We start from the raw sequence: 72,089 nt of genomic DNA, 5'->3' as shown, positions 1-72,089 counted from the left end.
ATTTATAATGGTCAAAGTTGTACCCACACATCTGCACATAAAGTGTTCAGTCAGCAATGCTTGGCTGAGAGTAGTTCATAAACCAGATCTCTAAAAAAACCCCAAAAATAGAACATTGAAAAACAGATTTTTGTATAGGTGACAGGGATTATAGCTTCCTCACATATCCTGGTATATTAAAAAATCAGTTTATTACCCATTGGCTTATTACACTTAGACATTGGAGCTAATGACATTAAATGTCACTTTTACAGTGTTATTTGTTTTGATTGGGGATTTTTTTTCTTAAAGACATGAAGAACTATGCAATTACAATATTAAACATTGAATTGCTTGTATTAGGCAAAAATGGACTTACAAAGCCAGACTAGAAGCCGGGTTTGCTGAAATCCAGTTGTTTTACGTCATACAAACTATAAACTGAACTTTTTTTCCTGACTTATTACAAAAACAGACCACAAAAGTATGGGGGTTCTTCTCTTGTTTTTAAGCAAAATCCCAGAATTCTTCTATTTTTAAACACCCTGAAAGAGATGACTACACTACTGATTTTGACAATGAGGTAGAAATCCATTATCAGGTCTCACATGTTCACATCACTTAAAATAAGGACTCCTTCTGGTGAAACATTTCAAAACGAGGAATTCAATTATTTCTGTAAAAGACTGACATAAAATGGCACAAAGCCAAGCCCAGCTAAGTTCAGCTGAACCTCTCTACATCTAAAAGTTTTTACATGAAAATGGGGACAAAAACCTATTACTTTACAATGCTGGGTCACTCTCACACATCTGCTGAAATGGAAATTAGAGGCAAGTGACAGTAAACTCAGGATTGAACCCAGGGAAAACTTATCCAAATGAATGAGAAGAGGGATAATCTTCTGCACAAAGCTAATTTTTGGATGGCAGATGTCCTAACGACAAGCATGGAAGGTTCCTGAGCTCACCAGTAGCAGAAAGCAGGAATTTTTCTCTTTTGATATAGTGCCCTTGAAATATTATATCACCTTCATACCCCCTCCCCAAAGCTGTTAAATGCATCTCTGAAAATTCATCTGTCTGTCCCAAATTTAACGATTTACAGCTCTGCTACTTCACGTGGAATAACCACATAAAACGCTACTAAATTAAGAACTTCTTTAATTACCTTATTGCTAGCTGCATGTAAGTAGCATTTAAATTAATGAGAGCTGCATTCATTAAGGACAGCTTAGGGACATGTCTGGGAATACATAATGTACAAACTCCAACCTTTATTACAGTTGTTGTGCTGAGTAAAGAAGGTTCCACTTTAAATCCCACTTCTACATATCGTACTATGCACCTTTCTATGCACTTCCTATGTAATTAAGTAACATATTTCTTCTCTTCTGTGAGTTCCAGTTTGTTCTAAATGTTGTTTAGCTTAATTTTTAATTTTAGATAATTTTTTTCGTTTTGTTTTGTTTCTGTTGAAAGAGACAGCACGCCAGGTAGGGTTTACCAAGTTTGGTATCTCTCAGGGTAAAATCTACCCAATTCAGTCTCTAATTCTAATTCCCTGCTGGAGAATGTACTTTATAGAGGTAAATTGTAAGAGCATTTCCTTAGGACATAAAACCATGGCTGGTTTGAAAGGATGAGCTTTCTGCAGCACACAGTAGATAATAGTAAAGTCCAAAAAAAAGGAATTTTTCATCTGTATTTTAAACCATTTTAAAGGAGACAGATTTGTTTTCAGTCCTTCAGGCTCAGGCCATGTGTTTCAGGGGTAAATGTTAACAAGGGCTGCAGAGAAAGAACATCCTGTGCAGTATTTTCTGGTGCTCAGTCTCTGAAAAATAAACATCAGTGTCTTCTGACATGATACAGTCACTTTGATTAGGAAGAAGAACCATTCTTAGCAGTGACACACTGAACCTATAAATGATATATCAGTAGTGAGCTAAAATATTGATTCTTTTAGAAAATACTCTCATTGTGATAAAACACAATTCATTAAGTAAAATATACAGTGTATATTTCATCAAATCCAGGCTGTTAAACAGGTAGCCCTCACTTATTTTTCATGGAGGGAAGAAGGGAAATCTGGTTTTAATGCTCTGTCAGGGGAGTCAGGCAGTCTGGATTCTATTCCCAGCTCAGACCTAAACCATTAGGCAAGTCACTTCATTGCTCTGCTCTCCATCCCACATTCTTAAATGAGATAACAACATTTCTCTTATTATTTGGTCCCTTCAAAATATAAATTCTCCATGGCAGAATCACTTTCTTACTGTATATGTCTAACTCCTCTGTGACTTGAATTTTGTTTGGGTTTTCTAAATGATTCCTCGTTTTACAAACAACAGTGGAAATATTCATCACAGCATTATCTTTTTTAAGTCTAAGATCCAAAATAAAGTTCCTAAAACTGCCTAATTAAGGAAGAAGTAAAGACCTATGCAAAAAGTAAGTAAAGAAAAAGGAGGGAATTCAAAATTAGAGGAAAATTATGCTCTCATCCTCAAAATTAATCCCTTTCAGTTGCAACTTGGCAGTTAGAAGCATCCAAGAAGAGGGGAGTAAATTAGTGTAAATTATATTCTGGTCCTTCAGAACAATAAGGAAACAGAGATTTACTTTTAAATCTCTTTTTCCAAGTTCTGCACCTGCTCACCCTTTGTTCCTGCGTTTGTTTGGGTTCTTTAGGTGTGTTTTCCTCTTCTGCAGCGAGTTTTGCTTTTGCTCACAATAGCTCTCCTTCAGGCCCCTCTTTTTTATCCCTTCGTGTTTACACACATTACAAACAAACACAGAGTCACATTCACTCAAGAACACATTCTCAGAATTGTCTTGCTTATCTGGTTTTCTTCGGAACAAGTCTTCATGTGAACCCTTGTGAGACCTCCCTGCCTGCACTGAGAACTGGTCTATAACCAGGATTATAGAATCATAGAATCATGGAATCAGCTGGGTTGGAAGGGACCTCTGAGATCATCAAGTCCAACTCTTGAGCCAGCCCCGTCATGGTCACCAGCCCATGGCACCGATGCCACATCCAGTCTCTTCTTAAAAACCTCCAGGGATGGAGAATCCACCACTTCCCTGGGCAGCCCATTCCAATGTCTGATTACCCTCTCTGGAAAGAAGTTCTTCCTAATATCCAACCTAAACCTCCCCTGGCACAACTTCAGACCAAGCCCTCTTGTCTTGCTGATGGTTGCCTGGGAAAAGAGACCAACCCCCACCTGGGTCCCCCCTCCTGTCAGGGAGTTGGAGAGAATGATGAGGTCTCCCCTGAGCCTTCTCTTCTCCAGGCTGAACAACCCCAGCTCCCTCAGTCTCTCCTCATAGGACTTGTGCTTGAGTCCCTTCCCCAGCCTTGTTGCTCTCCTCTGGACCTGCTCCAGCCCCTCCATGTCCTTCCTGAGCTGAGGGGCCCAGAACTGGACACAGCACTCCAGGTGTGGCCTCACCAGCGCTGAGTCCAGGGGAAGAATCACTTCCTTGGACCTGTTGGCCACACTGTTCCTGAGCCAGGCCAGGATCCATTGGCCTTCTTGGCCACCTGGGCACACTCTGGCTCCTGTTCAGCTTCCTGTCAATCCAAACTCCCAGGTCCCTCTCTGTCTGGCTGCTCTCCAGCCACTCTGTCCCCAGTCTGTAGCACTGCAGGGGGTTGTTGTGGCCCCATTATGGACTCCTCAGACTCACCATGGATGCATGGGAGTCCTGCTTGCTGTCAACATATTTCCATTATGGATCTGCCAGTAGCCTTAAGGAACATCAGACTGAGTGCACTAAAAATACTAGTGGCTTCACAGGCTAACATTCCCAGTGGGAAACCCCATTAAAATTAATAGAAGTCCCAATTAATATATTTCATTAAATCCTAGTGCAGGAGTTTAGGAGAGATGTATATACGAGGTTTTTTCACTATTCCCAGCAAAACCCAAAGCAGTGGGGTAGCACTGTATTCTGGGCCAGATAGGAAGGGGTGTTTTTGCCTACAAAGCAGTATTTCCTAACAGGATACTGTGTTTATCCCTTATTACCCTTGCCTTTCCCTGGGATTTGCAGTTATATATATACACAGTCTATACACTGTATAGTGTGTGGTCCTTCTCACTGCAAAAATTCAATGACAAAGGAAAAAAAATTACAAAAGCCTAAAAACAGCCACACAGAACCCAAACATGATTGTCGAACAAAAGCTGTTGCAGTGTGTTCTCTGTAGCAATAAAATCATTAGTTCCTCTCCCAAAACTTGGAATACAAACACAGAGACACAAAAATATAAAGAGTGTACAACAAACACTAAGAAGAAAAATACGTTTCTGAAAAAAGTATTCACTCTACCTAAAGCAATGAAGAATTAGAAACTAGCACATATATTTCTAAATATTCTATATTTTCTAATGAATGGCTGTGCCTCAAGGTAGCTTGGGTGAACTCTAGTAGAGATTCCAATTTTAGTGTCATTTTTTAGCCACGCTGCTCTGGTCTACATCTCCAGGGGGAGGTAAGGGAGGCATGAAAAGGTGGAACTGTTCTTCCAACAGATTAAACCCTGTGTCTACAATTAGAAAGAAGATCTGTCCCTCTCCCCAACCTTTGAATTGCCTTTTCACCTGCCCCACGATTAGATAAAATAAATAAAGAGGAAAAAAAATGCCATTTTCACATAAATGTATACAATATTTTAAAAATTATAGTAGTGAGAGTGCAGGTATTCATGAAATGTGATCTGTTCTACTTAGGGAGTTGCAGGCTGTATGTAAAGGTTGCTTTAGTGTGCAGCATCACTCACTTCCAACAATTAACATCTCTGACATTTCACTGCAATTTTAAAGGGTAAGTTCATACCCATCGCAGGAAAGTGCACCTTCTTTTTATTTTTTGACAATATTATTTGAATTGAAACCTTGATTATAAATTCCAACTAACTTTCTCAGCCTTCCTATTGAAGTGAAAGGTGTAATTTTCTCTCTATATTGTGTTTTAATGAAAAATTACAGTATATTGTTATCAAAACATGTTATGCTATCTTTAAGGCTGTAGAACAAGTAAAATATATTTAATTCAATGGCAGTAAACCACCGTAATATGGAGTTCCGAATGCAACAGATTTCCCTTCTTCTTAGTCACAAGTCACACTAAACCTTCTTCCTCTCAAAGTTGTATTTACTTTGAGTAGATTCATTAATATCAGGAATTTTTCCTCAGCTTCCCTGCCATAAATGTTTGGTTAGCCACATTTTCTTCCTAGTCTTCAATATCACAAACGCCTTTGAATTGACATAAATATGCAAATGAAGTTCTAATAAGCCCATGAAAAATTTACATTGCTAATATATAACTTAGAACAATGGAAAAAAGAGATTTTTCTTTAACAACAGTTCAAAGTAATCCTCTACAGATCAACAGAGTTTCAAGGGGGAAATATTTATTTCCTTGTTTTTAGCACAGGCTCTCTACCAGCTTTGGGCAATCTCAAAAATTGTTCTTTGCCCATAATTTATGCTAAAAGTACTAGTGGAAATTTTTATGTATGAGTTACAGCAATTTTAAAAAGCAGTTTAAGAAGGGCAGGTCATATATTGGGGGTGTGGGTGGAGAAAGGGAAAGAGGATGGAGCAGAGTGTGGAAGAACTTTGCTGGAGAAATAACTTGAAAAATAAGTTTTGGTGAGATGAACTCACTGAGTATTTTCAAAACTCATGCAGTTGAGGTTAACATGAATTTAAACCCAGCAAATGCTAGAAACAGAGGAACACAAAATCCCAGAATGTCATTATGAAAAATCCTAATAGTGCACAGCCCATAAACATGGGGAATTGTTAATACCACTTCAAGAGGACTGTATAACTGAAATTCCAGGAAAGGAACTGGCAAAAGAGGAAAATAAATCAAAGGCTAAACAAAACCTTTACCTAAAAGAAAAAAATAAGAGATTAATCCAGAAGCTGTCAAGGAACTTGGGAGAGCGTAATGTACGGAATGAGGCAATGGCACAAGGAAACAAATGTGGGAAGAGATAAGGAAAGTGATGAGAATGCAATAGGAAAAGCGTCAAAGAATGACATAACTGATGAAGTAAAACAAGAAAACCCAGGCAATGGGATGAGACACATGTCAGCTGTGAGATCAGCAGTGGATGCTGCAGATCCTTCACGTATTAAGAAGGAACCTGCCAGAACAAAGGCCCAAAACTTTATAATCAAAAGCAAAGAACATTTCCATGGCTTGGCATCTCAGTGTCGGATAGTCACGTGTATTGTATCTATTTGACAAAATACCTGAAAAGTGGTGATTCCTTCATTGCAACGTCTTAATGGAAGTCTCTGCGTTCTGAATAAACTATTAGTTAATTTAAATCAGAAATGCGAAGAGGGAGGGAAATTTTAGCACCTGATTTGGGCTGAAGAGGTGGTATCGATGTTTTATAAAGCCGGGAACAAACTAAATAACAATCAAGAATATAATAGTTTCTTTGCTATTCAAAAATACCATGTGGAAAAACTGTATGAAGTCATTCAAATTTCGTGCTGACAAACCAAATACTCACTTTTGCTGCTGAAACCAGAGTGGTTTGTACATTGACACAAGTGACAGACTTTTGTATCCAGCTCCAGAAAATCCACAGTTCAGGGAAGCTTCCTGTTCACTTCCAATGCAGTGCTCACCTAAACACAATTAGGAATAAGAAATTAAATGTTTGTCCTCTAACTTCTGACATTTGATTCAATCATTGGCTTCACCACGTTGTCTAACACACACTAACATGATCTGAGTCCTGCAAAATACAATTACTGCAACTTCTATTTGCGGTGAAAGAAATAGGGAGGTGAGCAAATATAGAATTTGTACAACAATCAAGTCTCTTCTCCAACCACAGGAGTTCAAATATACATCTCTTCCTTTCAGCTTTAACAGCAGCTGGCATGTCTCTGCCTCACTTTTTGAGTTAAAAACCAAAAAAACGTTTAACATGGTGAAATAAGACGACAGCTGATTGTTACAGCCCACTTACACAAACCTTTCATTCTGTCACTTCTTCAAGATGTGTGTTTTTTGTAGTAAATTATCCTTACATCTAGAGTCTATTTTGAGAACTTAAATCTCAGGCAAAACTACCACCGTGCTCAGTCCAGCCCTTATACATCCAGCTAACATTAAAAGAGAAAAAAATTTAAATACTTTACACCTTCTAAAAAATTTCAATATTTTTGCCTTTGAGCTGTGCAGCCTGATGTAGAGATGTGAAGACTTGCTTTGGCCTGTTTTATTTCCAGTAAGATATGTGTATATGCATACCCATAATCCTGTGGAATACGGCTTCAGATTAAGCCTGACATTTTCTCAACTCACACAGTAAATACACCAATGTTTTGGTAGTGTTGGCTCTGTTTAAAAAATTAGAAGTAATACCAGATAATTGCAATTCTCTTTAAAGCATGGAAAGTTCCTTAGGACAAAAGAATTAGGAATAGTAGACAAAAAAAGACAGTGGAATTGAAAGTACATAAAAAATTATTTTATTTTCTGGTCTCCAAGGGATGTGGGAAGTCCTCCTAGTGTTAGGTCACCACCTTATATAGTTCCATTGATTTACACCAGCAGAGGATCTATTATATGAACTGGCCTAAAATTGTCTCATAAAAATGCTTCTATTTGACAGACATGCTCTAATTATATGTCCTTTGACTAGAATATGTCTTTACCAACTATTAAAATTTAAAAAAAAGTATTTTACTACATTTATCATCATTTATGCTAGAGAAGAATTACCCATACAGGAGCCTGTGATACTGGTGAAGAGAAAGTTAAAGCTGAAAAATCTTAGCAGAGATTTGGAGCAAAGGTCTGTTTAAAAAAACAAGGCCTTGAACACTTCACATCCACAGACTCAATTAAGTGCCAGGGTAATTTGCACCCAGTTAAATGCACAAAATCAATATGACAGGAAAGTTACTGCCTAACAGTACATATAAAAAAACCCCAAAGTAATATCCTCATGTTTGCTCCTACACGCTTCACGTGGGGAACTGAACATAAAAAGCCACGTTATATTTGCAAACTGAATCATACAGACTTAATTGTATTACAATGGGTGCAATAAATAAAATCCACATATTATCTAATTTCCTAGTAAGCTTCAGTGTGCAATAATGAAATAAAATGCTAAGACGACCACTCCTTTGGCTTCTGTAAGAAACCCAATTCCGAGATTCCCATTAGCGATTTCAGGACCTTTCTTCTGTTTATTGTCTCAATTATTCCTGTAACAGTAACTCTAATCCTTGTACTGGGTAAGTTACAAAGTGTATTTTTCTGTATACTTTTTCTATCCCCAAAGTCTCACAGGTCCAACATGCTCGGTTTTTTTTAAATCAGCCAAATGCATCATTTGCAAACTTTAGGATATCAGCAGAGTATCTGCCCACTATATATTAAGGAGACCTTTTTTAGCTTTGCACTGTAGGAATCATCAAGGTTGGAAGAGACCTTCAAGATCATCCAGTCCAACCTAACCCAGCTCCACCATAATCACCCCGAAACCACATCCCCAAGTTTAGGCATACCTTTAATTAGTTAAAATATTAATTAATAATTAAAATATTAATTATTTTTATCTCAAATGGCACTTAATGAACTGTCCCTGCATCTTATAGGAAACATAACCAAATGTTAAATATTTGGTCAATTTTCCTCATTAAGAATGTATTGCAGTTACTATCAGAACACTTAAGATTCTTTTTTGTCTGTACATCTGAACTTCTAAATGTGGCTTCCAACAAATGCCAGATTACCCAGTAATGGTATGATATGAACCACTTTGGGGAGTCTAAAATTTAGGACAAGCCTATCAGTATCTCTGAGTTTTTTGACCACAGAATATTAGATTTTTTTTTTCAGCAGAAATATAATTTAGAGGTATACTTAAAAAGAAATAGGGGCTGTGTGTCCTGTGCACTATAATGTTTACTAGGAGTGTCCCCCGGGGAAAAGAGAGCAATACAATACATTGTTTTCTTATCCTCGGGTTTGCATCTGAAAAAATAAAAATGCTCTTGTATTCATTGTCCTATTGTATCTCTACTGGATCAGATAAAGCAGGTTCTTGCTCTCTTTGAAGTTCTTTCCCTCACTTCAGTGATAGCTGTGTATTTAAACAGCATCTAAACAAAAAGCTGGAAGGGCATTGTCTGCAGTTTATGCAGTAATATCCACCCTTCATTTATAAGCACGAGATATCTTGTTCTGTTATGAAAGCACGTGAATTATTAGAATGATCACTGCAAAGCTCACAATCACAAGATCTTTACCACTAGACTACATTGTTCCTTATCAGCAGCTTTTTTCCTGTCCCATGGGAACACTGTTTAAACTCAAACAACCAGCCATTGAATAACCAGTGTTCTTTAGGGGTTTTTAGGATATGTTAGAATTCCCATTCTTCCTAAAGGCGTTAAAATGTTGCTGAGACACAGTAGCCTGGAAAAACAAATCTGATTTATTTTACTGAAGAAAAGGCAAAGTGGCTCAATGAGTTATCTAAGCCTGGTATCAACTGATTCTGAAGGGTATTTAAAAAAATATAACCCAAGTCTGGCCAAAATGTGTGGGAACTCACTCATTTCATAAATATAAGGAAATGAACTACTTTGCTGGACACTTTCTACAGTTCCCCCTTTCTTTCTTGGTCCATTTGTGCCTCCACCTCCTGCTCCATTGCCTAAAGTAACTTTCCTATCTCTTCACATGCATTCTGTTTTAAATCCAGGGATGGAAAAATTGGAAGGTTCACCTGTCAGGATGTGGAAAAAAATGATTGCACATCCAGGTGAATAAAACCGGGACAACTGTTCCCTGACTAAAGCAAACTTGGATCTTCTGTCAAATCTGCTTCTGAGCAGGGTAAAGAGTCTTGGTATACACAAAGAGATCTCACAAAATCCTCATCAGATTCCAATTTTATGTGATAAAAATTTAAGTGAAACTCCTAAGTATTTAGAATGTCTCTGTTGTCTAAATTGCACTCCAGGATTTCCTGTATTTAAGATGGGTTTTTACACACTAATGGGACGATTAAAAAATGTAAAAAAATTCATAAGTATAATTGCATATATATACACTCCTGTTATGAAATGTGCCAGAGATAGTTATGTTTATTTTCTTTAATAATCTTTATAAGAGTAGTTCGAAATAGATTTGGGCTCTCAAAGTGTTGGAAATGCTGAACATGCTGACTACGTGCATGTAGGTACACTCCAAATATAACTCTCTATTGCTGTGGAAGGAAGGAGGAAAGGAGAGAAGATCTACTTTGACAATTATAACATTAAACAATTAATCAAGGGTTGGACTTGATGATCTTGGAGGCCTTTTCCAACCCATCCGATTCTCTGATTCAATAAAAGCTATTTCAAAAAATAGTAAGTTATATTCTGAAATGCTTAGGCAGCCAAAGAAACTATTCACAAACCCAAAGCAAAATCTTTACACAGTCTGAGATAATATGAAATAGCACCAGTACCCATTTTTGATTACCTGTGTTTATTGTCACCAGAAGAATGGCTATGCTTATTATAAGGAAACTAAAGGTAGCTCTCTGGGTTTGGTCCTCATCTGACTTGGACTTGTGTAAGCAGAAATAAATGGAATACACCTTTCTCATTTTAGGACCATAAAGTCTCTAAATCACATATTCATCACATCTCAGACTATAGATTCTATTTTAATGTTAAATAAGGTTTCTCTTGGTTAATGATTACACAGACATCTCAGGAAAAGGAATGTTAGGAAAAAAAAAATATCTTTTTTTTTCCCCCTCCCATTTGCATTGATATATTGGAAAATAATGGTATAATTAGAGTCAGAGAGACATGATTTGCTACCAAGGACAATCTATTCTTTCATCTCTACTAGTAAAGCAATTTACAGTAATAAATAAGCAACTGTAGACCATAACCTAAAATAAGAGAAGAGAAACTCGGAGACTCACTTTAGCAACCTGATATCTTGCAACAGGTTTTGTAATTTTTGTAATTAACAAATTTTACCCTGTGTGAACGAGTGTTAGGGAAGAAGCCACTGCCTGAGTGTTCTTACACCACTCAAGCAGTCCCTTGCTTTGAGGTATTGACCAGCCAAGCTGTTCTCAAATACAAATATAACATGTGATCTGTAAAGCACACGTTAGGGTTAGAAGGCAGCCTTCAGGGGACATTTGTATTGTCACTTGTGCACTTCAGAGAACACTACTGTGGGAGAAATCCCTCTTTTTAAATTTAGAAAGACGGCACAAACTCAGGGAACAAAGAAACAAGGAAGAATTTATTCGGCGCGCCGGGTCTTTCTCTCACCTAATTTCTGGGGAAAAAGACCCTTTGGGCCTTTTATACATTTTATAGTTTCACAAAATCTCACCCTTTTCCAGATAAGTTTAATATATTCATTTTTGCCTAAAAAGGTTTCTTTTTGCTGAAAAGGGGCTTTCCCTTTATCCCGATTGACTGCAAGGCGTCCCCTGTCAAAGATGATGGATCTTCCTTTGTTCTTAGCCCAAAGAGAGAAAGGAACCCCTGTGTACAAAATGGCCCCAAAAGATTTTAATTTTTAAGAACTTTTTCATTTCCCTCGTTCAGCCGAAAAAGATGCTGATACTCAAGTCCAGTTTTTGGAACTTGGATATAAAAACCCCTGTATTTTTATTTCTCGTACCACCCTGCTGTAAACACATATCCTGGTCACACCCGTTGCAGCTCTAAACCTAAAGGCACTTGGAGCTCTGACTCGGTGTCTCTGAGCTGTGCCTGCCAGCAGGGCACCTGTGATGGCCTGTTTGTGTCACTGCACAAGGACAGTGAACACACACAGCTGGGTCTCTGTACAAGCTTTTCACGATACACTTTGTGTGTTATTTTGATTTCTTTTCACCTTTTACGTGGAGGACGAGCATAATGACCCACTCCGCCCGAGCCAGGTATTTCCTGGTAATTAATTAATGGCAGTTAATGGATTTTAGATTTGCTGTTGGCACTCAACTCAATGAATTGTCAACCATCAGGAAACACCCTCCCTACTTATCCTATCTGCCAAATTACTAATTAAGCAGCTAATACCCAAAAGCAAACAACATTTTTATGGTCTTAGTGTCGTCCATTTCAATTAAATTAATCAATTAAATCTTCTAGTGCCTAAAGTCTGAACAATAGGCAATTTGCATTGTATAGTGGTGACCACTTTTGTTGGTGGAAAGAGACTACAAAATAACAATGAAAAATATAATTGAAGTGATAAAAGACAGGCAACTCTGCCTACAAACCCTGTCCTTATTAAATCAATATAACTATTGAGTATGGGTATATATAATACAATATACTCATACATGTTGCTTATATCCAGCTTCTCGTGATAACTTTACAGCTGAGTACAAATGTTGAAAAGACAAAAATTTAACTGAAAACATTCATGAATTTGATCTGTATTTGCTAAAGACAAAGAAAGACATGAAAATGAAAGAGAAGGAAAGAGGGAGGAAACAAGAGGAGTGAGGGGGAAAGTCTTGAAATGGGTCTCATTTTGGGGGACAAAATTCACAAAACCATTTTAAAAAATGAACGCAAAAGGTTGCTGTTTAGCTTCCACCTTACAATTCAGAGATCAAATTGCACAGCCAGGACATTTGGGACTTTGGTTCAATGCCTCTTTGTGCCTAAGTCAGAACAAATATTACAATAAAATAATTCTTTTCATCTCTTGGTCTTCAACAGGAGGTTCTTATACTCTACAGCACATAGTTAAAAAAAAAAATCCATCTTGCAGGAATTATTCTATTTTAGATAAAATGCAAAAGCATTAATTACACCAAAGAATGAAAGCATGATTGCTAATAGAGACATTGAATGTCAACCATGCCAACCATCCCATCAACTACTTATTTACAGTGTTGTAGACAAAAGGGAGTGTCCCGGCCTGCTTGGTTTTGAGCAGCCTCTTTTTATTGCAGCTGGCTGAAACGGGCATTAGAAAATACACAAGTTTAACAAAACATTAACATTTTGTGGGAAATAAATCTGCCTCTTTTGTCACATATTCAAATAAATTGTTTTCATAAAAATAAAATCGGTCTGTGTGTGAGCTGAGTAAATAAATCATATTCATACAGCCCAATCACTTAAAGGAATTTACTCTCAGGTCTCACTGTTGCAAATGTCCAACCCACTGCACTTAGCCTGCGTGTTTATGTCTTCTGCAGACATCAAACATAGTTTTTATTCTCAAAAGGGATTGCCCAGGAGATGTGCTCAGCCATGCTCGGAATTGGGTAAGAAAACACTCAAAACTTCTTTTGACTTTCTTATCACCTTTCAGTGCCTTTCACAAACGTGGGGCTCCTGGAAACATTTGGCATTAAAAACATTAGTGCCAATTCCTACCTGACATCATCAGAAGCAGCCAGAGCAAGAACAATGGGAGCTGTTTCCAGGAATGGTGAGGAAAGTTTTGTTTGGATTATCCCTCAGTGCAGTGATTACCACTGCCTAGCACCTCAAGCAGTAGGTAATTACTCATTTTTAGCCTCTCTTTCTACACTGTCATTACAAGAAATGAAGCTTTCACCTCCTTAGAAGAGACACTGGCTCTTGCTTCAGCATAAACTTGACTTACACCAAGTCATGTGTTTTAAGAGAAGATAAAGAAAGAGGTGTGTTTCTCATATTCTTTTTGCAAAAATGAAAAAGAATTAGATTTATCAAACATTACTTAGTTCCTTTAGTTACCTAGTGAGATCTGCTAGAAAAATTAGACATTTTTATTAGATTGCTTTAATTAAGTGTAAAAATTACTTTCTAAGCACAACTCACATGTTCTTTACCTGCTTAATTAGCAGGAGCCTGCATCAGCACCTAGGGAGTCACTGACAGACCTTGAACTGACAGCACTTAATTAACCAAAGTTTTTGTTGTTGTTAATCAAGTTTAATAGGTTTTACGAGCTGCAAAAGAAGAAGTGAAGGGTTGACAGAACATACAATCCATTTCTTTTAAATAATTTTCTTTTCATCTTTTCAGAGAGGTTTTCAAAAGCTGTTGACAAGGGACTTGCTACATTTCATTTGAAACAGAAGAAAAACTTCCCTTTAAGTTCAGTAGCAGCGTATTTTTATTAACCCTAAGTTGCCTCCAAAATTCTTCCTGTAATTTCATATTTGTGTTTTAGCTGTAAGTCAAACAATGTCTTACGGCTGCTATAACAAAATTTGAGTAAGTAGAATTGAATCTTTTGGGGCCAGTGGGTCACATAAGAGTCAATATTATGTTCAGACACAAAGTTGATACACACGACATACCAATATTCAACAATTCTGCACTGTAAAGGCTAACAGGCACAAATGCTAGGTTGGACTGCAGTCACTTATCCTGTTAAAATGAATCTTCTCAGAAACTTAAAAACATGTTTCATTCCCAAGTAACTGAACCACAGAAAAATGCTACTTATTGGTGTCAAAAGTCTGCATTCATCTACATTTTTTTTAAGAAAATGAAGAAACGTGTCCTTCTAGATAAGAAGGTTCATCCTTGCAACCACCACATGAAGGTAGGGCTGTGATTAACAGAAGCAAAGTTTGAAAATATCCTAGAACTCTACATTAAAATTCTGTCTTTCAAATATACTTGAATTCATTTTGGGGAAAAGAAAAACCTCCCTTTTTTTATGCACACTGAGCAGCAAAGCTTTATTCAAAGCAATTTTACAGTTAGGTACTCTACTACTCGTGTTATTATGATTCAAGGTGTTGTTGGGATTAGAAAGTGGAGCCACACAGAATAAATCAAGTGACTGCATCTATCACATGACCACTGTCCTTCTACTTCAATCCCAAGACTATTCAGATTTACAGCAGCAGTCAGTGGCTCCAAAAATGCACAAAAAGGGGATGAAACATCCTGGCCAATCCCTTCTGCAGATGAGCTAGGCAAGCAAGAGGAGATATGGAAAGGAATCACCACTGGTGACATACAAACAAATAGAATTTTATGGAAAGGAATGACCATTGGTGAGGTATAAACAAGTGCAATTTACCTCTGAGGCATGGACACCAAAAAAAAGAGGGCATTTAGCTCTAAGAATCTTCTCATTTACATCGAGGTTGCATCTGCCTCTGCATCTAGTACAGAGTTTTGTAATAATACACAGCAGCAGCAGAACTGGCAGATTTAAATACCTATGCTAAGGTAACCGGAGGTTCTTTTGTCCCTCCCAGCTTTAGGGAGAGCTGTCAGAACCCAGAAGCATCAGGTACCTAAAGGTATAAATACTGTGGCAATAATACTAAAGGCAATAAATAAAAGGCATAAATACTGTGGCAATAATACTAAAGGCAATAAATCCTGTGACCTGAAGACAAGGCCTGTGCTGTCTGCACCCCAAATGCTCCCTGCCCAGCTCTCAGCCCCTGGCAGGGAGCACTGAGGGCAGGCTGGCACAGCTCTGGATGGATGATGGGGCATCCGCTCTGATGCCCAAAGAAAATGCGGGGAGAAAAAAAAAACTCCGAGGCAAGTTAGTTTTGGAGGTGAGATAAGAAAAGGATTTTAATTTGTGCCTTTGAGGCATGAGATTACAAGAAAGGTGTTACAATTTATAATACTGTCTGTCCAATCCCAGATGATTCCACCCTGGAGCTTTTGCCCTGGTCCTCCCCTGGCCTGCCCCTGGGGAATTGAGGCTGGGGGCTTTTCTTCATCTTCTTCAGAGCACAAAGGGTACACAGTCACCCAGTTTCTGACCGTGTTCTGCGGTTCAGGCCAAGGTACAAGTATTCTCTAAACAAAATGGGCCTACTCTTAAGGAGAGACTAAACATTTTCCACTGGAATTCAGGGGATATTGATATGGGAGCATGGAATGGGGTGATGGGGTAGGGGAATGTGCAAACTACTGCGCTAAAGGGTGAGTGAATAAGGGTTGCTGCTTCTAAAATCTACTTCTACCATATAACTTCTTATAAAGCTTATAAAAATTAGGAAAATGAGAAAAAACCAGATGGACTTAAAGGCATCAGCTCCACCCGGATCACCGGGGCCGAGCGAGCTCCGATCCGGAAGCCGAAGCTCCGGCGTTAATTGGATGCTGAGGGGCTCAGTGCCGTACAGCTCCCGGCCAGAAGTGCCTCACATCCGGCCCACTTGGGATCCAGGGAGAACAGATCCATAACAACATGTTCTTGGACTCTTACAGGTGGACGTACTTGGTGGTTTCTCGAAACGACTTCCCCGTCTTTCTTTTTTGGCTCTGAACCCGGTAGGAAGATGGTTTTTGGACAGGAAGGAAGTATTTTAATGAGCAATAATCCACTTCGTCATCAATAAAGGATCACTTGTTAAACCACTTGAGTGTCAACTGAAAGTATGCATAGGAAACCTGTGAGTCAAACATTAAACAAACCCAACAATCAGAATAGAATATCCATTCAAGGGCATCTAAATGTGGTAAAGCACATCAAAATGCATAGATGTATATTTCCAATTCAGTTTATTGCCCATAGCATAAGTTCAACACATGATCTAATTTGTGACTGCAATAAACACGTGTAAGTCCAAAGCCACTACAACTGCATGATTTTTAGAGAGGCAGAAACACAGAAAGTCAGTATAGAAATAAACAGCAAAGCAGTGGGACTGAAAACCTCTGAAATAAAGACAGATATTCACACTTTTTTTATGAAACAGCCACAAAACATTTGTCAAAGAAAAACGATTCAAGACTAGAATTCATGAAGGTGCTAGTAGGCTGGAAAAACAGTCTACAGCACTGAGCCAAATATTATACTGTAAAAAAGCAAAAGCTACACGTACACGCAAACTTCTTTGCAGAAAAATGTCCTCGTGTTTCCAGCCTTTCCAGGAGGTAACTTAAAAACACGGTCCCAGATCCTTTGGGTTGGCCTGGTCCAATCCAAAGGACTCCCAAGGTCAGAGAAACAAGCTGCAATTGAAAGGGGTGTAATGAGGTAAGGTCGTGAAAAATGAATAGGAACGTGACCCAGGACTGGAGAGCAGTGAGGTACAAAAACAAACGGGATGGGAAGGCGCCAGCCAGCACGCTTTCCTATCTAATCAGCTGGGGCTCTGATAAAGGAGGAAGTAAGCTAAGGGAGGGAGACTCCAGCACTTAAAACAATCCCCAAGACTCCATTTCTGCACTGGTAATGTGGTGTCTTTAGGATGCAGGCCAAGAGAATAACTAAAAGGAAGCTTAGCAGTCACTCATTGTCAACTACATACTTGTTTGTGGGTAATAATGACTTGTTTGAGCTAGGCCAGCAGATGCTGCTTTTCACAGGTTGTTAGCACTGCCAACACCATGGCATGGGTTGGAGTCTGTGAAGCACAAAACACCACAACACAACACAACACACATGTCTACCATGGCATGGCTGTGAGGGGTGCAGGGTACCCAGTCCTGTGCTGGGTACTCTGATGCACCTGTAGGTTTTTCTTTTCCCCAAAATGAATTCAAGTATATTTGAAAGTCAGTTCAAAGAGTTCTACAGTTCAAGGACAATTTCAAACTTTGTTTCTGTTAATCACAGCACTACCTTCACGTGGTGGTTGCAAAGGTGAACCTTCTTATCTAGAAGGACACATTTCTTCATTTTCTTAAAAAAAATGTAGATGAATGCAGACTTTCACACTTTAATTCTCCTTAAGCATCCCAGTGACATTCCAAACACACTGTTCTGACCCCTCACCTTTGGTAACAATAACACAGTCACTGTGTTCTAGCAGAAATCTGACTGAATCTGAGTTTTAAAGAAGTAATATTTCTTCGGATTTCTGGAAACAACATGAAGAGATTTCAGATTTAACTAACTTAAGGGTTTCTGATTCACAAACACAGTTTATTGCAGCTCTGAAGTTTAACCAAGACCTGCCATGCACCCTGCAAGAGCATGCACAGGCTGCAGAGGCCTACAAGAACCAGCTACACATTTGCTATTGTCTGTGGACTAGCACTTAAGGCAAACTGCTCAGTAACAGAATTCCACAGTTGACCACCATGTAGTTTTACTTTTGTAACGAGAAAAAGTTAATTCAGACAGAAAAAGAAACAGCAAGTCTTGAACTGTAGAGACAAGGGAATGGAGAAATCATTTTTTATATCATAAGCTATTTCACTGTCCTTTGCTGTCCCTAATTTGCACTTAATTTCACTATTAATTTTTCCCTTATCAGGTACCAGATGTTGGGTTTTGCTACACTTTTCTCCATTATTGTAGAGTGTCTTTACTCTCCTGTGTTCCAGACAATCCGTGACGTTATTACTTGCATTCTGTAACCCAAGATAGTTCCTTTTGCCATCACTGGGCTTCAGCAGTAAGCATAATAAATGTTCTTCAAAGGATGGCAAAGGCCTTCGAGATCATTTTTTATGGCAAATATAATGCCATAAACAGGCTGATCTGCATAAGCCTGCCTCTGTGCAACTGAGAAGCAGTGCTTGTAGAGTGCTTCCATTTAAAAAGAAGGAGCACTGAATGACAGCACAGGTCTGGGTAGCTCAAAGACTGAATCCTCTTTGCTCACGGACATCTTTGCTTTTTCTGTATAAGACTTGTTTTAACATTAATTATCCCTTTCAATTTGGCTTATGAATCTGAAAATTTGTGACCTAATTACAGGCACTGTTGCTGTGTGATAGTTTCTGAACTAGCTGTGCACTTTGTGAGAGGTTGACTTCTGTTGTCAGGGTGTAAGTTGTTTTATTTCTTGTAGGGGGAGGCACAGCTTTCTATTGCTGTAGAAATTAAACAGAATTAATAAATAAAATGGTACAGGTAATTGAGCTGGAAACCTATGAGAAAAGGAGAGCAGTGAAAAAGTATGTTCCATCTGTGTCCTCAACCTTCTCTTCATTTTAAAGATAGATCTTTGTCAGGGTCCTGTGGATGTTACCTGGCTGGTTCTGAAGAGGAACAATCATCAGTTGTTTTCCATCTCTCACAGTGATCCTCTTCTGCTGAAGTTGTCTGAATTCAACCCCCTGTTGCAGTTTCCTGTGCCTCCCATCCAAGGAGACAGGATCATTATATGGAGAAGGCAGCAGGAAGCTTTTCCAGCTACATGGAACTCCAGGATCCCTGCCTTGAGAAACTAAAGGTGATCACAAAAGAAAAAAGGGAGCTTGCAAACAAGCACAACACTTCTGTCCAAATGGCCCTTATGCCTATAGGGATTCTCCAAATTTCTTTTTGAGGATTCATTCATAAGTACTTTCAGTGTGCTTTGCTGCATTGATTTTGAACAGCACTCCAGAGTAGAACTGCCACATATTTGAAACAATTGCTTTGGCTTTGATTCAATAATTAATGAGAAAAGTGAGCTGTTTATATTGAGATATCTTGCTTACACAAGAGAAGCTGCTTCACCACAGCCAGAATTCATTAGTCATTATTAAAGCTAGGATACAGAAAATTACGGGCTCCAGCTTCCCAGGATTAGATAGTCTTAAAAAGCTTTAAAGCAAAGTAGCTCATTTATTTGCATGCAAAGCAAACAGCATGTTCATGATCATTAAGTTGAAAAAGACTAATGTACCTCTTCACCATCTAGAAGCAAAAGTGATAGGAAAAAAAGCATTTCAATATTGGAAAATTAACAAGAATGGTGGTTTAACTGAATATTCCACCAAGTTCCTGATTATGTTCACATTCCTGTAAGTGTCTCCTGTTGTAGTCTGGATAAAAACATTCTGAAATGAGTTCTGTGGTTTGCTTGGTTCCACGTGACCAATCACTATCATTTCATAGTCAAGGGTTAAAAAATCTGTCCTGAAAAACAACCAGCCTAATAGGTTTCCCCACTTTAAAATGACTCAAAGGATGCTAGAACAGCAACAAAACTAAAATCCAGACAGAAAAAGGCTTCAAAAGTCTTGACTTGATAAACAAAAAAAGTTGGGAAAGGAGCTAAATAAATAATTTTACTTCTAAGTCTCAGTCTGAATTTTGAGGAGTCTTGTTTTAAATGTTTACTCAAAGTAAGCATGAAGGCAATATTGATGCATTATTAGGCTGCATTTGTGGCCAATTAGCCCAGTATTTCTTTCCCTTCGAAAAAATGAGGCCCTCCTCTCACAGAGAGGATTATGATCTGGGAATTATCTTGGGAAAGGCTTGCTCATATGTTTTTATTTGTTGCTACAGTCGCTTTTATTTACTTTTCTTTGCCTTCCCAGCCAAATAAATGACTGCCTTTATGTTCTCTGGACTGTTTCACAACTCAGAACACCTCAATATACTTCAACAGAACCACTTTTTTTTGTTTTCTTTCTTCATATTCTAGGGAAAAGAGGAGCCCTAATGCTCCTTAGGAACAAAAGAGAAGTTTCATAATTTAGAAGAGGAAATTTCAGACTGTAATGACATGTCTATACACACGAGGCTTTGAACCAGGCAAAAGTCTCTACTGCTCTTATTCTGATGTCATTATTTCAAATAGGATGGAAACCTCACAAGAAATAGCAGCTTCTTTCTGTGAAATGAGATTCCTGGAAAGTGAAAATCAGGCAGGGGAGAACAGCTTGGCTAAATTTCCAAACTTCAAACACATGGCACAAACAAGCCCACATGCTGGAAAGCCTCTGCACTCAGCTTGGGCAAGGGGAGGGATGGGCAGCAGGATGGAAACAAGCCATAAACCAGGACACAAACTTGCTCCCTGCCTCTCACTGGATCCCAGGGTGGGATTCACTGCCACCAGAAAACATGTGGGCTTACACCTGTAAAACAAAAAGGGAATTACCTGACCAAAGAGCAAGTCAAAAAAGTTAAACCTGCTTTTATAGCTGCTTCTTTCACGTGAGAAAATGAAGCCAGACCAAAGGAACAAAGCAGCCTGGATCACTCACTGACTGACACCAGAGAATTCCTTTCACTGTCTCCTATTTACCTCTTTCACCAGTTCCTGCTTCCCCAGAAGCAGCAGGGAGACACTTAAGTTTGTTATTTTTAACCAGATTAATTCATACTTCCAAATCAGCTATTCCTTAAAATCATGGCTTGCCTGTAACAACACATATTTTTAGAAAATATATGGATCAGAAAATGGGAAATCAGCCTCTTGAGTAGCAGAAGCTGGTGTGATTGATTCTACAGTCTGCTTCTGAATTTCCTCCTTGGTGAACTTTTCCTAGTTTAACACTTACTGTCACTATAGGAACAGATGTATTCATTCCAAATGGCAGAAATAATGGCAGCTCTTGGGATTATTATCTTCCAAAATTGTGCTCAGTAACCAGAGCTTGCAATCAGTGCATAATTCCACCTGCATTCCCAAGTATATGCAATTTACGCAATTTTTGGAAAAGAAACAAAACCTACTGTCACTTGAGTTACTGCTTCCTTTGATAACCCTTTGCTTGTGCAATTACCTTTGCTTGTGCAGTCATGGAAGATAATCAAAACTCCAAATACTGTGATGCATGTGCTGCTCCAAGCATATAAGTCTAATAGTAAGTTCTTGCTTGGTATGATGTTTTTGGGCATTTTCTGAATTAAGATAAAGAAAAAAACCAGGCACTTGACCTGCCAGCCAAGAGGTCATGAAATCCTCGACTGAAGAAACAAAGATGCAGCTGGTCATTTGCTCTTCATATATTTCAAAACAAATTAGTAAAAGAATTTATTACATAACGATTGCTTTGCAACTCTTTTTCTACATTATTTTTTGCACAGTTGCCTTTCTTATGATTCTAAAAGGAAACTTTTTTCTCAGCAAGAGTACATCTGCTCCAGGGGCCTATTTCTCAACCAAGGTAACAGCCCACCATATGTAGAATCAAAATTAATTACTATGTAAATAATTCTGTTTCGACAAATATGATTTAATGAGGGGAATAAGTAGTTCTCCAGAACTAATTGCTTCTGCTTCTTTGTTAACAGACACTACTCTCATCCAGCCAAACATAAAAAAAAGGATTAAATCTGAATACCTAATTTTGATCTCACATCTAGGATTCATGCTTGCTGTTAGTCCTTCTCCATCTGACTTAGATCCTTCAGGGAGAAGCCCTCTCAACTTAAAATGATGTGCAAATGGATCTCCAAAGTCTTTTAAAAAGCTGCAACATCTTTTTACACATTTGCATTCCTTCATATTCCAAGTGTGAATTGGTAATGACTAACACACAAGAATGAGCATATTTCAGAAATTCAGACGTTTGTCTACTTATATAGTAAATTAAACTGAAACATTAGGAGGGCACAGCTTTTAAATCCAACTCCCCCCCCCCATCAGATTTTTTTAAAATTTGAGTAATAATAGCAATATGAATAAAAAGACTTTTACTTTTCCCTTCTTTTTTCATCTTTGGAATTCCCATAAATTTAATCAGAGTTGGATCCTTCACAGGCTTATTCTGTTTAAAGTAAAATCAAAACACATATCAAAAGCTCTCCTAAATATACACAGAAACATAAACTTTCAGGCTGGATGAGCACACCTCTCTTTTCAAATATGCAGGATTTTATGTTATTGATCAAGCTGGAAACAGTATCAATTATTCTACTGAGACCCTTCTTAGAGCATTATACACAGTGTGATGACCTGTGATTATAAAAATACAATGCTAAAGGTCAGATCCTGATAGAAAGTTCTTGAACAATCATAACAGAAAGGTCATCAAGGCCTGAGAGTCCTGAGGGTATGAACTGTCCCTTAGTCCTTTAAATAGACCCTTTTGCAGACTGACATCACATACAACCATGTCATAAGCCTTGTTGACTTATTATCATTAAGGGATTTCCCTCAGAGAAAGAAAAGTCCAGCTTGCTCACATATATGTGACTTCTGGAATTTCTGCACTGCCAGGATGGCACAAACCACTGGAAAATCCCAGCTTGGCCTTACAACCTTATCCACGTGCTTGTAACCACAAAACACAACAGGTATTTTTCATTGCATCACAAATCAGCCGTGAAAGCAACAGTCAGCACATCCATCATCTGCAGCCAGGAGGCACTTGGATTTAATCATCTCCCATTTTGGTGTAACTAATCCATTTTGCAGGTGCCTTTTTCAGATTCACTTACACTGAAAAGAACCAAACCAACCGAACAACAAACGCTCTCACAGTCGCTGACTTGTGTATTTGCAAACATGGGGCTTTGCAAACCTGATCTCATAGTGGCATAATTATAATATTGGTTTCATGACTCACTCAGCGATTACATGCTAACTGCTAACTGGCCACTCCTTGTCACTCACCATTTGCCAACACAATGTTTATCTAAACCAGAGTGTGCTGACCAAAAAGCACATGCTGTTAAAAACGCACTTCGATTAAATCATGAAATTTCTCTTTTCCTTTTTTTTTTTAAGCATCCCTGTGCGATGTTTTTGCACGTGTAACACAAACGCCGCAGTTGTGCAGCGTAAAATCAAGGCAATATTTGGTTTAGTTTCAATTATTCTACATTATATTTACAGCCAGACTTAAGAACAAGGACTCAGTGCCTTCAGATCTGCTTGGACTTTGGAGCAATATGTTCCTAAGCCCATCCCTGAAGTGTGTCACCACAAAAAACTGCCCACAAAGGGTGAGCTGCACCCTAGAGTTGACATAAAACCCTACACACTCCCCGTGGTACTACTGAAGGAGAAGGGGGGAGTGAGAGAGGTAATGTTCTAGCACAGCAAGCCCAAAGTATTAAATCTTAAGAAAACCAGTCCTCATGATGTTTACAGTACAACTGTGCAATCTCAAGATACTTGGAAAGTTCAGATAATGACATAAAGTACAAATAAACAGCGAAGTTGGGTGCTTTTGGGAAATTAAATTCCACTTCCTGTAACTAATAAACCAAGGCCAAGCTGGAGAGGGAAGGAAAAATTTAAAAAAACCCACTAGAAATATTGTTCAGACAATAATTAAATACTGGACTTATTTACCATTGATGCAAATGGGGCAAATGGTTACTCAAAAAACCATTTACCTTAAGCCAACCTCCTGGTTGCACACAGCTGCCATACACAGTCTGATCTACACCGTAGTGTACCACTGCAAAACTAATAAACTTTGCTACAAATATATGCTGATAGGTACAGAACTGAGATTCTTAGTCAAAAGACAAAGGGTTTGTTTTTTTCTTTTCATTTCCCTTTGGTTCCTCTACAACTCAAACTTCTGGGGATAACTCAAACTACTCTAGTGAGACCAACCTTTATATTTGAGATGCTTACTATAATGACATTTTTATCTTAATTTATGACCTTAAAATGAGCCTGGCCTGCATTACAGTATATTTGAAAATAGTGTAAAAAAAAAAAAAAAAAAAACAACAACAAAAAACCCCCTGCCTGTTGGGGAAAAAAAATGTGAGGGAAATGCTTCCTCTTACATTTCCAATTTTAGCACTAAGCTTGACATGACCTTGAATTTCCCATGATATAATCAGACATAAATAAGCACATTTAGTGATGAGATTTTACTGATTACTGGGGAGGACAACTCATGTACCTTTGTACTCTGATTATACCCTTATAGTTTTCTAGAAGCATTTTTTTTTAAATCCTCAAAACCGACGCATTTCGCACTTAAAAAGACTCCACACTTAAAAGTACTCCCTATACAGATATTCTGTCTGGATTCTATCTCAGATATTAAGGTTCATTTTTACAAAAAATGCATTGCAGTGGAAGCATTAGCCTACAGAAGATACATGCCACGACAGTGCACTAAATGCCTTGACTGTCACTGTCTTCTCTATAATGAGGTTTTCCACATGCTGAAGGAGCAAATATACAATTATGGCTTAAGAATATTTATTATTCGAGAAATTAGAATGAAAAAACATTTCCATGCAGAGCAAAATAGCTGCCTGTAAATATTGGCAACATTCTGGAGCTGTTCAAAGAATATTTTTAATTTCACCACTTAAACTGACAGCTGAGCTGAAGAATAAGACAAAAGTTCCTCATTGTTCAGTTCAGCTATAGGCACTTCTTGGCTTTTATGTAAATAACGAACACAAAATAAGGACTTAAAGGTTCAAAAATGTAACCAACCCTCCTGATTCTTCTTCACTGTAAATATCACCCGTGTGTGACTTAGCTTTAAAAGCCATTAACTTTTGCTCTGATCTAAAAATGTTCTTTAAGAGGGCATGGAAAGCTCTGTTGCCCAGTGCTGTTCCCCAACAAGCAAAGGTCATTGTACTAAAGGACAGCAAACCATCCAAAAGTCAAAAGCAGTGCCAAGTAGTTACAGTAGTAAGAAGCATTTAGGGATTCTCTTCAAATATTTTTGAACTCAAGCATCTAGAATGCAAGCAGCTCTTGGAGGAGCAATTCAGAGCTCAGTTTAGTAGCTGGTACTCTGCTTTTATTAACCTGACCCCAACCTTTCTGACACGCTTATAGGAAACGTTCTGCATCTTTCTGCCTCTGGTTTTGTGTGTTCAGCTTTAGATATCAGAAGGATTCGAGTGTGGCTCTTAGTAAGAGAGGCTAATTTTGCAGACTAGGAGGTAGCTGTATAAGTAACTTAAAATATTCAAAGAAGAAAACCAATACAGGCAGCTACTCTATGCAACAAAGCACTTTTTGAAGTTACTTCTTCACACAATATTCCTGTACATTAAGAACCAAACACTTCTGATGCTATCAAAACCAAGACTGTAGGAGAATAGGATGTAATACTATGGACATCCCTCTAGGGATATTAATTTCATTTGGACAACTTATATGGAAGCTGAAAATAGAAAGGTTGAGATTATTCCTCAAGGTGCATGTAATTCTACTCTGGGGTTGTTTTCTATAGGCATTGGACATATCGGACATATTGCACAATTCATTCCTTCCCTGATTGCCAGCGTTGTCTAATATCCTAGAAAAAGGGAGAGAGAGAGGGTAAGTACATTTTAAAATGGATTTATCTAGAAATCAGCAATCTCAAGCAACACAAAAGATAACAAAGTGAAGCCTCCAGCTGTCAGCCATTCCATTTCCTTTGCACTTATGGGATGTAAAGAAACCAACTGTCTGCTAATTTTCATGTCACAATTCTTGCCAGGTTTCAACAACTGGTATCAAACAGAGAGGAACCCACCCCATCTGGCTGCATATTCCCTGTAACCCCTTCCCCAAGTATCCTCATTTGCATCATTATCCTCATTTTGTGTAATGAGGATACCAAGAAGATGCACTCAGAGTTCCAGGCTCTGGGGATGGAGTCTGATCCGTCAGATGTTATTGTTGGAGATATTGCAGGAATAACTTGCCTTTTCCCCACTCTGTGCTGTTGCTGGCACCAGCTTTCCTTTCCCTGAGCAAAGCCTGGGCACTCCCTGGCAGACCTTCTGGGGCAAAGGGCTGAGCTTTATCTGTGGCAACAGCCTGGAAATTCTGCACTAACTTTATTTAGAAATATCTCCAGGTTTCACAGTTAACAAGCCATCCTGACAAAAACATCACAAAAATTTCAAGAACCACCGAAAGAGAGAAGAAAGGTACCTCTTCCTAACTTCTGTACTTCAACTCCCTCGACTTTTCTCATTCCAATCAGAAGAAACATTTCTAAGCCCTCTGCCACACCAGCTGGTCCATGGTTGTGGAAACTTAAGCTTAGCCCAGAAAGATCTTCTTTACCTAAGAATCAGCACAAACCCTCACACCTGAGCAGTGCAAACCTCTCACAAAAAACCAAACCAAGAAACCCACAGAAGACCAAGAAGTAAAGTAGCTACATTAGGCATAAATCCTGAAACTCAAGGCATCAAAAATAAATTCGAAGTACATCTGAATAGTCTATTTTTATTACCTCATGAGTGCTGGTATAAGCTCCCATTTTGCCTTCAGTCTCATTCTGAAGATAAGAAAGTTTGGAATGGGGAACTTTTAACATTAGGGAAAATAAAATAATTTAAAAAACCAAACACCATTAAATAGCTATTTCTTATTTCAATTACACTTCCAGAAATGGAATCAATAAAGTTATTTAAGATGTAGTTGAAAATCAAGACAGGCAAGCACTGTTTAAAAAAAAAAATCATAACTATTCCAATTTTTTTTAAGTAATAATGGGTTTTAAAAAACTGCAACTCAATATGAGAAACTGTCTAAAATTGTAACTTTTTCAAATTCTTGAAACAACAAGACAGTAAGAACCATCATCCTTTTTACTTAAATTTACCAGAGTACAAGTCTTACTTTTAATGCTCATTTGATTGACACACCCTGCTGAAGTGAACTTTAACGAAAGAGACTATTTAAAATACCTGAAGAAAGAAGAAAGAAGGATATCCCAAGAGTAAAAATTACACCTATAGCCCAAAAGACTTACACTGTGAAGGGATGCTAAAAGGATTGTGATTAGTGACCAACCAGAATCTGTAATTTCCCTCTTAAAATGATGTTTTTACAGGTCATGCAGTTTCCATGGAGACATTTCTCTAACTCACAAGGTAACTGTCAAACTTGCAGCTACAGAAATCCTTGAGGAAAAAAAAAATGGACTATCATTAGGGCTTCACATTAAAACATTATATTCAGACAACTTAAACACTTGGTTCCATTCCATAAATTACATGCATCAACCTTCCTGCTTACACTCCTCCTGGTTTTAGCATTAAATAATGAACAAAATGACACCAATTATGAAAAAAAAAAATAACTCCCACTCCTAGCACACTTTTGCTTTCCAAACCATTACAGAAAGACACATCCATTACTGTCATTTCCAAGGCAATTTCTGCAGGATCTCCCAGCAGCAGTGCCTTTTCTCTGTACAATGGTACCTCACTGAGCGTGCTTTTAGGGCAGTGTATGTTAAAATATTGCAAAATTGTGGGCTTCATGCAAATATGACTATTAAACAGTCTGTGATGTGTGCATGATGAAGGCCCCCCTGAGAGCACAACTTGAACTCTGAAAACCTGCAAAGGTAGAGAAGTCGGAGGGCAAAATGTAATCGTGTTTTATTAATGATCTACATATTTTTGCTTCTCTATCATCATCCCATCTCCTTTATGCACAACAGCAGACACCAGACTGCAAAGATCATGTGTGTAATTTCACATTCCCATGCAGGGGAAAATAATAATTCGATTTTATGGGAAAAAAAATAAATCACAGATGCACAGAATGGTTGAGGTTGGAAAGGACCTTCAGAGATCATTCAGTCAGTCCAATTGTCCTGTCCAGCAACTGAAGTAAGTTGTCCAAGGCCTTGTCCTGTCAGGTTTTGACTGTCTAAAGGATGCACACTGTACAGATTCAAGCTTTTTGCCTTACTCAGCTGAACTCACCTGCATTTGACATAAATTTAAATTTATTACAGTCAGCATTTTGCTCAGAGAAGTTCAGAGTTATGACAATGGCGCAGATTCTCATCCATGGCCTGAAGAGAAAGTACTGAAGATGAAAAGGAAATTCTTATTACTGCAGCTACTAAATCCCTCAGTTAAAGCAGGAATTAATTGAGAGTACAGGTCCAGATTTCTTTGCTGTGAGGACTCAGTCTGAGACAAGAGCATTTGCAGAGGTTATCAAATAAAAGTTGCTTCAAGGTTATCAGGTAATCAAATTGTCTGAACAAACTCAAATGGTTTAAGAACAGTCATAAATTCTTGATTTTTTGGGTGGCATGGGAAGAGTTGCTAGTTTTCTTTTTTTTTGTTTTCTGCAAATGAAACATTACATATGGGATTAGCATCTGCTCATAGCAACAGTTCCCACAAATACAGAAAGTAGTTGTGTCATCTCAAGTGTTCTGTCCCTACACATTGGGTGGGAGATTTGGAAAAGGAATCTCTTGAACCTGAATAATCAGTGCACTGGGTGGAGCACTCACTTTGCAGCGCTGAATATTCACCTCTGGAACCGAGTTCAAATCCAAGTCAAACTGATGTAACAGAAAATTCTCCAAACAGAGCATTAATAACAAAACTTCTTGTCAGAAATCAACTTCAGAAAGATAATGCCTACGACAATATTTTTTTTTTCTTTTTATTAGCTGTTGAACCTTAAGGGCAGGGTATTACAGAGCTGTAGTCCGAAAGATAAATCCTTAATACTTCGTTTTTCAAGATTGTAACTGCTAAGTTAGATGCTAAACTTGTTGAAACTTTAGGTCTTTGTTTAGCTCTCTGAAGGATTTATCAACTGCAAATTCAACTTCACAGAGAAAAGAGCCAAGCCAAGAGGCCTAAGAATTAATATTCAAGCCAAATTCCCATAAGACTAAGTTTTGAGGCACAGGCAAAATACACCTGTGCCTCATCCTTTTCTGTTCCCATCTATTTTCCATATCTTTAGCAACCAGTTCTGTCTGAATGAGACAGAGAATTTCCAAAAGTCAGAAAGGCAGGGAAGTGCTGCTGATTGCTACTTGATTTTATTTTTCCCACTTGCTGGATCAAAACAGTGTCACCAGTGCAGTGTCTTGAGAGAGGTGGTGTTCTGTGTACGTTTGATTTTGCCAGAATAAAGGAATTCTAGAAGTCCTGGTGAATTCCCAACCGGATCTACACAACCACAGGTTCTTAACAGGGCACAGCTGGTTGGAGTCTTGAATGTTGACCTGTGATTAAATACATCTTTTATATGTTTGGGTTTTTTTATTTTTGCTAATGACAACAACCCAAAAGTCAATCATGAGGCTGTCGCAGAGTGCACTGGGATGCAGGTGTGTGGCCAAAAATGGGGCAGCCACAAGCAACCTGGCTGAGAGCCACGATTTCTAGAAGCCTCAATACAACAGAATGATTTCTGTCACTACATTAAGACAGATCACAGACAAATATGCAGCACTTGATCTCTCACTACAGCCTTGAATAAAGCTTTAGGTCAGCACACAGAGAACTTTCAGACAGTACAAAGCCAGTGACTTTAGTGTAACAGGTAACACCAGATGTATTTCCAAACTCCCAGTCAGAATGAGAATAAAAGAAGGGGCTTTAACCTCCACAATTAACACAGGATAGAGGAGGCTCATCCAAACTGCACTGCCCTCTCGGTGATATTTTGTGTTCCTCTTCTCAAATTTAAAGCTAAAAAAAGCTCTGCTAAAAAAGAAAAAACGGCAGTACTACCAAAAAGGACTCTTGGCACGACTGATCACGTTTGGCCTACAGGATGAAGAAATGAAGCACTTCAGCATTAACAACTGGCACCATCTATAGGGGAATACTCCAGGAAAAAGGCAGATAAAAGAACACAGATTCTCTCTACTGTCTATTATAAAGATTCCTGTTAAAATAATTAATGAGAAGCAGTTTAAAGAAACATCCACCCCATGAAGACTTCTGTTTTCATTTAAAGCAGAAAAAGAAGACTCCCAAGTGAATATTTCTTGACAAACCTTTCTGATAAAATGAAGTATAAGGCAAAGTAGTGCTGCAGGCCTGGCATGAAATGACCAGATGTGACCCAGCTGAGTTTACAGAACTGTGCTTTCCCTCTGATTAATATAAAGGCTGTCTGTAAGAAAAGGTGCTTACCTGAATGATGGATCTTGCATGAGAGGTAACCATGTAAATTTAGAAGGAAATGCTTTCAATTTCAGAATAAATATTTTAGAAGTATTTTAAAAATATACGTATTTTCTTAGAACAGAAAATTTCTACCCAGGGCCTGAATGAAAAGGCAGAGATTTCATCAATAAGCCTCAGGCTTATTCTGCCAGCAAAGCTCTACATTTCCCATTCTATATTCTGACATGCTCTTGCATGTCCTCTGACATAATAAACCAGCGTGGCACAATCTGATGACTTCAATTCAGTGCAAGATTTGGATAGGATGTTTTTTCTTAGATGCACCATCTCATGTTTATATTAGTCTGAGAGGCATTAGAGTTCACAGAAGTGTCAAAAAGACATTTTTAAGCTACCAATTTTAAGGCACATCTCAATCACCTCTCTTCTGGAAAAGTCTTCTATATTATTTCATTACATATTCTATTCCTGCCAGGGAGGACAACAAAGAATTAAAGAGAATTCTCAGAAGCTGCAGAAACAAGTCGGGTTTTTAAAAATTTATGACCATCGACATTCATTTTCCCAAATTGTTGCTGATGAAACAAGCTCTGCTGGCACTGGGGTTGTGCTATTAATATCAAAGCTTTCGTGCTCAACAAAAAGAAGGAGGAGAGGAAGGTTTTCTTGCTCTGTGCTTGTAGAGTGCCTCATACAAAAGGGTTTAGGCCCATCATAACAGACTTGTGTTCTGATGGTAAAAATATTGTATGTATAGCAAGATCCCCACACACCTGAAGTGCTGCTTTGGTTTGATGAGTAAGGATCTGAAAAGGGTTATAATTGCTCTCAAGTCCACTCCACTCATCGTTGTGCTTCTCTATTACCCCTCCAAGCACCTGCTATTAATGACCTTCAGAGAAAGGCATTGCATTGCCACATGTAAATCTGACACCTGACATACTCAGGGTGTGGGGGATCCACAGGAAACCACTTTATTTTACTTATTTTTATTTGAAATACACATTTGGAAAGCGGTGCCTGTCAGAACGTTGCAGGATTTACAGTGTTTTCAGAAAGTGCTATTTTGCTATTTTTGAGCTTTCTTAATAAATACTGTGCAATGATTTAAACTGCTTAGTGACCACAGAGAACAGTCAGTTTGACAGCTCCTTAAATAACCAGCAGGAACAGAATTCAACTATTTGAAACTCTGTGAATTATATCCTAATGGTCTGAATCTATTTGTGCCTTTTGGTGTCAATACTTACTCCCAGTGAATCTACAGATACATCATGAAAACACTTCCATGTATGAGGTCACAGATTCAAGCACATTCCTCTCTCTGGAAAACAACTTGCCTTATTATGCTACAATAATATCCCTAAATACCCTGTTGAAACAGACTGGGAAAACCTTGTGATCAACAGGAATTGCTGTAATCTCAATGAAAACAGGATAAAGCCCTAAGGAATATTTGCTTGCACTGATCAGTACATACCCAAAGAGTAATTATGACAAACCAAGTCATTATAAAGGACTTTTTTTTTTATGCCCATAAAACTTTATTCTGAATTTAGCATGTTTCAAGACCTTCCATCTTGCTGACTCAAGCATTCTGGATGCTATTGCCTCCTCATTTGCATGGGTTCAACACTTTGTGCAGCTGTTAATTAATGGATGATAATTAATTAAATACATTCTATTTGTTAAATACGTGCTGGGAAATGCAAACACAACAGAGAAGAAAATTTGTCACAGTTAAAGCCTGTTTAAATCAGTAAAGATTTCCAGTGTCAATCACATCTATTGATAACTGACAAAACTTTAAAACACTTCAAGACTACTTTTACTATTCATTTTTCATTAAAATAGCAGTGAAGACTCTACATTATTTAGGCTTATTTCAGAAGAATTACAGCAAGAAAAATAGTTGGACTTCTGGGAACGTTGGTCCAGAAAATATGATCAACTATGATTACTTGTTTTAAGTGTATGTGATTTCTACAATGCCCTCCCAACAAAGCTAAATATTTTATGAACAAATAAAAATCTCCCTTTCTACAATGACAAAACCTGCCAAGAACCCTTTCTGCCTAAGATTTAGACATGGTGGGTGAATTTAAAAAGTCACCCAGCAAAGACACGGAAGATTTAAACTCAAAATGGCAAAATATATACGAAAAAATCTGTATAACTTTGTAATTAAGAGCTATTTCACAGCAGAACAATCTACATTTCAGAATAAGAGTTTAAGAGTTTAAAAATTGTAATCAGAGTATATTATTACCAAATTAATGCAACATTAGCCTGCTCGAAGCTCGTTACTGAAACATCAATAATTACAGGTTTAGAGTAGTTAAAACTTCCTTTGAAACTCAAATATTAAAAACTGGATAGAGGGGGAAGAAAATAAATATGTTGTGTGACTTCTAGAAAAAAACTAAAGATCTTACAGCAAAGCTCTCACTGTACTTTCATAAACAACAGATTTTAGTGCAGCCACTGATTTACAGAAGAATTTCCCAAGTAAGGCAAAACATGGAGCTGGTGATTTATGACAAGGGTAGGAAGTGGACTCAGAGCTGGGGCTGCTCCCAGAATTTCTGCAAGCATAGCACAAAAAGTCTGTTTGATACAATTTACTTGTATGAGTGAGTATATGGCAAACCCAGCGTTCCCTGGCTCAGTGGGAAGAGAACAAAGAGTTGACTTAATCAAACAGCTTATTTAAAAGATTACTATAAAGATTCATTAAATACGTGAAATTACAAGAGTAGTTAACATTTCTGTCAGAAACTAGACAATCTTTCACTGTCGAGGATTCATCTCTTGGATTATAATTTAATTTCTGGTTTTCATTTTTCACGCTTTCCACAGCAAATGCAATTAGCTTCACTCTCCTATGACTAAAAACTCCCTATAATCATACCTAGCTTCTCCCTTGTTTTTTGCAAATCACAAAGGAAAACAATTCCATGGATAAAGCTGGAAGTTTTGAAAGACAACGTTCAGCTGACATGTGGATCTTCCTAACTGCTCTTAGTGTTGATCCTGAGATCACTACTTCCAACATTTCTTAGGATCAGAGCCTCAGTGACTGCACGGGGACTGAAACCTGTTTGTTATTTATTAAAAATTGGCATTCAAGTATGAAACAGAAATTAAAGAGAAAGGATACCACACACAATGCCTATGCAGCTTCCAGAAGGTTGAAGTCTGGACTAGAAGAGGGGTGATTTTGTGATTTACTGCACACACAAGGCACTACAGATAAGGTCTAGGAAGAATTCTCTAGGGATAGAGACCATCCTTTTATTCTGTGATTACACTGACTATCAAAGTGAATGTGCGGTACCCACTCACAAATATAGATGTTGTTACAATAAAACCAAAAAGAAGTAATGGCAATAAAAGTTTAAACAGACTATTTTTGAAAGATTCTTTGGGACAACTAATTGCAAAGGATCCTGCTGCAAGCACATAGGATTTATAAGGTATGTAGAAATGTCCCCTTTTAAATCTGTTTTTAGTTTAAATCTTTTAAACTAAACAGAACACTGGTTTAGTTTTCGGCTGATAGTAAGGATTTCTTCACGCAAGATTCAGAGTGATATCATCACTTATCAGCCAAAAGATGCATCAGAACTGTTTTAATGAAATTAACTTTCTCCAAGACAGAAGTTTACTACTGAAAGAGGCAGTTCACAGTTCTCTTTCAGGAAAGAAGAAGAAATAACAACATTTAACTAATTTAATTTTGATATCAAGTTGTGTAAGAGTTTTGTAATGAAATGATACAGAAGAAATCTACTCCTGGAATTGAGATAAAGATCTATCACTTGACGGGTTACATAGGATTTTAAGAAGGCATCACAGAAATATGACATTATTCTTCCTAATGAATGGTCCCAATACAAATTAGGTAATTAAGTTCAGAGAGCACAGCCAACAAAAAGAAAACCTTATAAATGTTGTTAATGAAATTTATGTATTTAAGAAATCCTCTGGCACACTCAACTGTTCTAAATCCAAAGTGATGTCTCTCAAAAGCAATTACAGTAGTGGGTTCTTTATTTTCCTGTCACATATTAATTTAAAGCAACGTGCTGAAAGTAAATCAGCAGCATTTCTAACTTCTTAATGCTATTGTCATTGGCCAAAAGGCAACATGTGGGCCCCAGCAAAAACAATTAAACCACTAACTCTTGAGCAGCAGTGGAAACTACAACTTGGAGGTCTTTTGTCTCACACAGGATATTTTAGCAAAACACAGATTTACTATACACAGAGTCTTACCCTGGGAAGACCACCCTGGAGGGGGGGAGAGTAAAGGCGAGGAAGAGCTGCCCAACACTTGGTTTCTGTGACCTATTATTTGCCAACCGGGACACTAAAGATGCCTTATGCTTTCAAAGCTGCTGCTTTAGGAGACTGGGGCACAAAAACGAAAAGGGGAAAGGCAAAACACGAGTCAGATGTTTTCCAATTATTTTTAAATCATTCTGTAATTATTCTCTTTCTTTCTGAGCCAAGTCAGGAAGGGACTGTTTGGATGTGTTCAAGTCAGAGGCAAACAAAATGCCCTCAACAAGGGACTGGTTCCATTGCTGTGTGCATGGATCTACACAGAGAAGCCATTCCAACTTTCTTATGCTTCTCTGACCTATACTCTCAGTTATATGGGCAAAGGAAAAAGAGCACTACTACTAGGAGTAAGCACTGCTAAGAGTGTTTCATATTTCCTTAATAAAATCCTATTTACAAAAAATTGTTTCCCTGAAAATAAACAACAGCAGATATTTATTACTCAACGTTCACACCGCTCTCTCAGCCTATGAATTACCTGAAAAGCTGCCAGCTTTTCCACGAAAAAAAAAAAGAGCATAGTGTCTCTGAGCTGTTTTCTTTGAATATGCTCTTGGTTTTTCCAGTAAAAAAAACATGTACCTCTCCAAAATATTCTGAGCCGTTCGCTGCAGCTTTGGCTGTGGCTCTGGCAGATTTCCAGGGCCATCTACTCAGCAACTTTCAAAGCAACCCAGGCCACTTGAAAAGTTCTCAGCTCCTCCCAGGATTCACACACGGGTCTCAAAATGGTTGTACAAATGGAAACACAACAGTAAGTTTTCCCAGTGTGCTTCTGGAGCACGTTTTCCATTTTTTAATGTTGTTCATTAGGCATTGGCTGCTCTGCAATATGAGCCATTGCACAGTAAGGGTGAAAGGGGAGATTCACTTCAAAACTGCATTTCTGACCTAAAACAAACACTTAGTGTAGGTGCACCCTCTTTCTATCTTATTAGAGAGATCTGAATACTTATACTAAGTTTTTCCATTAGAGTTGAGGCTATATTTGGATTATAGTCTTGAATATTCAGCAAACATGACAATCACCATAGGTATGGGCTGCTGTTCATTCCACAGGCCAGCCAGCCAGCTTAAACCCTTTTCTGGAGAGAGCCCTACAAAGAAATCTTCAAGACTGCCACATGCCTAAGGCAGGGACATCCTCACTGCAGAAAAGTAGCAACTAGTCAAAGGAAGATATGATGCAAAAATAGCGATATGTAGGCAGAGAGATGTAAAATCCTACCTTTCCACAATAATTTTTCCCCTTGCTTTATTTGAAGAGCAACGTTTTCTCCTCTTTCCTGAGGGCAGTTTTCTATTTAGAGCGAGTCATTAAACTCCCACCAACTGATCAAAACACCAAGATTCTATTTTTATAATTACAAGGGATTAAACAGTGAGCTATTTTTATGACAGGGACCAAACCAAGAAGCTGGATAGCAGCAAAGCATGCCTCTCTTGATATTTCAAAGACCTGGTGATATTTACTACAGTAAATATTAGTTTTGTGGCTGTTTTATCTGAATAATTAGCAATGAAACCGCATAGATGCACCTTACATTTAGCAAGACTTAGGTAGATTTTATATCATTAAATCAAAGATTCCATAGCTCATTCTCCAGTCTTTTAAATGGGGACAAGTTAGTAAGAAACCTTATTCCTTAAAACCACAACTTAAACAGGCCTTTAAGGCATTTAAAACATTGCTTATATTAAGATTTCACACTTCATATTCTTGTTAAATATACTGAATTTCTAAATTACTGGCCAGGATAAAAATCCTTTTATCCACAGGAAGAAAACAATCTGCCAACTAAAGAAATATTGCATCCATTTTAAAGAACTCCCAAACACAACCAAACATTCAAATCCTATCATCACATTCAACCATACTGTGTTTTCATGACCTGGGAAAGCTTCCTCCACTTCTGTCAGCATACACCAACATTTGTTTTTCTGCAGTGCAACAACTTCTTTGTATTGTTTCTAATCTCCACAATTAAATTATTATTCTGTTTCCTGGACAAGAAGTTTCTATGTAATCTTAAGGAGCAGATCGACCAATCTATTTTAAAATGAAGCATATCCATCTCTGCTTCTAACAACCCATTCGAGTTTTAGCTAATTTCACAGCTAATATAATAAATTAAAACTTGGTAAGGGGAGGGTTATGTCCTGACTGAAAAGATTTCTTGGATTACTTTGACAGCATGCAGTTTTCTCCAAGGCTTTGCATCATGCATCTCACACACTGAGACTTTTTTTTTCCTCACTAGTTAGATTTTGTTCCAAAAATCTCAATTCACAAAAGATTGTAGCCAGTGTTGCAAGACTGAGCAATGTATGGATGAGGCTTCCTGAACAGAGCAGGTCATATGAAGCAGGACTTCTGGTTTTGTACTTGCCTTCAGGCACAAGTACAACATATTTAATGACCAGATGCTGGATTGCCCAACCACCCTTTCTCTGCAAGAACAAACACAGATTCATATTCATTTGCGCAGGTGCAGTACAATAACTTTCAGCCAAATGAAAGCTCAGCTTTCATCATCTTCAACTCAAAACAAGGTTCTTTTCATATTGGTGTGCCTGTCATAAACTTGAAAATCAAAGTGAATGACTGTTGTCTATAAAGTCAATGTTTCTTGAAGCTCTTAGTAAAAACAAAAGTTACATCACCGGTATTTCTTTTAAGCATTATACATTTCTACACACAAGCAATATGTATTATACATAAGCAATAAACATTTCTAGGGGCTGGGAAAAATCCTTATTTCAAAAGTTCAGTTTTTATTCTAAAAATTAATCCTCCAAAAAATTAAGTAGTTTCATTTTCTGTTCTAAATATATTGATTTTCCATTAAAAAGATAATCTATTTGCACTGCATTTTTAATCTTTAAACAAAATACCAGCACTGCCATGCAAATATTTTAGATGAAAAAATCTAACTGGAATAATCCAGTCTTAATCTCTACCCATTTCAAAAACTTCGTTTTTTAGGCTTTTAAAAACTTCACGCTCAGCACAGAAATTGCCTTTTCTGTTTGAAACGACAGAAACCAGCCTTTTTTTTTTTTTTTTTTTTGCAGAACAATAATTCACAATAGCTGCATTTGTGGAATTCGAGAGACAAAGTTTCAAAACTGCTGTCCAAGCTTTCACCACTTTGCTGGGAGCTTTATTGAACTAAAAGCCACGGCAAAGAAAAGAGAAATACTGGGAGAGCACACGCACGGGGACACACACGTGCAACGACCCTCCTCTGAACTCCTGAAGGAAACTTCTAATGAAACAGATAAAACAATGACAAAGGGGATAATGATGATATATAATTTAGATTTTCTTTTCTTGTTTTAAATGTAAACTGAGATAGGGTCTTGATTCCTTGGCCCCGTTACAAGTGACACTGCCCTTCTCAGTTTATGCAATAAGTGAGTGAAGGTTATGAAAGCTTCCCCCGTGTCAGGCTGTGAGACTGAGGTCACACTGTCCCACTGAACCCACAGATTTCCCTTTAAAATGTCTTGCAAACAATGGGAACACGCTGCTCATGAACCACTTACTCCCTTCACACTAATACACAAAGGTGAGTGGTGTATGACCTTTAACAGTTTTGTTGTTTGGGTTTTTTTTAAAAAAATTTCTGTGAATCACAGTCACATGAAGATTGTTTTAGGAAAAGTCCCATTTCTGGCACACGCAGCATCCCAACCAACAATAGCTTTAGTTTTGGCTCTTTTTACTCTTGAGTCTCTCCGAGCAGCGCTACATTAAATAATAAAAATTAAAAGAGTGACACTAAACTGTAAAAAGCAGTGTTTCATGTATGTTTGGGCCTGTGATGGACTACAAAACTCGTCTGGACTCCACAGCCAATACAAATGTTGGTAAAACAGCCTGAAGTTTTCCTAGCTATGAGGCAGCACACATAAAAACCCTAACAGCTGAAAAAAGAAGCTCTGCATCTCCTCACAGAATTTCACTTTTTTTTAGTATTGTTAATTTGTTTTCTGTGACTGAGGGAAAAGGTCTTTCTTCTCTTTTCTGTCTGCCCCAAATGAATTACAGCAACTCAATAAAATCGGCCTCTTAAACCATTTTGCTCGCCACACACATCCAGCAAAGCAACATCCAAATGGGAACTAATCCCATGGAGAAGAACAACCACAGATGCTTTTAGGACACAATAAACAATATGCCTGGATACCTGTCTAGTCTCAAATATATTTGGAAGCATTCTGGAACAACCATAAACACAGTACTGAACTCAAGAGGCTTCACCAAGGAAGCTGGATTAATTCTCAGCAACTGTGGATTTGTTCTCTTTAAGCATCCAAGTGCCTTCATGGAGTATTGATTAAGATATGCAACATTTCCCAGCCTTTCTTATCCTTTAGTGGCAATTTCTCATGGAATTGCTCAAACTGCTGCATCTAGAAATTTGAATTGAATAAAGACAGGACAAAAATAAAAAACAACAACAACAACAACAAACAAACCCACCAAAGCCACAAATAAAAAATTTAATGTTGATATTAAAGTTTTAATAGCTTGTGTCTTAAAACCACGGTCTATGGTTATTTATTTTTAACTTTAGCTTTCCTAGATAATGAATTCCACTGTAAATATTATCCTGTTGGTGTAACACAAGTAAAATTTCAAAGCTAACTGAAAATACATTCATCATGGTCAAGAGGGGAAAAAAGCTCTGCAGAAGTAGGAAATACCTGAATACAGAGTAGAAGTAACAATTTATGAAACATGATCGATTTTAAAAATAATTTTGTCCTTTCCATCCATTGTTCAGTGGAAAATTCTTACTATTTGTGATGTTATAGGCCATAAATCAAACAAAATAGGAAGTGTCTCCTCAAGCCCTCAACAAAGAGGGTACAGCTGCAATAATAGTATTGTGGTATGAGAGGTTTGGTATTTTAATTTTACAAAAAACTTAAAACATTAACAGCCATTATTCTAATTATGTTTTACTGTAGAATAATAAAATACTGTTCTACTTGGCAGCTCCCAAGTTTAAGTTGAGAATTATTCCCTATATTTTAGCATTGTTTACATTTAATTTTAGCCTAGCCAAGATTGGTCGTGTGACCCTGGGCCCAGGTTAAATAACAGACCTTCTACCATATTATGTGATTTAAAGCAGAGTCCCATCTGAGCTAAAATAAGGAAGCTACAAAGGAAAGAGGAAGCCAGTCCAGGCACCCTCCAACATGACTGAGTGCAATAAATCAGCTGAAGAGAAAAGTGGAAAAAACCCCTAAGATCCTAAGATACAGGCAGGATGTTTGTCCAGTGTCACAAAACGATGCTCAGTTACTGCATTAGCAGTTTTACCCTTGTGCATGTTAATACTTACTTTTAATGGGTTTATACTTAAAAAATCAGCAGAAAATTACATCTTTTCCAGCAGTGCTTGAAGCTAAAGATCAAAAGAGCAAGTGTCATGCTTTTGTCATTTGAAATGTGTTCCAGGAATCAGCAGTGCCACACCACGAGAGCGAAGTCCCATCCCAAAGACAAACTAAGATTTTTCTAGTGACTTCACTGGGGTGAAAATGAACAGTTATTTCCATGGAGATTTCACCTGGAATGGGGAATAAACAGATGAGAAACATTTAAGAGAGAGAGGAGAAACAGATGCCAGCCACTCTCATGCCAAGTCTTTAACAATCTTATAAAAAAAAGGCCTGTAGGTACGTTACTTAGGAGCTATTTTCCTTTTTCATTTCTAACTTTAGTTTGTAATTTGCAATTGAAAACTTCTCCATTCAAGAGAGATTTCTCTTCACTTCTAATGGTCAAGGCCATAAACCTAAAACCCAGACTTAGATTTCAAGTCCTCTAATCCCACTTCTTTTGGTTTTTTTTTTCCCTCAAAATTAGCTAAAGAACTTTGATACAGATCCATCTTGAACATCAGGCCACCCACCACAATATTATTCTGTTTTCATAAGCCTCCTGAAATATCCTATAGGGGCACTAAAAACAACACAGCTTTTCAACAGGACATACAATTCAAGACTGAACAAGTTCGTTCACTGAATGCTGAAAAAAACCTACTAAAAACTGAGATACCAAGTATATTGTGCCATGAATGGTGCAAATTAATCAGCACCCTCTTTTTCTGACACATTAATGTCCATTTACATCTACATCTATGGTTCTAGCAAGATTATTTGTGCTCATTTTATTCCTAACGACACATTTCAAATCAGACAATGCAGAGAAAAAAACCCAGCACGATAAAAGAAAAAAGACGGTACTTGAGAAATTACTGAATCACAAAAATGTGTGCCAATAAAATAAAATATCCTGCTTTAAAGCACAATTTAGGCTTTTAGTACAGATCTCTAGAGCACTCCAAAGGTTCTGGAAAGCATGAATCCTATGGAAGTCAGTGGCTAGGAAACAGCTGCCAGAGGGGTGGTGTATATGCACATATATATGTGCATTTATATTTCACATATCACAGATATTTTTGATTCTGTAAGTGCTGTTATATCTCTACAGAGTCAGGACATTGTTTTATGCTTAGAAGATTGCCATCCCCTGGCTAGATATCCAAAGGAAAAGCACATAAATATTTAATATCTTTATAAGTGATTGGAATGACGGAATTAAAAATACGTTTATCGAGTCTGGGGGTGACACCAAGCCATGAGGAGAAGGAGATCCAGCAGAGATGAGACACTTTAGGAAGAAAAAGCTTAGCAGGCTTAGGCTGGGCTATCAAGAAGTGCACACACACAAATGGCCACCAAGATGATGCAGAACTTGAGGCACGAAGAGAAGCTGAAGGAGCGGGGTTTGCTCAGCTGAAAGAAATGAAGGTTTGGGGGATCTAATCAGCCTTAAAATACTTAATAGGCAGTTATGGAGAAGATAGAGATGTTCTCTTCACAAGAATAAATGGTGACAGGATGAGAGGAAAGAGACACGAGTAACTTCAGGAGGAAATCCATGTAGGTATAAGGAAAGAATTCCTCATGATGAGAAGAATTCAACACTGCAACAGATTGCACAGAAGAGTGGAGGAATCCCTTCAATTCAAGCTGCACCCTGTTGAAAGCCTTTATCTTGTTCCAATTCCCACTCTTACCAAAATTTTAAAAGCTTTTAGAAAATAAACCCACCAAAATTTCTAAACATTAACTTAAATATTTGTGGCTACTTAGACTTTTGGTGAGAATAGGACTGTTAGTTAATTCTGCATTTATATGTTTAAAATGGAACCTTCTTCCTTCATGTGAGCAACTACTATACAGTTTGCTTTCATTAATTCCACGGAGATCTAAATTGCAATTGAAACACAACATCCAAGGATTAACAACAAACTTTCCCAAATGTTCTCTATATGAAACAGTTCTGTGAAATTCACTCAACAAAGGATTCAAACTCTAAACTGAAATTATGTTTTCCCCTAACATACATTCCTAGGCTTTTCAGATGTTTACAAGCTATCCATGGGGGTTTTTTTTGTTAATGAAAACTTATTTATGTGCTGGCAAAACTGAGAGATTTAAGCAGCCAGGCTCAGAAATTGAACTACATGTCACGAAGTACGTCTCTTTTTATCAGCAGCCATTAAAATAACATTTATTTAAATCATATAGTAGTGGCTTAACAAGCTGAAATAAATTAATGTCAGATCAGAGCCAGACTCTGCTGGAATCATTCCAAACACACTGTTTGGACAGACACATAAAGAGCCCGATTTGTGCTGTGTGCTGAGGGAGCCCACGGGCCTGACCTAATGCTTAGTTAAAGGAGTAGAAATTGTTTTATTGACAACTTGGGCTTGGGACCAGCCCCATATGTATTTGTCACTTTAACAAACACTCCAGCTTCTCCCTATCTTAAAAACCATCTGGTAGTTACTCAAGGAAATTATATTCAACGTAAAGAAATGCTCTGTTTGTAACATTTTCTAATGTTATCAAATCTGAACAAGACTCTGCTATTTTATGTAAACCAGCCCTCCAGCCTGATCTTTTTCTGTATTACAAACTACTTATATTTCAAGAAATATGAGTAGATACTCAGTGAATACTTTAGTGTTCTAATTAGAATTATATTAGTTAATGCTTCGATGCTGGTTTTCATATGTCCCTTTGAGAGTTATCACACTGTATTCTTGACTTTGCCTCTAATATCTGTTACAAATTCATTACTGGAGGCTGAGATTCTTCACATTTCATTTGACCAGGCTTTGAACTTGCAATGATACCAAGCAACATTTTTCCAATTCTTTAATTAGGTTTTTCCAGAAACCATTTTTGGACCATCAGATTCATGCCACATCCAAATTTAGGCTCTATCCAATACAAATAGGGAGAAGAACAGAAATACAGATTGAAAACAAAGGTGAAAAAAGATAATTTCCAATGACTATGCATCAAAATACACCACTGAGTTAAACTGATACAATCTATGCACCTGCAATCATTAATATTATGAAAGATCAAAGTTAAAGCTCCACATTAAGCAGGATAGGGATTAAACAGAGATTCATTAGGTCGCCAAACCTTGGCTCTTGTAAACAATCCTGAATATATCCCTGTTCACAAAGTGTTCCTGGTCCACCTTGAAGGCAAGCTGGGAGATTTTCTCTCCACCGTTATTGGAGAAACTCTCCAATTTAGAGCCAAAATTTATTAATGGCTAATACATTTATTTGACCATTACCAACATGCAGTTTAGTTTAGATAATACTCTCAACAGCTACATGAAGGGGGAGAGAGATGCAGAGTAAGAGGGAAAGAGAAACTGCTGTGTATTTATTTCCAGGTTACGTTTTTTTGGTCTCCCTTTGGAAGCTGAAAAATAGTAGACACGATAAAAATGAACTCTTAAATACATTTGTCGTTAGTTACCCATTTAAAAACTAGTCATGCTATCACATGGTTTGAAGATACACAATATATGACCTAAAAACCTGAGTAGCAACCTAAAGGATGGGTAACTCTGTAGGAGCAAAATGCAGCTCGTGGGGGAAATGATCTCTCTAATAAATGTGAGGGAGTAATTTCTCTGATGACAGAAGCAGTTCCAGTCCCCAGAAACACTTTTGCCAACAGAATAGACATCCCAGATGTTTTACACCAGTAAAATTCAAAGACTCCTATTTAGAGAAACAAGACATTCAAGCCTTAGTTTACTGAGTTCAGTAACACACAACGAAACAATACTCCAGGATATAAATTAGGCAATTCTAGATCAACCAGTGTGAGGGCTGAGGTGACTTCTGCACCAAATATATTCTCAGCAGCTTGCAGACATATAACCAAAATTCATTTGAATTCTTAAAACTAACTGAAATTATATTCTTTGAGCACTATGCATTAAATAGTTGTGAATCTCTGACTTGATGTAATCCCAGAAAGCCTGCTCTGAAGTCTCTGTAATTCCATTGTCTTAAAAGCTTCTGTAAGCATAAAAAAACTACATAGAGAAATACAGATTAATCCTATTTGTAATCTGTTGCATTCTGGAGAAATTTATTTGAAGCAGTTTTTTTTTAATTTTCATAGTAAATATTTCCCTATATTTTGTCCCCGCCCCAAGGTATGATATAACTGTGTATTAAATTCCACGGTGTGTCCACAAGCAAACAAAAACATATTAAGTAGGTTTGAAACATTAGTAATAAACTCTGTGGGATTTCACATGGAATAGACATTTTTTCTCCTTTGCTGGGGATATCAACACAGTGGTTTGCAGTTAAACTGCAAAATTACTTTCAAGCTTTACTGATGAAACCATTGGACATCAAGCCCGCTCTTGAACACAGCACAAAACTGAAAACACTCCCCTCCCTCACCACTCCCTGCTCCCAAAATCAGAGGAGCAACAGGAAAACCCACCAGATGCATCAGACCTCCTTTCTAGGTCAATAATGTCTCAGCTGAAATAGGAGTGCAATTCTGCTTTTATCACCTCTGCAAACTGGAGTGCTGGACTGTCACAGCACTCAGGGGTCTGGACCAGTCTGATCCACTGTTAATACTGGATCAGTGTCACTGTCAAGCAAAAACCGTGTGTGACTTCCCATGGCAACACTTCCAACAGATTTAAGGACATTCTTAAAAGGTCTTTTATCCTGTCTCACATCTGTCAGCTTAAACTACGTTCCACTCATAAAAATTAATCTTACCTTATGGCCAGACTTCAGGTTTTTCCTATGCCTTGTTTCCGTGTCCAAACACACCTCTTTTCAAAGTTCACCACTGAGATTTCCAGATATGCTCTCTTTTCCCAGTTAGGAGAAGCAGAATAGGATTGAATGCCCATCAGTAAAGTCCCCCAAGAGCAACTGATGCTAACCAACGTCGTGTTTCTGATTCTTACCAAAGAATCACTGCATATTAATTCCCCAATATCTCTGCCAACAACACACATGTGCTGCTATTACACTGGGAAAAAACCCCTTCAATCCCAAAGGTCACTCATGTGCCATCTGTAAAACCCAAACACTGCTCAGGACACAGTGACAGCACTGAATAATGACTGGAACACTTTTTTTTTTACTCAAAGGGGCACAGCCACAGCTCAGCAGCTGAAAAATTCACCAGTGAACATTCTGCCACAGAAGAACTGCAGGAATATAACAACACATAGAAAAGGTCACGAGACACAAACCAGTGGTGATTTGTACATAACTATTCGCTGACCAGGGTTAAAAAGCTCCTCAATGTTTGTATTCCTCAAAAAAAAAAACATTCACTGTTGCTGGAGGAGCTCTTACTACACTGGAAAGCTCTCTTCAAAAGGCCTGAAAAACTTGGTTGAAGGAACCTATGAGCTTGCAAATATCTAATATATAAAATTTTGCAGATAAATACTTGCTTGTATGACAAAATCAGAAGCTCCTTGTGCCCCTACACAATTGTAGAGGTACAGCAATTAGGCACAATCAGCAATTAGGCAATTACAGCATTTAGGCACAATCAGCTCTGCAGGCTAAAGTGAGACCAATGTGTGTTGTTGGATTGAATGTCCATCAGTAAAGTCCTCCAAGAACAACTGATGCCACTTGGTTCCTCTGGATGAAGCCACCAGAGTCAAGGCTCACTGGTTTTTTCCTGTTTGCACTCGTACCTAAATAAAATTTAAAGGAACACATCAGTGTTTTGTATCATAGGGAACTTCAAATTAATATCTTTAGGAAAAATTAATTCCATATCATATGATTCAGTGCTGAATAGGTTGCTTTACAGAGTAACAGTTGAGGCTTTTAATCAGAGACCTACCAGTGGTCCATTTAATTTACACTGGCTGTACAGACACCTGGATGATAGAGCAAAGAGCTTTCCTTCTTCTGAGTAGAGCTGAAGATATTTCAAAACAGTTTATCTACAATATTAGCTCAGGGCTTTCCCCTGCATGAGCAAATAACTAGTCTAGATATAGAAACCTTCTGATTTTGTCATACAAGCAAGTATTTATCTGCAAAATTTTATATATCAGATATTTGCAAGCTAACAGATTCCTTCAACCAAGTTTTTCAGGCCTTTTGAAAAGAGCTCTTTACAACAGAAAATAAACACAGTACCATAACAAAAGTTACAATTACTCCCAGTGGTAGGGAACCATCAAAAAGTACCAACTCCTTGTCATTGCCTTAAGTGAACAGAGTCATATATTTCTCTTTTCTAGCAACAATTGTCTGGCCTGCAATAGATTTTTATTACATTTTTCCTTGAATTACATTGGGAATATCATACAGTTTTCCCTTTATTTAAACCACTTAAAATCAAAATATGTTCATCTATTATGCTCCACCTGATTTTTATAGCCTATAACACACCAAAAAAACACAGTTTAATTTTACAATCACTTATGCTCTTAAATTTTTGTCATCTGTTTCAGGGACTGGTATTATACTCTAGAAACCCAGACAGCTGTTCAGACAATACAAATAAGGTTCATTTCCTTTACATTTGGAAATAGTGTAAATGCGATTTCAGACAACACAATGAAGAGCAAATAAATCTTTCAGAAAATGGCAACTGTATTTTGATTTTAAGAACTGAGTTCTTTTGGGTGGACATCTGGCACTTACTTCTGCATAAACCGTCTTTCAGGGCAATAATAATAATAATAATGCATCTGTGTTTGCTAATAGGAATCTTATAATTCCTTCCTGCTATTGTAAGATAGTTCTGTTAATTTTTCTCTACAAGAGCTCTACTGACATTTTGAAGGTCTCAGCACAGTCTGTGAGCAAAAATCAGGCCTAAGACAAGCAGGGGCAGCCACATGAACTCATCAGGGCCCATTTTCATTTACACTATGAAACACATTCATCCTGTTTATCCAATTCAGGGGAGTAGCTTTTAGGTCAAACGGTAAAGATCGGTTATTTTGTACCAAGAAAATTCTCAGCCAAAATGTTAAAATGCCAAATTGCAAAAAAGGACACATCATCATACCTAAATATTTCAAGATTTAACTCTGCTGACAATCTGTGAAGGAGACAGCATCCTTGCAAATCAGAGGACAAAGCCTTGGTTTTTAGTTGAATGAAAATACAGAACAGCAAGTTTAGACATTCTTCACATAAAAAGGTTGTTCTGTATTTTGACATCTGCAGACTGAATACTGTGAAAAAGTTGCTGCCTTTAATAACCTATATTTCTAAGGATTAAGGAGGCAGAAGAAACAGTATTTCAGTAGCAAGGTCATGATCTAACCAGCCCTATCGAATCCAAAAGAGAGGATCTGTTTTGTTATTACAAGGCAGAGTCAACAATCAAAAGGCAGGAAGGTAATTAAAGATCTGGCTTAAAACCAGGCCTACAGCAGTTTTGGGAACCTCAAGGTATTGTTTTCTTAAGACTCTCTTAAATAAATTAAAGCTACACACACACAGCGAAGAAGATCCAAACTTGGGCAAATCATTTCTCAACCCTGCTCTGGACCCTTGACATCATGGTCCTTCTGCTTTTATGGCAGTGACATCAAACAGTTCTCTCCAAAAAATATCCAGGTGAAGCAGCTGCAGCGACAGAGCTTTTCCTCACCTTTTTGGGAACCAGCCTAAATTCATTTGGAAGAGTTCACCGAGGTCTTCCTTCACTGTTTATTCTGGAATTGGGAGGTGGGTTGACCCATGTCCCAGTTGTTCTGCAGTGCAGCTGATCAAGTGGATATTCAGGAGAAAATCTTATCAGGACTCAGTCTGGTCTGAGCCAGTGCTCACGTCTGCTCAGCTCCTCCCTGGCTGCTGCTTTCCAGGCAGAGGGAATCTCATTCAGTAGAGCAGGAATGTCTCTTGTAAGGCAGGAAAAGGGAGAGGTGGAAGCACAAAAGCAAAATGAAAACAGTACCAGAAAATTCCCTTTCCTGCAAATTCTCAGAATTTGCCATTAGCATCTCTTTTCCTACTTCTGCTGTTTGCCACCTTCTGGAAGGAAGAAGCCAAGCAAAATTCTTCCACCCTTGGGATAGTTATCTGTAGTTTTTAGAGAGATGAAATAATTGCCTTTGCTCTCTGCTGTGACTTGTTCACAGTAAGGAGTAAACAAACATGGGATTTGAAAGTTGTCATGAAAATAAGGGAAGTTATTTTAATGCAAAATTGAATTAAAATGTTCTTCAGTTACCTCACTTTCTTCATCTGGTTTCATCATGCACTGAATTTTCAAGCAAAAATAAATACTCTCTCACTGATGTACTACAATATCAGACGTCTTGAAAACTGTCAAAATGAAATAGCTAAAATGACATAGTATTGAAAAAGATACAAAAGTGAGGGCAAAGATAAAAAACTAAGCTAACTGGGAGTGAGGATTTTTAGGTTTCTTTAACTATTACTTTGTTCCTTCTTTAGTATTGTTATATATTAAAGTAATAAGTTAATATTTCAGGGACAAAAGACAAAATTTCAAATTTTCATTCTGTTAATATTGGTGAAGGAATGAACCCACTCAGAGAAAAAGACGAAAACAAACATACGTAAGTCAAAATATGAACTTATTTTGCTGGAAAATTCTGCTTCCAAATTAACTTCTTCTCCCCCTTGTCCAATTTTACCTGGGATTAAATCTATAAATAGAGAAGCTACCAGCAGCAGCTTTTCATTTATGCTTCACTCCTGCAAGCATTTACACCTGTGAGTGATTGTTTTATTCAAGGAATCCTATCCAAGGAATCCCATTGGATCACATTTCATAGCTGACATAATAAAATCATCAGTTCCTCCAGGGAGCCAAGTAGGAGAAAACTTGCTATTCAAAAGTAATGCCATGTTAACTTTCGAAGAAATTGCTCTATTTTGAACCTCCACCTGGTTCTGCTGACATTCCAATGTGGAATGTGCTTCCCATAATGGGGATTTGTTTGTGAGGGTGACTGCTTCAGTGCCCACAGTTCCACAGACAACTGAGGAACGGTGCACCCTGCAAAATACTGGGACTGTAAAATTAATGCCAAGAAAGATACTGCTCCCTACTGGTTCGTCTAAATAAGAGCAGAGAGCATTTTCCTTTCATATTTTTCCAAGTAACAAATTATTGTTCCGCAGGTAAACCACAGCTTTCAACTAAAAAACAAATATCCTTTAAAACAGTAGCCAGACATTCACTTAAAAGGTTGATTAGATGAAGCACACCAACTGTTTTCCAAAGGAAAATTAAGTGAGAAAAATGCCAAAAACCTCCAAGGAAATTCTTCTTTTACCTGTAATCTTTATAGAGGGCAAACAAAAAAAAAAAAAAACAAAAACAAAAACCAAAAAAACAACAACAACAACAATACCCAAACCCACACAAGCAATATAAAATAAACAAACTAGCTATGATACAATAATGATTTCTTTTCAAGAGTAAGGATATCTAAATTCTTAGCACCAGCTAGAATTATTTTATTAATTTTTGACCTCGCAGCTTTGCCTACACACCTGACATTTCACTACCCTCCCTAACTTCAACTGAGATCTGAAAGTGGAAACCTGGAGTCCTGCCACTGCACATTAGCACTGATTTGACTGCATTTCAAAGACATTGGGCGGAAAAACAACAACAATTTCACGGATTTGACAGTTTTCAAAATCTAACAAGGTCCGTACCTTGATTCCAGCACATCAAAACAATCTCCTATAAGGGCTTGCCCAGCCAGAGAAGTGCAAAACAAGCTGGAATGTCGATCTCAAGCCTAAAAGATATCCTTTACTAACTTCCCACAGGGTCACTTACTGAGAGGTAAATCGGTCATCATTTCGTGGTTCAAAACATTTCCAGAGGCACTGGCATTCAACCACAAAGAAAATGCTTGTACTTGGTCTCTGCTAAGAAGCTGGGAAGAAATACCAGGCTCTCATAAAGAATTTTGTGCTGTTTTCTTGTGCAGACTCTACATTGATTTAAAAAAAAAAAAAAAAAAAAAAGGTAACTTCTTTTCGGGAAAAAAAATGAGAACTTCTGAGCATTTCCCCAAAGCAGGCTTGAGACATTTTAGATGTCTAGCTTGGAAAGGCCTCTCATCTCTGGAACTCCAGGAAAGGTTTGGGTTTTCCCTGTCTACACAGACAGGAGGGGAGAATTTTTCTCTTTGTTTCTGACCTGCTTCTGACTGTAGATCTTTTGTTTTAATTTTCTTTTTTTTTCCAAAAATTCTGATCTGTGAGCTCTGGGCTAAATTTTCACTCTGTGCAATGCAGAAACTGGGTTTATCTCTCTGCATTAAGTTTATATCATCAAATAACTCTTAAGTCCTATAAAAATGCCCACTCAATTCTAAACTGTGCTTTACACTAAGAGAACAGTTACCTGGAGATACGTTCTCCAAAGTAAACCAGAATTGTTCCTTGTTTGCTATTTTCAACAGTGTGCAGCTGAAAGGGCTTGTGTTTTATTCCATGCAGTACAATAACAGATATTTCTCTCACAGTGTGCTTTGGACACACACAGAAGCTCCCAGCTGTGTGGCAGTTCAGCAGTGTTTTCAGCTTGCTGAGCAGAACTGGAAGAAGGAATGCCTGGACATCAGATACCCATCTTAAATTTTAATTTTAACCGTGTGACTGTCAAAGTAAAAGTACCAGAATGGGTTTTTCAGAACAGTGGTAGCAAGACTCTGCCTTCTGCAGTTCTATGAATGGAGAGGTGCATTCAAATTCTTGTTGCTCAGCTGGCTGTCCAGTGTCATATGCTGCTGTAAAATTCCATTATCAATGAAGATGCCACAGCTCATCATATTCCCCCTCCCTCTGGCAACAAGTCAGGTAACAAAGGCAATTAAGAGTTCCAGGATCCTGCCTTTTCCCAGCTATGCACATATCTTCTTCAGCTTAAGGTAGAACAATGGTAGGAAATGGTGGAATTATACCTTTTTTTTTTTTTCCTCGAAGGGGACTTTGAAACTTAGAAAAGAAACGCCTATCAGTGCTCTACTTACACAACCATGAATTGGAGGAAACTGGTTGCATCAAGTGGATTTAAGCTGACTGACATGACAGAGAACTAGGCTGTCACTTCCTAAAAGGGATGGGCAAATACACTCCTCGGATGCACCTTCCTCTGACATTTCCTTTTTCCCGTTTAACCCACTCGCTGCATCCCACAGAAAAGTTTTGTGCGGGAACGTGAGAAAAGGCACCCAAAAATCCTATTCCCCCAAACATATTCCATGTAACAGGGAATTACAGCTCTTACATCAAAACAGATACAGGGAGAGCAAACTTTGAGTGCAGATAGAGAAGGCATCCACTGTGAAAATCAGCTGAACTCTAACGAGCTCACTGCCTGAGGATACAAAAATATTCCTGAACATCCCAGCGAGGGGCTAAAGCCTGTGGAGTGAACACAACCCCCCAGCTTCACAAATCAGACATAACTGGGAGCTCATTAAATGCTAGAAACACAGGGGGTGAAGACCATATTTTATTGCAAGCCACTACTTCCTGTGAAAAAGTAATTATTAACAAGATCCTAAGACACAGTTTAAACCTTAGCAAAAGAGCCTTCAGATAAGGAATATAGTGACTGAAGCACAAGGCATTGCCTAGGGATTAATGACTGTCTGGTGAGAGCTGATGGCACCTGGCTGAGCTTCAGCTGATCTCTAAGACCCAGGAAATGTCTTGAATCTCCATCATTATTGCTGCTGTAATATGACAATTAAATATGCACATGCCAGCACGCAGCTCCTCGGTGTTTTTTAACATGGCACTTGCTGTTTGCCTTGGTATTCTCCAGGACTCTGCTGCAGAATTAGAGCTCTGTGAATTAGCCAGCTCGAATTATTTCTCAACATGCCATTCATCTTATAATAGATTACATATGGTATTGCCACTTGTCAGGCTACAGCACAGACATTTTGCATCTATTTCTACACATCTTCCTGTTTTAAATGTCTGCTCAGAGAAATACAATCTCTGGTCAAAACTAGATTTCCTCCTTTAATCACATTCAGCCAGACATAACCAGTTCTGAATTTAGCCTGGAAGTTTAGCTGAATGTGTTTTACTTCTCAAATAGCTGTTTTAAATACATACAGTATTTTTTCTCCTTTCTTTTTTTAAACTTACACTGGTCCGGAATAATATTGTACTCTCCTAATCTTAATATTTTTTCCTTTCCAAACTACAGAGACTGATGTTGTGGTGCACAAAGCCTACTATGCCCACAGTAAACAAGAGGGTATTTTGGATGTGTGTATCCTGAGTGTGACTTAAGTATATCCTGACTTAATGTGCAACCCAAATCGAGGAGCAATAAAGCAAACTAATTTCCTTCAGTTGTCCCAGGCTCAGAGCTTTGCACAGAGCAACCTAAGAGGGAATTTCTACATTGCACTGCATTTTATCACCTGGATTCCTCCACATTACAGCTCATGAGAGACCCTAAGAGACAGAGGGATGAAGGACACACAGCCCTTCAATGCTACCACTTCTAACCTGATACACTCAGCCTAAAGAAGGAGAATAAAGCAAGTTACTGCCTTAAATTTATACAGGAATGTTCTTCTAGAAACAACAATAGACAATCAAGACAGAATAGTAAGCTTTCACCTCATCAATAATCGTTAGGGATCAGCAGCAACACTTCTCCAGAGTTTCTATATAGCCCAGACAAGGACTGCTTGTGTCCTGTGCTGCAGGAATTGAACACATGAGCTCAGTTTCATTATTAATGTTGTGGGGTTTTTATAAAATCATAATGTCATTGGCCTACTAGGCATGTTTATCAATAAAGTCACTTGGCACCTCAGCTGTACTTTTGCATTCCAGTCTCAGGATGCACTCTCATACCCAGAATAGCCCAGAGGAAATCTAATTTTTATGCTCATCATAAAGAATTTGAGCCTCAGAGCTTAAGTTTCACACAAGACCACACATTAAAGACTGGGAACAGAGGTCAACAGTCATGGTTTTCTGTCACCTTAGCCTAAATACACAGCTCCTTGAGATCAGCTAGTTCAACAGGAATCCTCTCAACAGCAACCAACCACAAACTGCCCTGAAAATCAGATTCACAGTCTACAGGTTCATCATTACCATGTGAACAATGTGGAACTGAAAAAACAACTAAGATATTTTAAACAAATTAAGATATTTTTGCGAGTTCACGGTTCTGTTTCATGTCAAGGGTTGCTCCCGCATACTTAAAACTACAATACATCAGCAATCCAGCTATTTTTTTCTCCTCCCTAATTTTTCACATTACAGTAAACACACACACAAAAGGACTCTACTGAGGGACTCTCTACATTTGTAAGGGAAGAGCCACCAGCCACCCGTACTCTTCTCCATGGGCAGCACACTCCTCTCAAGCCTGTCAGCAGTGCTGAAGCACCCGTGGAACGTGGCTGCAGCTACACCCCACTTCCCAAAATGCAGGCTGCTTCCTTCCTCCAGCAAGCTGGGTGGAGTTTTCCCCCTCTTGGCAAGATCTTCCTTGCCATACACGATGTAACTCTTGCACCAGGTGTGGCCCCGAATGCTGAAAAAACATCTGCAGACAAGACTCTTCTCCTTCTTGTGCCCTGAGTGAAATTTTGCCTTTTTGCTCTCATGAGGAGAGCTCTGGGACTAATTCAGTTGCAGATTTTTCCTTTCTCTCCTGCCTAACACAGATCCTGTTCTAATCTAATGACTAATGCTCGGGGCCAGAAAAGGAACTGGTTTATCCCAGCAGGAACAAAACCTGAGGGTGAAATAAAGGAGATGTTTTGCACAATGCTGGGCAACCAAGGAGTCAATTGGGAAAAAACCCATCATATTAGCAGCAGGTACTTCATAGGCAGTAGTACCATTCTGTTTCTGTCCTACCACACTGCATGACTTGCTGATGTGTAAAAAGAACACTGATGGAAATTCCATACAAATTTTTTTGTTGCCAAGTTTCTTATCTGCTGGTAAACCGCAGATATCCTAAGCCGTGCTGTGCTTCAAAGAAACGTCAAGAAAATCATTAGATAGGAGAAAATAAAATTAAAAATGTGAAAACTGAAGGATATCAGAAACAAAAGCCTGTGGTATTACACTGTTTGTCTCATCTCCATAGACAAGCAGTCAAACCAAACTGGGGATATTCTGGTCCAGATTTGACTCATCTCAGTGGTAAATTCAAACCAGATCCAAACTGAAAAGGAACAAAGGATCAGACTGCTATTGCTGTTGATGGATTTGTCCATGGTGTTATCCCACTCCCTCAGGTTTAAGGGGCAGAAGTGAGACCATTTTGGTGCCGGAAACAGCAGCTGACAAACCAACAAGAATAATGAAGTGCACTTTACAGAGAAGGTGATGGTTGCTGCTTGTTGTCTGCTGAGATGTGGGATGATCCCAAACCAGATAGAGTGGCGCCGGCGCAGTCTAAGTGGGAAAGGATGGTCAGAGATATCCAGGAAAAAAGCTGGGTGGTATTAGAACACATTTGTTTTCCGCTTCATCATCAAGTCTTTGTACAATCATTACTGCCTGTTAATTCTCAGAATAAAGTTTTCAATGCTGTGCTCTCTGTAAAAACCAGGAACATAAATGCAAACACTCCAGCCAAAAGAACCCACTGAACTGCTCTTGAGAGGGCAGATTATCCAGAAACTCCAGGGGATACAGACATCCACCATCTGGGTGGTAACCACAGGGGCTGGGTGTCAACTATCAGCATGCAAATCTCTGGAACAACAATTGAGGGTGACTGCGTGCACACCAACATCCAAGAAGTTTCTGAGTCACCAGGATTTCTATTTAAGTATTCACTGAGTGCTATATAGACTTCCCAATTATTCAGAAAAAAATAATAAAGAACAAAGTAGGTTGCTCTCTTGTGTGCTTTTTATGCTGTAACCACATCCTTTGCCGTTTAAGAGCACCAGGATAATGCTCCACATTATACTGCTCTTCCAAAGTGCTGAAAATTACACTTTCTTTTACTTAGACAAATCTCACTTCAGAGTTTAGATATTCAGTTTAATCAGCACACCGAAGAAGAGAGTAAATCCATTTTATGGGGAGTGCAAGCAGCTGTTTAACGAAGCCACCAACTACCTTTCATGAAGGGATATAAATAAACAGAGTGGATTCTATTTCTGAGCCTCCAGTTCTGAGCCAATGTTCCTTTCAGTTCCGCTGCCAGGCTCAGAAAGGAGACACAAAAGTTGAACTAACGAGAGACAAAAGTTGACCTTCAGCAGTTGGGGGAAGTTGGGATGCAGGTCTGAATTTAAATGCCAGAGCTTTGGGGATTTTTTTAAATCTGATTCACATCTTGCAGCTTGAGATCACTTCTCAGAATAACGAAGACCTCCAGGTAACAACCCACAAGAGAGCTACAGATTTTTGAATACTAACAGAGATCTTTGAATATCCAGTCACATTTATGACGAAGGATGGCAACCACATGATGATTCTGTAAATGTACTTTAGGTTCTTTCCTGAAAACCAACATTGAGATACTATTTCTCCATGAAATTGTATTGATTTCAGCATAAACTAGAGTATTAATCAGAACCGAAACTGTCTGAATCAGTTCTACAACTGATTTCTTTACATTTCAGATTTTGAATAATATTAAAAATAAAGCATTAGTTTTCCTGATCAGTCCATTCTTCACCACAAGGAGGTACAACAAGGGAAAAACCACAAAACCCTGAAACTGTAAATACCAACAACAGCCACAGACTAAGAAAATCATTATGTTTCTAAAGCAAGGTCTGTATTTACTGAAAATTAACCATGCTCCATGTGAGGTATGTTATGGACATCAGATTGTGTACCTTTCCAAAAGAAACAGAAGACAGATTAAGTATACAAATTATGGAAGATAAAATAACTTTAAAAAAGCAGTTTGGACTAGACAGAAGGGGAAAAAACTACACCCTGTCTACCAGTAAAAAAATTTATGCAAGAAAGAAAGGCTGTGTGACCTTTTTTTTTTTTTTTAATTCTGTGGAAAAGAGATGAACGAAGCTCTAATGAAAAGCAGATAACCTGACTCTTATCACAAGCCTGACTGTCTGAAGAAACGAACTCTCTTGGTATTTTTTCTCCATTTCTTATTAACTGCAGTGTTCTGAACAGCTGATGTTTTCTGAATCCAAAAGGCAGACACGTCAGCAGGACATGAACTACAGTACACCCAGTTATGTCAGTATTTTGCATGGCCTTTATCACTGGGCGTGAACAGCAACTTCCAGGCGTGTGAAACTCAGATGCATTTCTCAGGCAATCATGGTAACAAAAATTCTTCATATTTAAAAAGTAACTTTTTCGTGGGGAATAATTGCCTTTTTTTTTTTTTTTTTTTTTTTTAAGGAAAATGCAGTGTATAAAATCAACCATCTTTGCAAAAGAATTATTTTGATGCTCCCTCTTAAATGTTTTACCATGATGCTCATTGTGTGTTCAGGGAAATTTTGTGTAATGAAATAACCTTGATTGTTTCCCTTTGGAATTCTGAAGACGGGTTACGGTCCAATGAAAGTATATTTCCAAATTATGGATATATGCAATTATTCATACTTCTACTAGAAATAAGAATTCTAAATTTAAGTTTGAATAATAGATAACCATGTTTCAAACTCATTCTTACTTCATTTTTCAAAAAATTAGTCACCAAATGAGAATATTTATCCATTTAAGAAGGAATAGGCTCTATACTATGCACACTGCTTAAATAGGCTGTCCTTGGGCAACCTTAGCTATTCTCAAGAATTTGAATTACAGTCTCTGTGTCAATGATTCCCAGATTTCTTTCCTCCTCACTCACTTCCCTTTTGTTCACACTTGTAATTCAAACTGCTCCTACGGAATCTTCTCCAGATGTCCTCTTGCCGAGTGAAAATCAACATGTCAAACGCAGATCCTCTTCCCTCCTGCCATCCCCCTCCCTCCTGTTTTGCTGTAGCTGTCAGGAATTCCACCATCCCCCCCCCCTCTCCCACGAGCCTGAGAGTGCTGGTATCATTTTCAGCTCTTCTCCCCTCGCAAACTTCCACACACCCAAGCACACGCTTGATGTTAATTTTATTGCCTTCCATAAAACCTCCCTGCAGCAAAGGTTCAAAACAGACATCAAATCAACATCAAGTGCCACAGGTTGAATGAAGGGAGGCTTTCCCAGCCACAGGAGGCGTCACCTAAGTCTGACAGATAAGAAAATGAAAACCCTTTGTCGTGCAAAACAAGCCGTATTTGCTTGCTCGGATCAGTCATTAAGCTCCCGGTTTTCTGCACACGGGTATAGAAAAATGAGAATGGTACAGAATGCAAAATAACCCTTAGCAAGACAACAATCCTTCAGGCACTTAGTAAAAAAGAAAATGCCATCTATATTAAGCAAGGCTGCCTACAGTGAAAGTCTTAACACAGTGTCTTCCAAGTTTGGAGGTGGTTATGTCTTTATTACAGGGCATATAACTGAACCAGCCACCTTTACTGGACTTACTTAGTCACTTATTCATCTTAGTTCTCTTTATTACTCGCACAGTTTTAATTCATCCATGGGCACAAGCTCTTTGATTATCACCTTTAGATCTAACCTTTAAGTCAGAGGAAGAGTCCTCCTTTCAGCTGTGATTTCAAGGTCATTTTGTCTTTTGAATAAGAAAAAAACCCACAGCAGAAACTCCGACAGTGTTTGTATTCCAGTTTAAGAGTCCCTGGACTTCACTTCAATGGCACCTTCTTGAACCAAACATTTTCACAGGTAAGAATAACATGTACTTGTAACAAAACATGGTAGGCTAAACCAATTACATTCTATGCAGCATGAAAGAGAAGGGATTTAATCTTTTTTTATTCCCTTTAGTCCATCTTATTTCAACAAAAACGTGAAAGGTACTTCCCTCTATTGAGGTAACAAAGGGATCCAAAATGATCTTTGTGATTCAAGAGATTCCCCAGATAAAGCAAGGATAATGTATATTCTGCATTGTCATGATGAATTATTAAATCTGAAAGAGAAATTTCCCTATCCTAACTTTCATAAATAGGTAACATTTTCAATTACAAGAAACAATCTTCTATGAATTAAAAAAAAACGTTGCTTCAAGCCTCTTAGGCAAGTTGCCTGAAATAAGATGATGAAGGCTTAATACTTAGTAGAATTTTCAGTTTCTAGAGTCAGAATTTGCTCTTATGTTCTAACCCAGCTGCTGTATTTTCTCAGGACTGCACACAGCAGGAAACTTCGGAACCATACATAAAGTAAAAAGGGCTTGTATTAAATTAATAAACAAAAAACCATCACTAACTCCAAACCCACTGATCGGAAAACTGATAAGAACAAAGCCAAAAAAACCCCCAAACTGTTAATATCTGGCACATACTGCAAGCATTGCTCTGACAGCTCATTTCATTTCAGATAAGAACTATCAAGCTTCTGCTGTTTTTGCCAAAGTTCTTCGCTGTTTTTATGTAGAGCAATATGTTATTCACTGAGTGTCAATAGGGTTTGGGTATGTTATAGATATTTCACACTTATCTAGGATAAATGGGCAAAGTCTTGCCTAATCTCATGTATTTCTCAACCATTGAGCAATATAATTCCCTCAGCTCTGACTACAAAAAAATATATTCATAAAAACATTTTCAAGATACAGGATATGATTACTCCTGAGTGATGGACTTGACTGGTGAATTTTGACTAAGAAAATAGTTTCCAGAAGTAGATGATTCATGTAAACCCCGGATTTCATGGAACATAGCACTTTATCTTTGAGGGGGGAAAAAACCAGTCTCAAGAGATCAAGTGTTGTTTCCATTGTCTTTGAACTTATCATTTCCTACTTTAAGGATGTTTTCATTGTCTGCTGCTCATATCTTTATAAGTACCATCTGAGTTTTTAATTTTGCATGTTACCTTCCCCTCCTTGACTCGGTGATTTCTGTCCATCAGTTCAGCTCATAAACAGGGCAAACAAGCACAGAGCCATATGGGAATGTAAGGACAGTTAATTACTGACTTGTTTTAGTTTCAGCCAAACTTGGATTTCATCCTAGTATTTTCTTCACATAAGCTATTATGTAACATGTTCAGGCAAAGTTAAGGATAAAGAAAATTAAATCTAGGTTAAGGGGTCAATAAAATGTTTGCAGAACATTTATTTCCTAAAGCTTTAAAGGGCCTAATAATGATTTAGCTGCCCAGCTCCCCAGTTCGTACCACTGGTATTTACACCCACATTTCCTACCAGGGAGCCCATTTGAATAAAGCTTGTTTGTGACATGCCATGGTGGTGGCAGAGCAAGTTCCATTTTTCTGCAAACAGGCAATAGTTTGGAGGAGAATGCACTCCATGCCAGCACAGCCCCGGAAAAAAGGTCAGAAACTAATCTTCCCTCAACCAAGAAAAGCCTTCCATCGTCCACAATCGCTCAGTCAGCAGTTCCCCACCTAGGTTTTGCAGCAGAGAAGACCTGACAACATTTACAGATCATTTGAAGAAAACATACACAAAAAACCCCTCCAAAGGCATTGGAGTATGAAGGCAGTGCACCAAAAACCCAACACACCCGAGATGGCATCGGGCAAGGTAAAAAGAAGAAGAATGCCAGAGAGAAAATATACCAATGGAAAGTTTTATATTTGAGAAAAGACCTGACAACATGAAGAGTCACATGGAGTAACTATTCCTTTGCTCTTCACTGTGCAGAGAATTTTTATCTTTAAGTGAAGCTCATTTATACCTGGTTTGGGTTGCTGAATTTTGGTTGCTTCTGCAGGACATTCATATACTGACAAGTCTGTAGAGCCTTTCTTTTATTTATTTCTGCAACTTAAATAACGGTGTTGTCATTCAAATGCATTTTCATTTATCATATTTTTATGCTTCATATACTGTTCAGAGGTCACATAACACTTTCATAATTTTATTAATTGAGGCATAGAGCCTGTATTGAGGAGTACAGTGGCTAGACAAGCAGGAAACAATGTCTCTCCTAAATTTCAGACTTGTATTTCTTTTGTTCAGAATCTCTTCAGTATTAACACAAAGAAACAGCCCATCTTTCTCAACATGGCTCATCTGGACAAGCTTATGATTTTTCTCAGCACAATAGCATCCACATAAATAAAAAAAAATTCAAATCCCTTCAAACTAAGTACATTACAAAATCAAGTTAAGGAAGAGAATAGTATTTGTGTAGAAACAAACAACTGAACATAATACTTGGCTTTTGTTCCCTTGTTAGATTTATTGAGAAGTTGGAAGCCAAAACTCTTTTTTTGTTGTTGTTTGTTTGTTTTTGGGGGTTGTTTTGTTTTGCTTTAATTTAATGCCAATATCTAGAAAAAAGCCATCTGGTTATTCTACACAATATTAAAACTAAAAATTGCCAGAGACCAGAACATCTTTCCTGGAGAGTACTAAATGTACCTTTCAACTTCCTCAGGTTTTACTCTCAAAATTATTAGGGCTGGCTGCTGCTTTCTTTAACATCTTTCCATTGAGGGGCAGTTCTTGTACAGGATTCAGTCGTGGGTCTAAATCACCTAATTCTTACCACCCACTCAGTGATACCAAAGACTCATTGAGGGACATAATTACTGTTCATTTTTATCCAGGCTGTAGAGAATCATTCAAATATCTAGTCTTTGAAAATCACTGGCACCAGAAAGGGGTTTTTAAGTGTGTTTTCTTAGTGTCATATTTTAATATATACATTATTGTACAAGGATGAACAAAAAAATGGAAAAAAACCACCAAAATTCTTCATCCTGGCTTTTCCTACAGGTTACAGGCATTATCAGGATTAGTCTACATTTTAAACTGCAATTGAAGTCTTCTGGAACATCATGCAAGATTTTTGTGTAAGTCAATGCTTACATGATTTTGTTATAAATTGTGGCAAATAACTGACGATCTCAGGCTGCACGGTGAAGATTGAAAATTCCATATGAATTAAAAAATCACATACACGAATATATTTCTCTTTTTGTGGTTATGTCAACACAAATTACAGACTGCAGATGCTAAAATGTGGGATTTGCAGCACAATTTTCAGAACTGGCATTGGACAAAAAAAAAAAAGTAGAGGGAAGATATCAAGACCACACATTTATTTTGGCCATTTTTTCCAAAGCAGTCTGGTTTGCATTGTGCTAAACAAATTTTAACAATATTTTGTTATTTTTCCTCAGTTTTTTTCATATATTTAAACTCTCCTTCATCAGAACAAATTAAAAAAGACAGAAAACATTGGCTTTAAGAATTCTATTGTGGGTTACTTTGAATGTCTGAGAACAAGCAGTTTAATTCATGAGATTCCCTTCCCCAGCTGGTAAACATCATTATAATACTACTGATTGCACTGGAGCGATGCCATCAACATCTAACAAGTCCTTGAACTAGGAAAATTCACCACCAGTGAGAAAGCTACCAGATTAACAACAGTACTTCAGCCAAATGTTGAAGAAAATCTATGCCAATGGTCATGCTATATTTCTTTGCAATTTGGCAAACAGCGGCCGGAGAACTTAGAAATATCTGGAAGCCTGAGGTGAGGAACAATTTGCCTTTTACAAATAAACCCAGTACATTTTATAATAAGTTCTGCAGTATTACATGGATAGTAAAAGCTTTCTGTCCTTGCAAGCTGTTGCTCCAATGCAGCATCTGTGGCAAACATGCAAATAAAACCAGATAAAGAGGAAACGGCAGCAAGGCAGCCAACCAAAAAGTCAAAGCAGAACATTCAGTAGCAAACAGTTTGGAAGTGAGGGTCCATACACTGAAAAATTGTGCTGCAAATCCCATGTTTTAGCATCTACAATCCATAATTTATGTTGTCATAACCACAAAAATATAGTCGTGTATGTGATTTCTTTAATTCATATGGAATTTTAAGCTTTGCCGTGTGGTCTAGTTGAGACTGTCTGTTATTTGCCACAATATTAACTTGGAATCCTTCTGAAAATTAATATCTCTTGACACAGCTCATAAATAAAAGAAACATAATTCTGATACCTGCTAGTTTGTGGCTGTGGCAAAGTACAAGTCCAACTTTACTGCAATAGTCCTTTCACCTTGCAATCCAACACACACACAGTGTCCAGCTGCAAAGACAAAATCAAGTGTAGGTCTGTTATTAGTAGAACTTGTAGTTATTTTACAATAACAGAGGGGATTTCAAATTTGCCAAATACTGTTTCGTTCTAATTTTTAAAAATTTGATTCTAAAGTGGCAAGTTGCTAAATCAGATAAAGGATAATTTGTTATTATCTGCCTGCATAGAAATGTTAGCAGATGGGAGGGAGGGAGCAGACAACAAGTAGGCTTGGTTATGATTTTAGGATATTATTTCACCTAAAATAGCTGTAGGACAAGGAAAAAGGCCTCGCTGACCTCAGAGCAATCTCTGTGGCTTGGCTGCCAGCTCTCCCAGTCTGGGGGACTATGACAGTGGTCTCTGCACACAGTGACTACACAGTTTGGAAAGTGGCCTTTCCAAACTTCTCTTTGCTTTACCAGGCTCACTTTTTGCCTCTTACCATACCTGTATACTGCTCAGGTCAGGTATGACACCCACACGATATGATGAATTATAAACTACTAACTGTGATTCAACAAAAGTGTTTACATGAAAAATGTTTTAGAAGAGGGACTTCCATTAAATGTTCTCTTTCCCTTTATTAATAACTGTACATAATCATAAAATTTTTACTTGACTGAGGCTTGTTCCAAGTGTGACAGGAAATTTTATTTTCCATACCATGCTATAACTATTATTGCTTAATGTATTAATTCTAATGGGAGGGAAAAAAACCCTCTGAAGGTATCCTCTGACAGCCACATCCCACATGAGTCCAAAATACTTGAAGGAATCCATACGTTATGTGCTCCAAATATTACATCTTCAGGGATTTTCCTTCTTTATTCATGTCTATGTGCTGCCTCTTTGACAAATATCAGAATCAAAGCTTAACTGTACTCATTAAACAGTAAGTGCATAAGCCATTAAACTGTGGTTTTACAAGTGGACACAATGACATGGATCTGCAATTTGCACAGATCTTGCTTTATATGATTATGTTATTAAAGAAATGAAGCAGTCTAAGGCCTGGAGTTCTCTTCCATGGTCTTTTCCAAAGGCATAAAACAAAATATACAGACTGTATCATCCTGCTCTTTCAGGCAAGCAAATGCCATGCCCTAGGCAAGTCACCAAACTATGAGCAGGAAAAAACAGGGCAGAAAATCTTCCATGTAAATAAGTGTAGGGGAAGGCACTGTGAGATGGGAGGTGGGGAAACACGGGCAGGGTGGAGGCCGAGACAATCTGAACCCTGCCACGATGACACCGACTTTGGGACTGGCAGTTACAGCTTAAGAAAAGGACACTGGAATCATCACTGGCTCTTCTCTGAAATCAGTGACTCAAACAGGCTGTGACAGCCAAAAAAAGCCGACAGATCATCAGACATCATTCGGGAAGGGAATGAAAATAAAAAACAAGAACAACTTCTTCGTTTTGTGACTATAAAATCTCGCTGTATCCACGTCCTGAGTGCGGGTCTGGTCATCTTGGAGAGGGATGCCTCTGAAAAGGATGTAATCAGCTTAGAAAAAGCCCATGAAAGGCAGCTGAAAATATCAGGTGGATGGAATAACTGCCTTATAAGGACAGACTAAACCGTCTGAAAGGGGATAATGTAATCAAAGTTTGGAGAAAAGTTTCAACAGATTTATGATCTGAAACTCACAAACAGGCACAGGACAGAGTTGTACTCTAAGATGCCCAAAACAACAGTTCTGGATGCTGAGGAAGAAGGAAGGGCATGCTGTCATGGGCAAAAAGCAGTTGGGGAATTCCAAACAGTTAAATTAATTGCCAGTTAACACTGGCTCCTTTTGTTTTGCTGCTCCTCAGTTCTTCCTCCACTGCTCTGGTGTGGGTTCCTCCACTGGCCACTGTCACTTTGGGTGTTGCACCTTCTCCTGTGCCTTCTCTGAAGTCCTGTTCCAGCAGGTTTTCATCCCTGCCCCTGCTCAGACCTCCTTCCAGGCCTTGCATGTCTCTTATTTCTCTTCCTTTCCTTGACATCTCTCTTTTTCTCTAGTGTCTACCATGAAAATATGTCAAGGCTCCTTTAAATCAAAACCATGGCCTGAAGAAAATAGGACTGGAACACATGTATTCGTTCAGAGCTTTGCTGAATTCTTGATTCCATGTATGAAATTCCTGCAAAATCCATTTATCTGCGGTTGTCTTGCCTAAGTGTATATGATGATCCCAGAAAGAAAGCTAAATGGTTGGGGAAATTAGCATTTTAAAATCCAGAAGAAATGGTTATCCAGGTGAAAATCTAGAGAAGCAACAGAGCTGTGATATTCTTTTTTATCAGATACTAAGTTTTGGAGATCTTCATTACTGTGCTCTGAAAGGAAATGTCAGTCCCCATCTCTGTAACAAGATTTGAATTTTCACCAGCGTGCAACCTCTATTTGTACTCCAATTAAATAAAGATTTGTAAAATAGTTTAGCTAAGACCATCTTAGTTTTTATACCTTTTAACTAACAAATGTTTTAACAAAACAATTTCTTTCGTTCTCTGTTTTAAAGACTTATCAAAGCACTTGTGAGAAAAGCTCCCCTAGCCATAAATTTCTTTAAGATATTATTTCAATAACTTTCTCATCTGAAAGAAAACTTGCAGCTGTTGTGTTTTGAAAAATTTTGGCAGGGATGTGTTTGTATGTTGTGAATGATATCACCATCTTGTGACAAGCTACAGAATGCTTTTGGCTGGGTCCGATTTTGTCTAGGCCACAGTTATTTTAAACTCTTAATTAAAATGTGTCTTTAAAATGAACGTGCATGCAGAAATAAAGCAATGACATTAATTCCTTTTGCTTGGTTCATTTAAGCAGTTAATCTGTGATACCAAACAATACCATATGTTTCTTCTCAATAGAAGCAATTATTTAACATATGGGATCAGACAGATTTTCATGGAAGCTGGGTGTTCACCTCCACCTCTCGAGAAATATTCTCCCAGCACGCATTGTACCTCAAATAATATTTTTTTCTAGAAGGAGAACTTTGTTCTAAGCAGGGCTGATCCATTGTACCAGTTTTAACAGACAGCATTTGCATAAGGTCTTAAATGGGACAGAAAAAAATCCCCACAAAAGCAGAGGTTGTGTGGGAAGCTCGGGGGGGAACAGGCCATGCAGCTGTCAGGGCATCCCTCCAAAAGGGCCGGGCATGCAGGAGGAGAAGTGGAAGCACACACAGAAGGAGAGGCTCAAGATTGACCAGGCTGCCACCTCTGCACAATTGAATTTTGCCATCTCCAGGCCTGAGGACTAAATAAGTTAATTCAATTTGCTTAACGAGCTGGAAAGCTTCTAATAAGCCCTGCTTTTAAATGTCTGGTCGGGAATAGAGAAATCTTTCCAAAGCATTAAATCTTACTACTTGCAGAGAAAAGGGAATGTTCCTTTGGGGTAACAAATAAGGGACAGAAAAGGATACACCCCTGTCAGGAACCTTTGCAAGGCACAGCATTTTTCATTGGAACACACAGTGTTTTCAGCAATGGTAATTACCTTTCCTGCCTTCACACACTCTCTGCCCTATTTGGGAGCAATCCAAGCAGGAGGCTGGAAACCAAGTTTCCACTTACAAGGGTGTTTACGAATTATTTTTTTTTTCACAAAGTTTTATTTTCTTGGAGAAGTATATGAGGATTCTGCCTTCAGGCTATTTTGTCCCTGAAAGATAACCATGAGGGAGAACCATAAATCAATCTGACATCGTTATTATGGTACAAGAAATCCCTCAGTATTTTTCTCAAAGTTTGCTTTCTACCTAGAAAATTCAAATCTTTTCTGCTTCAAAAGACATTTATAGCGACTCTAAGACTCACTGAGGACACTGAGGGTACATGCTAATCACAAACTTTAAATAGAAGCCTAGCTTCAACTATATTCCAACTGTTGTGTGAACGTTGACAAATACAATTTTGAAAGCACATAGAATTGTAATAAAATGTTCTCAAATGCATTTTCCTTACCTTTTTTCTTCTACAGTGACATATAGACAGAGTATTTGACTCTCAGGAATTTCAGCAAATCACAGATCCCCTAACAGAATATCAGATTTCCACCTAACAGATGATCTTCCTCTCTGTGCATTATCTGTCATCTTCTCAAACAACTAATATCCTTGAATAATTTCTTTTAAAATATATTTGACCATCCAAGTTCCACTGTTCGACTTGGACTCTTTCAACTTGGCTTAATAACAGGGGAAAAAAGCAGGCTCTGCTATATCATTCACAAGGAATTATCCATACAAAAGGAAAACAATAATACAGAACACATTACTTAATATCTTTGAAACTTTTTTCCAAGATAGTTAAAGCCATTGGTGTGGGTTCTGAGCAATGCAAACTCTGACTAAAATAAAGCTGAAATACCTCTCTCCCCCTCTCCCCAAAGATTCACAAAGCAAGTCCTCTGCTATAATCCAGCAGGTGCATTCCTTGCAAGCCTATTCCATATCCCCGAGTGCTTTGGGATTTTCCAATGGAAAAGTCTCACAGGTTAAGGGGAAAACAGAAACAGAAAAGATCAGCTTTTTACTTTCTTTTTATTATTTATTTTATCTTATTTCTGGTAATAAAACGCTTGAGGAGGAGGAGAAAAAAATAAAATGCAAGTCACGTGGTTCTTAGTAAAGAACTCCAAATTCTGTGTTTCTAGGATGTTGAGATTATGGAAAAACCAGCCTGGGGAAAGATTTACAGGTGGTGGATAAGACAGAACATCAGGTCTTTATACACATCAAATCTGTGGCAAATGTACCAACCACTCAAAGCTCTGTTCTTCCTTTTCTACATTACTAAGCCTCTTCTCCTGTAGCACTATAACAGATAACAAGTCTTGCAAACAGCATATGTGATCTTTTCTATAAATCATTTCTCACTTTCCTGGGTAACACATTATACCCAGGAACTGAGTTGCAACAGGACACTGCCCAGCACTTGTCAGCAAATATGAGCTGGGCCACTGGGTAGAATGTTCTCCTGGTTGCTGTTATAGCACCAAGTCCAAGAAAAATGACAATAGGGAATTAATAATGCCATGTGGATACACCTTCTGTTAGGTATCAGCTGTAAAATTGAGTAGCTGATCTTCTCTGCTGAAAGGACAAGTTGAAAATGCTCTGTCTTTCTGTTAAACACTGACTGGTATAATAACAGCCCTGACACAACTCACTGAAATGACAACAGCCATTCTGTCCTGGCCAGACACAAGAGGAAGCATTCATGGCACAGAATAAGGCTCCTAACTTCTCATCTTTGTCAGTGCTCTAAAATACCTGAATTACAAGAGCAAAAGTAGCTATAGTGGTAAGGGACAGGGAAGAAAAAAACTGAGTTAGAATTCTATAGTAAGATATTTCAGCTCTGAAAGATATTACTATTAATTACCATGACCATGAAACTTTTGCACAGAGAAAAGTATTTCTTTGTTAATTAGAGAAACAAATGCAGCTGATGCTGATGCCATCCATGCCACTCCACTTTAACATTTCAGCTGCAGAGATTTGATAAAGAATATAGAAAATACTGCCCTCCCTACTAACTTTATTTGCTACAATGTCATTTTTTTCAAGTTTGATTGCACTCTGTTTTCCTGTACCCTATGGACTGAAACCACTCCTCACTCCAGTAATTTCCAACTTCTATCTCATTAAGCTTTCACCAACCAGTATAGAACACCACAATGCTATGTTAGTCCACAAAGGACCAGCAAGACTTGGAAATAAAAGGTATATTACATCAACTGAGAAAAGTTTCTTTCTGATACAGCAGTTCAGAAATTTAAGTTTGTTCTTTTTAATTTTACTTTTAATGAAGTTAATTTCCCAGAAATACCCTACGTGAGGCAGGCTAGGAGCAAAAATTAAGATAGATTTTTACCCCCTAACTTCTCCTTAATCAGTAGGTCAGCTGCAGGAGAAATTTAGCACCATAAGCAGGGCATCTCAGCATGGCTGAGAGAATAAGAACTCCTGTGGCTGCTACAAGAACTATAAGGAATCAAAGTGCAACCCTGTTCATCACCTCCAATTCTTCCTCAAAATGTCACATGAAGGCGACTCATTTTCTCCAGCAAAGGAGATGGGAATTATGGAATGTGTTTCACTTTACTATTCCATCAGCATTATGGATCATCCATTGATAATTCCTACAGCAAGTTATCCATAAAAATACAATCTTTTCTGGAAAATGGAGCCTTAGAAAACTGATATGACATAAAAAAAAAAAATCTGAAGTGTTTTGAATGTGGCAATTCCATGAAGAAAAATGCAGTAGCTATTTAAAATTTTTGTCTTTTACATCCTCTTATTTCTTTGTGTTTTCATTTTGCTTGATGCTTAGTGATGTTTGTAGACTTCACAGTTAAGAGCATCACTAGCTTTACGTGTATTCCATTTTTTTTTTTCCTTTTGGCTTTATTAATTTTTCAGATGCCACAGGCAACCCAGAACAGTATAATACCACAAGTTTGTCCAGTATTTCTTATTCTAATACAAAGAAAACTGTGGCTGAAGCTCTTAAACAGGATTTTACACTTAAACCACCTCACAGTGGTGCTTCTGATCCCTTTATTACATGTGGTAATTCACCTTCCAGATATTATGGCATCAGCAAATTTCTGTGACTGCCATTCTCTTGTGGGACATTTGACATTAACTGGGGCAAAAAGGAGGCAGGAGTATCACCTTGAGAAAAATAAAACCTTTAGGCACGTCTGTAACCTTGAAAATGTAGAAAGTGATATTTCTCTTTAAAAGACTTTCTCTCACAAACAATATATAATTTCATGGTAGAACCCCCAAAGGGCAATTGATGGAACAGCTTTTTCAAAGGTGAGCAGAGGGACAATGAAGGTCTAAATTAATTCCCTCCCACCATCTTTCACCCAGTTTTCTTTAACCTTTAATCCATATATCAAACAATAAAAGTGTGTAATTATCACAAATCTGTTCTACATCAGAGCAATTACTGTCCCATCTGCTAACATTTAGTTTTGCCCAGCTCTTCATCCCATCCACCCAGATTATGTTTTCTTTGAGGGGAGGACTGATTGACTCTGACAAGTTTTCTGCTTGCAGGTGTTTTCTCTGATGCCCAACACCTTGTTCCAATTTTCTTGCAGCAGGCAGCCTTTTGGTCATGAGGAAGGTCCTGCTCAGGATGATTACATGTCTCATACATCAGATTGCTACAGACAGCTTGGCTCTCACATGGATGAAAAAACAGGTCTCACGTGGGAGCAGTGCCAAGAAAAACAATTTCAGCTTTTTGACTAAAGTAACAGATATCAACCCCACAATGGAGTCAATGATCTTCTTGAAATAATGAAAATTATTAACCGCTTAATCTCTCTACAGAGCTAATTTCCTCTGTGTTCTCAATATCTCTTAACATATATCAGACTTGTCTTGTTTAAAACAAAAAAAACCCCGAAAGACCAACAAAACAAAGGGAAAAAAACCCCCACAAAAATACTCTGATTGGGAAACCAGTAAGAATTCACTGTTTATTCCTAGTATTTTAGCCTCAATATTCAAGGAAGCATTATGGAACCACTAGTTATTTAATATGTTTTATATATTGACACCTAAGGAGACATTCTGGTGGGTTTTCTCGCTTATTTCAGTGGGGACAAAATATCCTAAAACAGCTGTTGTGATGAGCAATTTTATTTAAAAATTGATTCTGTTTTGAAATCGTAAGGCAGATCCTAAAAGCACTAGTATGGTTTCCTTTCACGTAAAAAAAAAAAAACAAACCAAAAAAGTTTCATTATTAAAAAACCAAGAAGAAGTTTCATTATAAGCTTAAAGTTTATCAGATGAAGCCAAAAAGATATTAATAATGACAAAAGGGACCTGATTACAGGCCTTGTCCTACAGTGAACTACAAAATCTTACGAGGAAATATGTCTTAATAAAACATAGTTGCCAGCCATATGATGTTCTTTTACTTTTTTCTGGTCTAAGTTCTACATGTAATTCAGCATAAGTTAGTCAAGAATCCATCCAGGTTAAACATGAGATTAACTTTGTGAATGTAGCTCGGGCAAGCAAACTGGTTTGAAAAAAAAATGTCTCCAACTTCCCTCAGCTTTCACCCTGCAATCATTCTCAGTCAAATCTCAGATGTTGTCCAAAATTTTACAAAATATTTTTCATACAAATGGTAGACATTAGGGTTTGTTCTTTTTTTTTTTTTTTTACTTTTGTATTAGTTTAGTTAATTGGATTCAATAAAGAAAGTTGAATTCTCGTGGTTTTCCTGTGAATTCTCGTGGTTTTCCTGTGAAGCTGCCTATGTAAATCCTGTTATCTGTGATTTTTAAATTTAGTTAGTCTAGAATAGTGCAGCTCTTCATATCTACCAACAAGTTCTGCCAAAACTGGAGCATCACAGTGGCTTTCTGAAGTTCATTATATTTGTTCCTCACAATATCCCAACAAGGTCAGAATACAGTATCCCTATTTTTAAAGTGGAAAAACTGACATCCTGAGTTAACTAAATTACAGGGAGGCCTAAAAGATTGCCAGACTGCTCCACTAGGATGCTGCTGAAGGGTGAAATTTTTAATTTAGGTGTTGTTTTCCACCCTCTGCCCCCCTCAGCTCTGTTCCTTACATATTTGGGCCCTGACCATAAGCTGCAGGCCATGTCATTGTGTCAGAGATCTGTCACTCTGCTGGATTATTCTTCCCATCCTTCACAGTTTGTTATTTTATGGAATTACAACAGGTATTGCTTAGCTCTGGTCACTGGTGCCTTTATTAAGCAAAGGCTTATAAAAAGCCTAAATATTACTTTTGTTCTTCTGTACTCTCTCTAGTTTGGGGGGGGGTTTTTTGAGTCAGAACTTCTATGTACTATGAGAAAGGCTCAAAACTTCCAGTAATTCTAAAAGCAGGAAATACTAATTAAAAAAAACCCTGTTTCTCAGGGGACACCCAACCTGAAAATATGGATCTGGAAAATTCAGATAGAGTCAAAAAAGAACCTCTTGCTTGGGTGTTCAGCTATACTGGGATTTTTTGAGCACAGTTGTACCATATATTTGATATCTTGCTATGGTCAGGTCCAGAAATGGCTTAGACAATCCCTTCAGAATGGAAATTAAAATATAAAGTATCTACGTGACAATGAGGTTTTTATCTCAAGTGGGACATTATTGTGTTTACACTGAACTTCAGGATTACCTCAAGTAGTCTGGGCTTCAGATCTCAGGAGCAGCTTCTTAACTCTTATTTCTCTAATAACAATACTTAGTGAGAAAAACATCACTTAGTGTAGAAATGTAAGAGAGTTTTACTCCTGTGGGGTCCAGAAATGCTTTATGTTCAGAGATGCCTTTTCCCACAGGAGGTATTTTACTTTTCCATTTGACTCCTCTTGTGTATCCTAGTTTTCATCCACCATTATATTCTCTTTACTGGCCGGTGAAAATGTATGATAAAAGGTTTGATTTGTATTTGAACTTAGAAGCAGACATTCAGACTCTACTGTGTAATAATGGAGTCCCTAGATCACAAATGATATTCATAACCTCTACATTCTAAGATTATGTATTTACTGTTGAGAAGTAGGCAATAAAAGTTGATTTTTCAGTGAAACACTGGAAAACCGACCAGAAGCAAGCAGAACGTAACAGGGGATCAAAACAAGATGGTACTGATTCGATTTCTCTTTAAAAAAAATCATGTGCTTTTGGCATTATAGCTTTTTTTAATATTGTTTTTTAAATTTTGTTTTATTTCAGGAATTCATGGTGTAGCTTT

Source organism: Chiroxiphia lanceolata, chromosome 7 (genome assembly GCF_009829145.1).
Source record: "Chiroxiphia lanceolata isolate bChiLan1 chromosome 7, bChiLan1.pri, whole genome shotgun sequence".
Lineage (NCBI taxonomy): Eukaryota > Metazoa > Chordata > Aves > Passeriformes > Pipridae > Chiroxiphia > Chiroxiphia lanceolata.
The sequence above is the reverse complement of the archived record's forward strand: the minus strand, read 5'-3'. Positions refer to the sequence as shown.